The 72,089-nt window shown below is 37.5% G+C and overlaps 2 protein-coding genes across 2 annotated transcripts in view; both read right to left on the bottom strand.

The window, feature by feature from the left end:
• Positions 1–8,889: 8,889 nt before the first annotated feature.
• igfn1.3 (immunoglobulin like and fibronectin type III domain containing 1, tandem duplicate 3) lies at positions 8,890–35,662 on the bottom strand. The gene is made up of 23 exons (XM_052140546.1): positions 35,614–35,662; positions 35,391–35,513; positions 34,170–34,309; positions 33,892–33,991; positions 33,616–33,657; positions 33,459–33,498; positions 33,104–33,287; positions 32,288–32,401; positions 31,950–32,112; positions 31,184–31,456; positions 30,198–30,641; positions 29,755–29,879; positions 29,416–29,557; positions 29,003–29,296; positions 28,513–28,809; positions 28,186–28,365; positions 27,971–28,099; positions 27,526–27,834; positions 27,326–27,411; positions 27,007–27,199; positions 26,272–26,568; positions 22,128–22,454; positions 8,890–9,788 (listed from the first exon to the last, which is right to left on the bottom strand). The coding sequence occupies exons 1-23, from the start codon at positions 35,660–35,662 to the stop codon at positions 8,890–8,892; spliced, it is 4,950 nt and encodes a 1,649-aa protein (XP_051996506.1).
• A 12,102-nt stretch (positions 35,663–47,764) lies between these two features.
• LOC127654270 (immunoglobulin-like and fibronectin type III domain-containing protein 1) overlaps positions 47,765–72,089 on the bottom strand; it is a 36,852-nt gene continuing 12,527 nt past the window's right edge. The window contains exons 3-21 of the mRNA XM_052141392.1: positions 70,244–70,363; positions 68,471–68,610; positions 68,251–68,350; positions 67,717–67,762; positions 67,366–67,546; positions 66,596–66,709; positions 66,265–66,433; positions 65,885–66,157; positions 56,596–56,720; positions 56,325–56,469; positions 55,944–56,237; positions 55,198–55,377; positions 54,986–55,114; positions 54,373–54,681; positions 54,148–54,233; positions 53,845–54,037; positions 53,051–53,347; positions 52,148–52,474; positions 47,765–48,231 (exon numbers count right to left, since the gene is read on the bottom strand). Coding sequence (XP_051997352.1) covers positions 48,227–48,231; positions 52,148–52,474; positions 53,051–53,347; positions 53,845–54,037; positions 54,148–54,233; positions 54,373–54,681; positions 54,986–55,114; positions 55,198–55,377; positions 55,944–56,237; positions 56,325–56,469; positions 56,596–56,720; positions 65,885–66,157; positions 66,265–66,433; positions 66,596–66,709; positions 67,366–67,546; positions 67,717–67,762; positions 68,251–68,350; positions 68,471–68,610; positions 70,244–70,363 — 3,233 coding nt within the window. The 3' untranslated portion in view covers positions 47,765–48,226. The remainder of the gene's footprint in view (positions 48,232–52,147; positions 52,475–53,050; positions 53,348–53,844; positions 54,038–54,147; positions 54,234–54,372; positions 54,682–54,985; positions 55,115–55,197; positions 55,378–55,943; positions 56,238–56,324; positions 56,470–56,595; positions 56,721–65,884; positions 66,158–66,264; positions 66,434–66,595; positions 66,710–67,365; positions 67,547–67,716; positions 67,763–68,250; positions 68,351–68,470; positions 68,611–70,243; positions 70,364–72,089) is intronic.

Raw genomic sequence — 72,089 nt, forward strand, 5'->3', positions numbered from 1 at the left:
AGACCTTGAGATGAACTTTGGTATTAGTGTATTCTATGAATGGTGTGCATTTGTTAGGTGAAGAAATTGTAAGATCATCTGAATGGAAAGCAGTTGTGGTTGAATTCAAGGAAGTATTTCACACCTGTCTAAGTTTTCAGATAATGAGACTTAAGTCTGATGAAGGGCAGAAGTTTGGTTGGTTGTGGAGTGGGGCCAAGTAACTGGCATGATGGAAATGGAGAGTCTCTAATCTCTTGGAACTGATTTTAGTTTGTGGACTGCAGAAGTCACTGCAGAAGAATATACTAACAAAGCATTACAATAGTCAAATCTGAAGTTTCTCTAAATGATAGAGAGACTTAAGAGAGTTCTTAGATATGTTTCTTTTAAGTATTAACTTTGTCTCAGTTGTTTCTGTAGTTTATATAAATACAATTTTGAAAATAAAAAATAGACACAAATTAAACAATTGTTGACATAGCATAAAATGCTATACAATTAATGTGGATAGACCAAACAGAATTGAATCATAAAGGTTTCTCATCTCGTTTAGTTAATTTTGATTCAAATCATTTATGTTTTACTGAGGCATCTTAGAGATAATTTCTGAAACACATGTGAGATAATTACCATTATTTTCTCAGGAGAAGAAACTTTTCCCCTACATTTATTCTCACTTCTATCAAGAAGAAACAGAGACCTAATTTGTAACTTTTCTGTCCTATGGGTCATATCTAAATGTAGAGGTCATCTAATAATAAGCCTAAATTGTTTTCTAATAGCATAGAACTCAAGGAACTGTACATAACAATCATTACCATTTGCATATGAAAATGGATATGTCTTCTCTCTGATTCAAACCCTATACAATTCTTGTTTAGTTGTAAATTATAGATAGATAGATAGCAATTATAATCAAGGATTTACAGTTAATACTGTATTTTATACAGTCAATGAGCTAATAAGCTGCATAACTCTTGGCATTTATATTATCTTGGCTATGTTAACAATTGATCCTTTTACATAACTTCAACAACTATGTAAAAAGCTTAATTATAGGGTTGGGGAGATACCAATTAACTCTTGTAAAGGCATTTATCAAATAACTCATGCACAGCCTTAGTTGAACATTATTCCTCATAAGTGAAAAATATAACAAATGTAACTTGAATAGGTTCACTGGCTTGTTCAGAGTCACCCACTTGGTATCTTTCTTGCCTTTCTCCAATTGGTAGCCCATACATTTTGGTTCCTCCATCTTACCCCAGTGGCGTCCACATTAGGTTAATAAAATTTTTGAAAGCACTGACCTTAGGAGGGGCTGGTGGGCCAGGGACCCACCAGGGCCATGGTGATTTCAATTTCTGAATAAATCGTTCTTGTGAATCAGTTCTGCCAACTGAGTCATTGTCAGTACAATGAATAGGTCAAAACGGTTCACTCAATTGGTTTTGAGGTTTCATTACCGAATTCAGTCTAAATCAAAATATTTTTTTTAACATTTGTAGCCTATCCCTAGTAATCACATTATACTATAAAGGCCATGGAAAAGTATTTGAATTCTGTTGTTCAAAAATGGTGGGAACTAATTTCTGAGCCACCAATGCCGTAGGTTTGGTTTGAAAGATAGTAGGGACACAATGCAAGGAAGATATTATTTTAAATGTTGATATAAAGAATGTGAAAATGTATGAGCTGTCATTTTAATGAGCTGCTTGCTCAAGTCTCTCACACACGCCATCATTGAAACAAACATACTAGATGCATGCCTAATATTTTATGCTCCCTATATCTTTACAAAATGTATGGATTCACTTGATCAGATTGTAAATCTGTCATATCAGATTAATACAAAATACAGGTCTTTTATGCCATTTTTTTATTTTGCAAATAATGTGTGTAAACTGCATCAAAAAACAACAACTTATTAATAAACAATAGCTGTGTCAATGGCACAATGCTCACAAATAACAAAAGAACAACCATGCAATAATATGCAAGTTTGCAGGATTAAAGCTTGCTACTAGTTAATCAGTTACCAAATTGAAGCTAATTGATACAGCTGGATAGATCAATTATACTTGAGTTATAAATCATTTGCCTAAACCACTTCCCCTCCCCAGTAAGGACCATTAATCTTGTCAGTGGAATCTCTAGTGAATAATTGCTTAACTGTCTCCCTCTGTAACATACTGGCAGGCTGAAGACAGGAACAGACGGAGACGAAAAACTGAAGTGTGAACACAAGTGCAGATTTATTTACAGTGCTGATATCCAAAGCATGCATCCGAAAAATAAACATAAACGACTAGACTTCACTCAGAATTGGAAAAACTGGACAAGGAAACAGAGTTACAATTGTAACCCTCTAGTAACACGGTAGTTTTATAGTACTTGCAATTTATGAAATTACACCTGGGAGCTCAGCTTTTGATAATGATCTCACTGGTTTTACTCTGCAATATTAATTATGAAATTATTCAGATGAAAAATTCAGTTGGTGCAGTGCCTCCATTGAAGAAAAACTTATCTGTAAGATATTAGTGTTTTTTTAAATAAAATAAACTCTTTATCTTCTTCAGATGTGTCTGATTTATTTTAAACTACTTAAACACCTTAATTCACTCATTAGAACACAATATATTCAGCGATCAACATGTTATCAATTTATTAATACAAAAGAAAATCTAATAAAATATTAAAATAAAAATGCCCTTATTTATAATATCCTCCTCAAATACTTTGCAGATATAAAAACATAACCTCACAATATTAACTCTTTTGAATCAATTGAAAAAAATCAGTCAACAATGACTCACATGAAACACCATATACCTTCAATTAACATGAATCAGATTCAATTAATCAATTCCCTGAATCCCCAAATCACTCAACAGAAAAAAAACTCTTACATGACTCAATGAATAGGTCATAAGAATGAATCAAATGGGCAATTGACTCAAATGTCCATAAAAATCACTTATTCAAATTTACAAAATAAATCTTCTTCATTGGGGCCCATAGGAATACTCTTGTGTAAATCAGTTTAAGATCAACTTATGATCCAGCAGCAATGTTTGTCTCAATTTCCACGCACGTGGTGATTGATACAAGATGTATATTTCACTGGAGATTAAGTTCACTTGACCTCTGTGGCAATGATCATCCTTTTGCGAAAGCACAATGAAGACTTTCAGAAGAAGTGATGAGTAATGATGAGAGAAAGGGAAATACCCTACACTTGTTGTCTTTCAAGCTGTCCATCGGTCTACCGGAATCCCCATAGTGATTCGTCATCCGTAATCAAACGTATTTGGAAAAATGAACTCTCCAATAAAAGTCACACCGGAACAAATAATCCACTGAAAAATTGTTTTGTGTGTGCAATAAACGTACTCTTTTGATCCAAGCAACAGATGGTAGCTTTGTGTCAAATTGCTGATAAAGCAAAGAAAACTCGAGTCTAATACATACACAAAAGAGAAGAAATAATCTTCTTAACACCCTTTGAAATACTATTTAAGTGAAACTAAACTCAGCAAAAAAAGAAATGTCAGTTTTTCAGGACACTGTATTTTGAAGATAATATTGTAAAAATCCAAATAACTTTACAGATCTATGTTGTAAAGGGTTTAAACAATGTTTGCCATGCTTGTTCAATGAACCATAAACAATTAATGAACATGCACCTGTGGAACGTGGTTAAGACACTAACAGCTTACAGACGGTTGGCAATTAATGTCACAGTTATAAAAACTTAGAACACTAAAGAGACCTTTCTAATTACAAACACCAAAAGAAAGATGCCCAGGGAGCCTGCTCATCTGCGTGAACTTGCCTTAGGCATGTAGGCATGAGGACTGCAAATGTTGCCAGGGCAATAAATTACAATGTCCTTACTGTGAGATGCCTAAGACAGTGCTACAGGGAGACAGGAAGGACAGCTGATCGTCCTCGCAGTGGCAGACCACGTGTAACAACACCTGAACAAGATTGGTACATACAAATATCACAACTGTGGGACAGGTACAGGATGGCCACAACAACTGCCTGAGTTACACCAGGAATGCACAATCCCTCCATCAGTGCTCAGACTGTCTGCAATAGGCTAAGAGAGGCTGGACTGAGGGCTTGTAGCCCTATTGTAAGGCAGAACCTTACCAGACATCACCAGAAACAATGTCACCTATGGGCACAAACCCACCTTCGCTGGACCAGACAGGACTGGCAAAAAGTGGTCTTCTCTGACAAGTCCCAGTTTTGTCTTACCAGGGGTGATGGTCGGACTCGCGTTTATCATCAAAGGAATGAGTGTTACACCGAGGCCTGTACTTTGGACCGGGATCGATTTGCAGGTGGAGGGTCCATCAGTCCCTGGGGTGGTGTGTCACAGCATCATCGGACTGAGCTTATTGTCATCGCAGGCAATCTCAACACTGTGAGCTACAGGGAAGACATCCTCCTTCCTCATGTGGTATCCTTCCTGCAGGCTCATCCTGATATGACCCTCCAGCATGACAATACCACCAGCTATACTGCTCGTTCTGTGCATTATTTCCAGTAAGATAGGAATGTCACTGTTTTGCCATGGCCAGTGAAAAGCACGGATCTCAATCCCATTTAGTATGTCTGGGACTTGTTTGTTCGGAGGGAGAGGGCTAGGGCTGTTCCCCCAAAATGTCCGGATATTTGCAGGTGCCTTGGTGGAAGTGTGGGGTAAAATTTCACAGTAAGAACTGGCAAATCGTGTGCAGTCGATGAGGAAGAGATGCACTGCAGTATTTACTGCAGCTGGCGGCCACACCAGATTCTGACTGTTACTTTTGACCCCCCTTTGTTTAGGGACACATTCCATTTTTGTTAGTCACATGTCTATGAAACTTATTCATTTCATGTCCTAGTTGTTGAATCTTTATGTTCATACAAATGTTTACGCATGTTAAGTTTGCTGAAAATAAAAGCAGTTGAATGTGTGAATTGATTTTCTCTGCCTTTGTCAGCACCATTTGGTAAAAATGTCCAGCATGGTTAGCAGTCTATGCTTAATGAAACGTTCAGCTGCTTATACAACCTTCTCCAGGTCAATACTGGAAAAGCTATAAATCATTGTCAGTCTTAATCTCTGTTAGATCTTAATCATTGTTGTTAATGGTTACATCCAAAAATGTTGAATTAATTCCTTCCACTACCAGCAAGGTGTTACAGGACTTGATTCCAGCCTCAGCCACTTAGATGCATTTGTCCATTTGCATAAAATCCATCAACACCAGTCTGTGGTTTAGCTCGTCTTCGGACAATGTGATATCAGAATAAGGAATTTAAAATGACAGGGGAGTAAAAAATGACAGAATTTTCATGTATGGATGAACTATACAGTACCTTTCAGAATACACTTGTTCTGAAATTGTCTTGAAACATGAGCTCAGATGTGCCGTAATAACCAGTCGATTTACCTTGTAATTGAAAATACTACTACTGGGGTCTAGAAGGTTCAGATCAATATCAAAGGAGGCAGTGCCATCAGGATTCACATCAATGTGTTTGAGGTTGGAAATGCTTTTGATAAATGGTGAGGAGCAAGATTCTTTTCAAGAGAGACTATCATAATAATATAATTTCACATAGCAAATGTAACTCCAAAAACAAATCAAAACCACCATTAATTGTCCAGTGGCTTGATCTTCTCACTCTCTTTTTATCTCATTTAGTTTCTTCAACATCCAGCAGAAGTTTGTCACCCCTCCCAGAACTTTGTGTCAATTTCACCATCTTTCTTTGCTTTGTTTTTAGGACAAAGTTTACTGCAGGGTTGAAAGGCAATTCACAGTTGATTAAAGGAAGAATATAGCTATAGGTTACGGGATATAGTTTAGGAAAGTGTATCAAACTTTTAAAACTCATTGCCTACACCACCAAACTTTATTAACGCTTTGGGGGACCATGCATCCCTACCTTTTGGATATTTCAACAGTTCATATCTTGGAACAAAATAATCAAATAATAATGAATTTGTCAGGATTGCCTGAAATGACTTCCTCTTTAAAGCTAAATTTACATCTTAAGATCCAAACACCCTTTTCTTTTTAGGACAGTCTTGTATCCCACTACATTAAACTAAATTAAATACACACATATTTCAAATATTTTAATTTCTACATAACAAATGTTATAAATTGCTACATTGGCCTCCAAAAATTCTGGACACTTTAACCATGCTTTAAGGGATAGTTCACCCAAAAATGAGAAACTCTCTCATCATTTATTCACCCTCATGCCATCCCAGATGTGTATGACTTTCTTTCTTCTGCAGAGCACAAACAATCGTTTTTAGAAGAATATCTCAGCTCTGTAGGTCCTTGCAAGAAAATGTTGATCAGACATTTGTAGTTCCAAAATCAGATATAGCAAACATAAAAGTTATCCATATGACTCCAGTGGTTAAATCCATATCTTAAGAAGTGATATGATAGGTGTGGGTAAGAAACAGAACAATATTTAAGTCATTTTTTAGTCTCCACTTTCACATTCACATTCAGATGTCAAAGTGAAACTAAACAGGCACCACATGTAACTTTTAGTTGTGAAAATGGAGATTTAGAGGGAAAAAATGACTTAAATTTATATCTGTTTCATACTCACACCTATTATATTGCTTCTGATGAAATGGATTTAACCACTGGAGTCATGGATTACTTCTAGGTCACCTTTATGTAATATTTGGAGCTACAAATATCTGATCACCATTCACAAGCTGAAATATTCTTCTAAAAATCTTTGTTTGTGTTCAGTAGAAGAAAGAAAGTCCTGCACATCTGGGATGGCATGATGATGAGCAAATGATGGGATAATGTTTTTCTTTTTTGGGTGAACTATCTCTTAACCAAAGCCTAAAAATTAACTAATGCATTGGGAATTATATGACAAAATATCAAACCATGTTTATTTTAAAGAATGATAACACAATGCACTTTTCATGAACACGTTTACACTTGTGAAAGTAAAGGTGTGTCTGAGAAAGATCAAGCGTAATTTGACTTGATTTTATATTTTGTTATCTAATCCAGAAATGTATACATTCAATCTAAATTAATACATATCGATGTAAGAAATTCAAAGACTTTTAAGTGTCCAAATACTTTTATGGCCACTGATTTTCAAGAATGAAAAAGGCCCATGTTGTAGAGGCGTTTTGAACTGTTAGGTTCTGATTAACTAATGGATGAGTAATCCCCCCTGGGTGCCTGTCAGAGCACAAATGATGAGGAGACAGATGTTCAATTTAATCACTGTGTATTGATTGTAGATGAATGAACCACAGATGTAAATTCAGTGATGTACATATAGATGTATATGTAGAGATAAAGATATTGTTTTGTAGTCTGAAAACAAGAAATGCAATAAAGAAAATGAATAAACTGAATATATACACAAGAACAGGCATTAATTGTTACATAAGGAAACCGAAATATTTCTAATTCACATCAGTGACATTTCTGTACTAAACATACAGTTCAATAAACAGAAACAAGGTATTTACAAGATACATAAGCCACAAGTGATTATTGGCTGTTAATATACAATTCCCATGTATGGATAGCATCGTGGCTAACATGAAAAGCATTCAAACAAACATGACTCTAATCACTCATTCGGGGTGATAACAGTTTAACAGATTAACATAGTATAATTATGACATCATTAATAACCAGTAACACTGATTTGCATATAATAAAGAATGAATCATCACAATTGGAACAATATTAGCGATCTAATTAACACGGGGCTTAACAAACGATTCAGGGCATGTCCGGGTATGTGCATATATGACACAGAATCATATAACACTGTTCAGATCACTGTTAACACACATATAATCAAATAAACTTACTTTGAGGTCAATGACTAACATCTGGATGTTACATCTGCATCAGTCATCACGAACAAACAGGAATAAGCATCTTTTCAGATAACAGCTCACACAGATCACACAGACACAGCCTATAGCAGCAGCTCAACTAACTATTATGCTTATTGCTGAACTGTAACCATGACTGCGGTTTCATAATAAAAGTACATATCAAAGGAGCCTTTATAACAGCTGCCCCCATGATGTGTATCATCTTTACTTCCATGAATGGCGACTCAACTAGTCAGAGTTAGGGGCATTAAGTCCATCCGGCAGGATGACCAGGCGGTCTACTGGTCTGGTATAAACTTGGCCCTTTATTTCTTCATTGGCTGACCAGATATGACCATCTTGACCCATTGAGGGTCAACAATGACAACAAAGGTTTTCTCCTTTAAGTTGGGAGGAGAGGCTTGCCATTTCTGCCTAGTTTTAAGGCTAGGAAGATAGTCCCTTATAAACCTGGACTAGAATCAGTCTGCTAGGACCTGGGAATGTCTCCAGTGTCGGCAACTTAACATCTCTGATTCAGGGTAAATTACTTGAGGCAGAGCTCCATCAGGCCGCCTCATGATGAGACTACTTGGTGTCACTGGGTCAGCATCTGCCATGTTTGATACTTACCCCAAAGGTTTTGAATTTAGGATGGCCTCCACTTCCAGCAAATCATTAAAACTTGCTCAGGTACTTACTGTGAACAAGAACAATTTAACAGATCTCACCTCCCTCTCCCAAATTCCACCAAAGCGAGGTGCCGATGGGGGATTAAAGTGGAAGTTGATCCTATGGCGGGCAAGTTAGGAGTTAGCTATATGTCAGGAACTAATGCGGCATGAGCTTCCCCCAACTCCCTTTCACCTCCGCGGAAGTTAGTACCTTAATCAGACAATAACTCTGCTGGTGTCCCTTTCCTCGAGACAAACCTTCTAAGAGCAATGAGGAATGAGTCTGTACTCATACTAGGGAGTAAGTCTAGATGGACTGCTCTCGTGGTCAGACATTTAAAGAGAATACCCCAACTCTTCTCTGTACGTCTTCCGATTTTGACCAGCATGGGTCCAAAGCAGCCCACTCCACAAGAATGGAAGGCAGGTTTGTAAATCTGAATGCTCGCAGATGCAGATCTGCCATCTTAAGGATTGTCGACTGGGTCCTCCACTGTTGACATTCTGGGCAATTGTGTTGGAACCGTCGAACCGTTTACGCCCACGTAGGATCCAGTAATATCTCCGTATTTCCACGAACAACTGTTCTGATCCAGAATGTTGTAACTGCTGATCATAGTGGTGAATGATCAAGTGAGTGACTGGTTGATTAGGATCCAAGACCACCGGATGCAATACCGCATCCTCGATGCCTACAACTCTCCTGAAACGACCTCCTATTCTTATCAGACCACAGGATGGATCCATTTCAGGGGCTAGGGTGATTAGTCGACTTCTGGACCTGACTGACTTCCCATTCTCTAATAGTTTATAATCCTCAGGGAAGGATTCCTGCTGTACCTGTTTGAGGATATGGACATCTGCCTGGCAGTAATCCTCAGCCTCTGGAGGAGTCCCTGGAAATAGGGTAGCTCCAAATTCTCGGGCAGTGACATCCAATAGTTCTTGCCAGGTGTGGTAGTTCCATCCACCAGTGGGGTTAGCAGAGGAAAGTAAGGTATTAAATCTACAGAAGGCTGATTTCCCTATAGTCTTAGTCTTAGGTATTACTGACCATTCCTTGGAATCCTGGAGGAGGAAAGAAGGTCCTTGTGACCACTGGTTTGGCGCAACAAGGTATGGGAGAGGTTTCCCTTTTGTGAGGTCGGCCGCGGGGTTGGCTGCAGAGCTCACATAATGCCAAGACCACTTATTCGTCAGCTCCTGAATCTCAGCGATTCTGTTCTCCACAAAGACTCAGTAGTGACAGGACAGGATTTAACCACTAGAGGACTGTGGTATAGTCTGTCCACAGGGAAATAGACTTGATACTTAGGGTCAACTCTGTTTCCAGTAACTTAGACAACTGTGCTGTGACTAGACTTCCACAGAGTTCCAGCTTTTGAATAGAGTGAGCTCTTTTAGGAGTGACACGGGAGCGTGCCATAATGAAGGACAGATAGGTCCGACCTTCCTGGTCGGTAGTTTGGAGGTAAGCCTGCTCAGAGGCATCCGAGAAGATATGTACCTCATGAGTAGCTCCATCCATCCTAGCTTCAGGAGGAACATAAGTCTGTGAAAAGGTAATACAATGAAGGTATCAGATTTCTTTCTCCCACGCATTCCAGGACATAGTCAGTGAACCAGACAATGAAAACCTAGATCACCTCTATAGTGTGTTCACAAGAACTGGGGTAAAATTTGGTTTAATATCTCTTTTACGGAAGCCCTGAACGGCAAGCTGAAAATAAAACTAAAAACAAAACTTATTTTGGTTTAAGGTGTTTTCTTTTCTTTTACATTTATGCATTTGGCAGACGCTTTTATCCAAAGCGACTTACAGTGCACTTATTACAGGGACAATCCCCCCAGAGCAACCTGGAGTTAAGTGCCTTGCTCAAGGACACAATGGTGGTGGCCATGGGGTTTGAACCAACAATCTTCTGATTAACAGCTATGTGCTTTAGCCACTACGCCACCACCATCCCATTTTATTTCTTTCATTAATTCTTTCCTTTTTTTATTTATTTATACCGCATTCCTTTTTTTATTTTTTCTCTCTTCAAAAAAATTTTTTTTCTTCAAAAAAAAAATTCTCTTACATTTTTTTTCTCTCTTCAATTTTTTTTCTCACACTTCCAAAAATGTTATTTCTCTCTTTAAAAAACATTTTTTTTCTCTTCAAGAATATTTTATTTTCTCTCTTCAAAATAAGGAATGCGGTACCAACATTGGCCACATGGTGCCACTACCAGTAAACATATAATCTAATGCTTTTAATGCTTTCTCTGTTGCTCTACGTCATGTGCAGACTTTCATGGTGAAATTTTATTATAATAATATATTTTAATATAAAAAATTGTCTACGCATTTGAAACACACTACTGCAGAAGTGAAGAGTTCCAGACTGTCAAATAAATATCCAAATATTGTCTAAATATGAGCCAGTGAGTTAAGCCAATGTAAAATGCTCATCCCAAACAAATTGGTGAGGAGTGAGCATTCATCTATAGTATCGCTCCCCGGGTTCCGCCGGGGGGGACGGACGATTTTTATTAAAATATATATTTGATAAAATATGCTCTAATTTTACATTTATTGGTTTTAATTATTAGTAGTTTAGCAACTTATTTCATTCTCGGGTGTTAGGGGTTCATGGTAATATTAATGCATGAGTCAGTTGACTAAACGCACATTCAACCGGACAACTGCAATGGAGATATAACGGGAGATACTTTATGTGATTGAAAGAGACTTTTATGAAAATACGTTTTTAAATATAATTGTATCACATTAATACATTTTCCGCCCAGTTTATCAAAATTAAATGTTTAAGCTGAAATAATTAAGATGTTTACATATTATATTAAGGTAATGTCTTGTGTGAATGAATGAAGTTGCTAAACTACTAATAATTAGAACCACAAAATGTCAAATTAGACCATACATTATTTATAGCGTGTATTTTACCTGGCGCCTATGAACACGCATAGAGGTTACGTCCTTTACTATAGTAACATTAAGGGATGTGTGCGCTCTTTCATGATCATCCATTCATTGGTGAAAAAGTAAGGAATCATTTTATTAACATTATTACATACTGAGATCATACTAAACAGTGGTATTTTTTTAAACAACATCACCCCTCAGCAATTTTATATTTTATATTATTTTATTTTTTTTATTATAATTAAATTTCACCATGAAAGTCTGCACATGACTAATTGCAACAGAGAAAGCATTACAATCATAAGATTACATGTTTACTGATAGTGGCACCTGATGGCCAAGGTTGGTACCGCATACCTTTTTTGAAGAGAAAATGTTTTTTTTTTTTTTGAAGAAAGATAAAAAAAAAAAAAAATTTTGAAGAGAAAAAAAAAATTTGAAGAGAGAAAAAAAAAATGTTTGAAGAGGATAAAAATGCCCGGTATGCCAGATTACCAGTCCAGCCCTGGGTATCTGCCTGGTGACAAGAACAAATATAGGTCTGCACATCTAAAGTATGTCCCATAATTTTTGAAACATTGCCACTGTCACACCAAAAATTGCTTTGCACGATAATAGTGCTTGCTTCACTGTAGAAATTGTTTGGACAGTGTCAACATAGAGGTTATTAGAAGTGTTTTTTTGAAGCCATATGTCAAGAGCATTTGTGGTCACTGGAAATATTGTAAAGCATGTTGCACTTTGGAAGCAATAAAATAAAGGGGTTTTGCCCTTTTCTGAAACAAAAACAAATTATTTGATAAACTTCAATTAGATTTAAAATGGAAGCATTTTCGTTAACTCGAAATGGAACATTTTTGGGAAAATAAGTAAAACTAAGTAAAATTGCAACTGAACTTGATCACAAAGACTTTTCGATTTATGGAAATACTGCAATAATATGCAAATGATTTCAGCTTCATGGTGGTGGGCAGTTGATGATGAGGCACTTTACGTTTCATTGCATGATTTGTTGCCTCTCAAACTTGCCCATGTTCATCAAGCAGGTAAATAATGGGGCTAAATTTAATACTGTAACCACAAAACATGCCCTCTGTACCTCCAATAATCAAATGTTTTCAGTCTATAAATCATTCACCTTTAACCTTCGCATTTCAAGAGTCTCTCCAGACCACTTGATCACTAAGGTCTCAGCATCAATTTAAAGTATCACAGCTGATGACAATATTTTTCTTGCACCTTTCAAAGATATGAACTCCTGCTGTGCTGATGATTAATTGAAATATCATCTGTTTCTTGAGCAGGGTCCAAATTCTCTTCCAAGAACCAATCTCTGCATGACTTCAGTGCAATCAGGAGATTGGCCAGCCAGTGTATAGCAGTGATTCTCAACCATGGGCACACACACTCGAAAGACTAGTTGACTAGGTCCTGGGGGTGAATGAAAACAATTTGAATTCTCAAAGTCAAACTTATAAAACAGAAATCCTACCTGACTGTTATCATTTTTGTTGTCCTCTATGACAGGAGAAGTCAGCAGGTGTCACTCATATTTTGGCTCATAGTGTGGAGATCAACACATACCACTGTGTCAATTTGCTCTCATGTTTACAACATTATAGAAATCTAAACAGTAGTTTTTGAAAAATCTTGCTTTCTTTTGTTTATAAATAATAATAATAATAATAATAATAATAATAATAATAATAAGCTGGTTTTAACCAGTCCTGTGGTGAAAGAGATATATTTTAGATAACATTAAAATCATTACCCCCCACACTTTTGGTAGCAATGCATTTTCTCATAAAAAAAAAAAAAAAAAATAGAAGAAATAAAAAAAAAAAAAAGAAAGAATGAAAGAAAGAAAAGAAAACACCTTAAACCAGCCAAGTTTGTTTGACCAACCAAACCAACTGAAGACCTGGAATTAAATAATAAATAAAACATATTTGTCTATATACAGTACTGCTATGTATATATATATTTTTTAAAGAATTGTTTTATATACTAGACTGTCACTCTGAAACACTCCTTCACACACCTTAACCCTGCTTTTGACCAATAAGGAATATTAAGATTCTAATTTATGCATCTCAAGTAATAAAAAATGTCCTTGTATGTGTGACGTTATAGGTTTCCCTCGGCCATCCATTTTGGGCTTAAAGCAGGTTGCACAGTCATTTGATAGGTCACATGCCATAAACATGATCGTCCAACCATAAATGTCATGATGTTCTAATAAATCACAAAGTGATTTATTTGCACGTTGCACTTTCCTCAACAGCTCAGAAAGATTGATTTAGAGTTGCACTTAAAAACATTTCAAAGTAGATGCAAGAATGAATCTCTCTAAAAAATAAATACAAAATAAAACATTCAGATGAAACCTTCTCTTAATCGGAGCAACTCTTCAACCCTTTTTGCAAACTGGACATGTCTGCAAAAAGCTCTTGCATTATGGCTTAATAAACTAAATATTTTATTTGTGCAATATCAATAATGGAAAAGTTGGGTGAGTGTGTATTATAAGATCATTTTTCTGAAGTTGTTTCACAGTGACTATGAAGCAGATAATGTTTGGCTTGTTAATATAGTGTTAATCTTGTGTTTATCTAACATACCTGGTTGCATATTTGGCCCCTGAATCCACCGAGACACAGACACTGCTCCTTTCTTGGCACAGACGAGAAAGTGGTCCACTGACTGGACGCGTTTGAAATCAGATGCCTGATGCAGAAGGGGTTCGTTTTTATTGGCCCATGAAGGCCGTAAAGCATGCTAGTGTTAACCCCAGTCACCTGCCACACATGTTCTTGGCTGGCATTGGTAGGTACATTGGCTGCATCTGAAAGTTAAGGCAGCTGCCTTGCTGCCTCACTGCACAGTCAGTCAGTGACTTCGAAGGCATGCATTTTGAGTATGAAGGTACTTCGCAAGGACACTGATTTCAGGCTGTCTGCCAAGACACCATAATAACAGTCTAATGATCTAACACAAATTCAAGTAAGCTTTAGAGCTAACCAAGGAAATATTCAGTAACTATGATGCTTAATTCTTGGTAGAAATGGAATTAAAATTTTAGATAACTTTTTTTTTTACCATTCTACAAAAATATTGTATGTGTGCTATTTATTTTCAAGCTTATTAAAGTATCATGGCATTAGCTTAGCAACATGTTAACGGCTAACTCAACTAGACAGATGCCTAAGTAGGGAGTAGATGGCAAGACAGCTCACTAGTCTTTGAAACTGAGCTAAAATGTCACTGCCAAATGTGTATGCATCAAATAGGACCAAGACTTCACAAGGTAGTAAACATATTTAATGATTTTCAACTGTGAAATTATTCATTTTAAATCCTCTGAGCAACTGACTCCCCAGTCCCATTCATTAATCTTTTATCAAAGTTAACTTTAATTGTAAAACAATTTAATCATGACATTCTATTGAAATATATATGATGATGTATTTCAATTGATGCAAAATTCATAATACACACACTATCACTCTATTTATGACCTATTAAATTAACAATGAGTGTGCACTGCAGAGTTTGGTCATGATAAAATACAGCACATTTGAGCAGTTTGTATACTGAAATCCTCACATGTTAGTGTCAATACAAAACCAATAAGAATGTACCAGTGTATGCGGTGGGAAATGTTTTTGGGATTAGCAAAAGGTTAGATGCACATAGGTGTCTGCTCAAGAAGAGATACCACTATGTTTTGTCTTAACAGTGGTTGAGTTATTCCTGAGCAAGCAAATAAAACATTCTTAACAAATCTACAACACATGGTTGGTTAAGATAAACAAACCGAATGTCACTAAATCAACTAAATGAATCAAATGAATCAAACCTACTGTGCAAATCCACTTCATACACAAACAACATCTACATTTTACTCATTCATGCATTAATCGGTTAATTGAACTGCTTAATTTATGATTGTTAGTTTGTGAAGTTCAAACATTTACTTCCATATTGTTCCAGGCATACTTGCAGTCTGAGAAAGCAAATTGCAAAACTTCCAAACTGAATTTGATTAAAAAAAAGACATAATTTCTGGACTCCTGCAAATATGAAAGCAGCTTAAGATATTGACCAGCTGTCAAAAACACTAATTTTCCACAATGATTTGGGCAACAGTTATTAGCAATAGCCAGGGCAACAGTAGATTGGTAATTAACTTACTAAGGGTCTAAATGAACTCCTCTCGCTAAGCTCTGCTTAACAGTCTGATTGTCCAAGACGGTGTCTCATAAACCTAATAAATCCTGGAGGAATTTAATAGCAATATCCCTCTTTCACAAACTTAACTGCCCCAGTAACTGCCAGGGAGAGACCCCACATTCAGTGAGATGGCTCCCCCTACAGGCAGGTGAGGAAAGCATACAGAGGCTTTGGTGAGATAAAATGATCATTTCACATGTAGCTTAAAGATTTAGAGTGATAAAGATGTATTTGTACTTACCTAAGTGACATACAAATCAAATATAAAAGATAATCATTAGTGCTTAAATTGTGACTTAGTGCCCATTTATGCCACAACTAGACTAAGTTGTAACGTACGTATAGCTGATGCAACTGACCCCAGGGGAGGTCACCAAAATCTAGTTGTGAAATGAGCGCCTTTCAGCTGTACAGGATGTAATACAGCGAAGTGGAATGCATATTTTATGGACTTCAACCCCCAACCAAACCTGAACCTAACCATTAATGGAGTCAAAATTAAATGTTGGGGAAAAAGAGCAACCTCCGAATCACACTCGTCTGATTAAGCGAACACGAGTACTTCCTGGTTTGAACGTGGATACAAACCCGGGTCTCACATTGCTGAAGCAATGCGCCGCCGGTCAAGCATACCGACTTCCTGTGTGATCATGTTGGCCAGTCAAAATGGTCAGTAGATAATTTTATTCAAACCAAGAACCTTCAGTCACATCCTTCAATTAACGACTTTTCTTTAATGGGTCACATTGGTGGTTTCATTACAACATGGCTATACAATGTTTTGTAAACCTCAAGGTTATCACTGACAATCTCTTGCTTTAAGTTTTTTTTTAACTGCCACTTTGGAGTCTCTTAGTGGTGGCAATTATAATGGCTCACATCCAAAGGCTCATTTTATAATTTCATCGGATGAAAGATGTGCAATAAGTTCTTCTTTAAGTACCTGTCATAAAACAGATTTGGTGACGAGGTCCAAGTTTCAACAGAGCAGATTGGGGTTAACATTTTGGTATAGTGTATCAATCATCGCAGCAAATCCAATATATCAATTTCATTAAGTGGCTCCTAAGATGCCAAGCACCAGGTTCTTATAAGGACAGGGATGATTTGCTGAAAACTCCGTCCAGTGAAACCAAATTTATTTGATTTTCACCACAAGCTAGAGGCAGGGAAATGTAATGACACATGTTTTTAAGGTCCCCACTAGGAAAACCAATACATTCTGACCGCTGTCAGGAGAGGATGAACATAACTTTTGATAAAGGACACCTTCGGGGGCAAAACTGACTCCTCTGCAGGAAAAGAGATTTTTGCACATCTTAATGCGAAGCAACTCAAAGCGAAAGGGCTAAGAAAACAGAATAATCCTGGGAAGTTTAAATAGCTTTTACAATCTTTTAGCAGCTTTTGCAATCTTTAAAAAAAAATGGGCAGGGTTGTGGAAAACATATTGCATTGTAATTTTTTAAAAATATTTTACCTAGTGTATCGATATTCTTCTCATACCAAGGAACAATATTTTAGTGAGACATTTTACATTGATATTTCTGGGAAATATGTAATTGATCATCAACAAATCCTTAAGGCAAGTTGAGTCGCTCGGGAGCAACAGTATATCCGTAATGCATCCAGGTAGCAATTTTCAATCATGCAATTGCAGCTCCTGTCTATCGAAATGGATACAGACCAAAATCTCCAAGATTATGTTCAAATAACATATTTCAAAACAGCAATAAAACTTGACAATAATGGTAAATTGTTGTTCTTTAGCTGAACACACACACACACACACACACACACACACACACACACACTCAGTTGTGTTTCCATGTTTTATGGGGACTTTCCATAGACATAATGGTTTTTATACTGTACAAACCCAGGTGAAAAAGACGTACAATTAAGTGTATTAAAAATGTACATAAATATGTTTTTAGTACAATACAAATATAATGTAATGCATTTTTAATACACTTAATTGTACGTCTTTTTCACCTGGGAACTTTATATTCTATCCCCTAAACCTAACACAACCCCTAAACCTAACCCTCACAGAAAACTTTCTGCATTTTTACATTTTCAAAAAACATAATTTAGTATGATTTATAAGCTGTTTTCCTCATGGGGACCGATAAAATGTCCCCACAAGGTCAAAAATTTCGGGTTTTACTATCCTTATGGGGACATTTGGTCCCCACAAAGTGATAAATACACGCTCACTCACACACACACACACACACACACACACACACACACACACACACACACACACACACACACACACACACACACACACACAAATGCCAGTTTTCAGGCTGGTACAGCTAATGCATGTGATTTCAAGACAATAGGACAAGCTTAGAATGTAATTCAATGCATTCAAGTCCTCTTGGGAAGTTCATACTTACAAGGTTGGGTGTTGTAAATGTAAGCTCAAGTGATTTTAATCAGAAGAATGTTCCTTTTTTTTTGCATATATTTCTTTCTTGTTTTTTCCCCCGCTTACAACGAAAGGAAGCTTTTTAGCACTAATGCAACAAAAAGTAAGAGCAAAGCCATGCATTAAGTGTGTAATTGATCTGTGATCTATATATTTAATCATTGTCTTGCTGGCACATTTAATGATGCAGTGTAGTTTAATTACACATGTCTGTCGCCTCATAAACCAATTCTTCATTAACAGTACAAAAAATAATTACAAACTAAACTGGAAAGTCAAAATCCACTTAATCGACATGCCCTCAACTCGGAAAGCTGGGCCTCAAAGAAAACTTTTCCACTAGTAATAAAGATTTTGTGGTGATGTTTGAGTGCTCAACTCATAAATCCGATCTTTCCGACAATACTTAAAGGGAGAGTTCACAAGATGTCACCGCAGTTGAGGTATTCAAATCAGCCGAATGGGACATCTATGTTTGATACTCTATGCTCTTCTGTTTGTAAACAAAACTGCGCTTCCATTTTTGTAGTATTTCACGCATCAGTTCTCGCATTAACTTGCCAACACACTTGACCTTGACCCTTGTGAATCTTTAATAAAACTAAATTATTTTAAATATTGATTCATTTCTTAGCATTCGCTTCAGAAGACATGAATTAATCCACTGGAGTTGAACAGATTACTTTTATGATGGCTATATGTGCTTTTTGGAGCTTCAAAATGTTTGGCACCCATTCGCATGCTTTTTATGGACCTACAGAGCTGACATATTCTTCTATAAATCTTAATTTGTGTTCTGAAGAAGAAAGAAAGTCATGCACATCTGGTATAGCATGAGGGTTAATAAATTATGAGTTAGTTTTCCTTCTGGGTGAATTAAACCTTTAAGTCACCAAAAGTAAGCACCAAGTTCAAAAGTAGAGGAAATTGAAACAAAGATCACAATATATCACAGTTTTGAATAATCATGCAATAAACTTAAAGAATCACAATATTATCACATTGTGACACTGATGTCAATACAATATCGCATTACCAGCTCCCTCTTGATTATCTCCAATATAAAACAAAATAAAATGTGCGCAATGCAGATATGAAAAAAATCTGAAGAAATACCTGGACTATGATGGGGGATTACAAACTGTTGATTAAAATTTTAAAAGTGTTTGCATACTATAAAATTCCCTAAATTCTCATGAATGTGCAATAAGTTGGTCAATGTTACGGTCTCGCTCACCTGCACCGTGGATCGTGTCGTCTGCACCATGTTTCGTGTCGTCTGCCCCGTGTTTTCTGTTTCACCCGTCACTTTCCATGTCACGCTCCCTTGTTGTCCACCCCATGTTTTCTGTTTTACCATTCACGCTCCCTGTCATGTCTTTCTTGTTGTCCGCCCGTGTTCCACTGTCTCTGTGAAAACTACACTTCCCTTCTTCCCGTCGTTTCCGGCCCTGTCTGCGTGTTATTGTCCGCACCTGTCTGTCATTTTGTCATTACCGCGTCTCTTTATTTAAACCCCGCTGTTTCCCCTTCCCTTTGTCGTGCGTTAACGTTTCGTGTTGAATGTTGAGAGTTCATGTTCTCGTATGCATCTTGTTCCTTGCTCATGTTCCCAGCTGTCTGTTTATTCGTTCGAGGATTTCCCTGCCTCTTGTAGATGTTCGCTGACTGTTCTCTCGTTGTATGTATCTCGTGTTTAGTTTATTTTTCCCCTCGTGGATTTTTATTTTGTTCCAGTGTTTGTGTTCTTTTTATTGTTGATCAATAAACCGCATTTGGATCCGAACCACCCGTCTGTCTCTTCCTCACATCATTACAGCCAAAAATGCATATTTTAATTGAATATACTGTATGACGTTAAATGCTGTTTCTCTAAATAATAATATCATGCATTTTTGTGCGATTTAAGTTCTTAAATAGTGGAGCTATCTCCTAAAAAACATTTTATAAACCTGAGGACTCTGACTGGTTCATGAATACATTTTATTGAGGCAGCCACCAACACGGCTGAGGACAATCTGAAAGTTCTGAAAGTATAGTTTAAAGGATACATTACACAATACAAACCAACAAAATGTATCTAATGTTAATCTATTTTACCATACACTATTCCAAATGTATTCCATACACTATACCATAACCAGGCAGGTGCATGGTGTATTTAGGTTTATAAAGCACACTTTTGTTTATATTTATTACTTTGTGTAGTATTAGGTCACTGTTGCTACCGTTCCCGAATGTGTTGTGGAGTGGTGGCGGTGTAGTGGTCTAAAGCACATGACTGTTAATCAGAAGGTCGCTGGTTCGATCCCCACAGCCACCACCATTGTATCCTTGGGCAAGGCAATTAACTCCAGGTTGCTCCAGGGGGATTGTCCCTGTAATAAGGGCTCTGTAAGTTGCTTTGGATAAAAGCGTCTGCCAAATGCATAAATGTAAATTTATCCATACAAATGATAGCCAGAAACCACATGACAAAAGGTTATTTGTCCTGAAAATGGTTTTAATAGTTACTTTACTAGTTTGCTTTCAATAAAAGTTTTAATGCACATATTGTGCATAGTATACACAGTTGTAGTGATAGATATTTTAAGAAGGTTATTGTACATTTTATTGCTTTGTTCTGCATATGTACTCAAGCCTAGAATGTGAAAGAAGCAAGAAAGTTAATGTCTTTCAATGCATTTATTGCCAGACTCCATGATTCAGCATTAAACAATGTTAGGTGCATGATATTTTTATGATATCAGCAATGGAAAGCACATAGTGTGTATATTGTCTCTTTTTGTTGTAAAGTATTACCATGAATTCTGTTTACTGACAGATTTTCCTATATGTCCACTTGGTGTTTGACAAACTACTAAGGCAATATCCCTGTCTGCAGATCCATGTCCAGCTGTCTAATTTAAACCTGACTCAGTCTCTCTCTGACCCCAAGTATGTGCTGCCAGGTTCACACATTTCCCTTTTACTACTAACATGTGCTTCTGTCTCTGTAGAAGAAAGTTAATACTGGAAGGCTGTAAAGCCAGAACCAATGACAAGCCTATCCGAAATAAAACATGCTTATGATTTTTCTAACATTTTGTGACATTTATTTGAAAATTGCCTCCGAGTTACATATTTTCTCCTGATTTAAGATATGTTTTTACCATAGGGGAGAATTCAGCATTTCTTAATGTCAGAGTGGAGTGATTCTTTATGATCATGGGTCACAGCCAACTTCAAATATTTACAAGGAAAGTTACTGCACAACACTGACATTTGCGAGCAGATTTACTAGCTATTAGGAACAAATGTTGATTGTTTTCACATTTAAGTGTTCAAAACCTTTGCCCCATTGTGGTCACATAAAACAATACAGTATAAGGAAAATGGTTCTAATAATAGGACCAGAAAAATAAAGCTTTAGATAGATTTTTTTTGTCATAAATGCATGACTTTATACAGAAAGTCTACAATAGTCTATAATGTTTAATGCACTCATTTGAATTCATACTATTTTGCTTACATCCATAATGACAAAACAGATACATGCATGCAATAATCAAATGACAAAAAGTTGCACAACTCTTCTAGCAAAACAAAATACTGTCGCTATTAGACATAATCAAATCTGCATATGAGCAGGTCATATTAGTACATTAAATATTTATGATATGGTTTTCAATTCCAATGACACCTTTAAAATGAAGACGAGTTGCTTCAAGATGGCACACTGATAATTCACTCTGAAACAGACAAAGAAAAGCTAAAGTTATTCCTCAAACTAGTTTAGTCTTCTTACTAACTTTCATAGGCAGTAGAATGGCACTTGAATGCACTGCAAGCTGCTTTGGATTGAAGCGCCTGGCAAACGCATATGTGTTAATGTAGCTCAAACCTTTGACATATCAGACTGATATAAAAACCATTGTGATGAAACTGAAGCAAGTTCTTAAGCACAGGCATTTCAAACATTCTAAAAACATACCTCGGATTGTCAGCTGTGTGGTGCATTCAGCGCGGCCTACAGAGTTTTCCGCCACTACTTTGTAATCTCCGTTGTCTTTGGCACCAACTCTCAAGATAAGCATGGAACAGACACCACAGGTGTTAGAAATGTAGTAGTTGGGGTTCGTGTTGAGGCTGATGTTGTTGCGGTACCAGGTGACATGAGGAGTTGGGTCGCCTCTCACTGCACAGCTCATGTAGCACTCATATTTCTCTGGGCTAGTATGTGTCTTTAGTGGAACCGTGAAAATTGGCGCAGATTCAAAGTTGCAAGGTTTGGATGGGGCTAAGTTTAGACTGAACTTTTCTGCAGGATATAAGATGTAACAGTAAAATGTAAAATTTAGTTCCAGTCCTTTATTTTGATTAGCAAAAATATGTTCCAAAAGTATTAATATAGCTAAAGTATAATAGCATTGAGACACTTCTCTATTTTGGTTACATTTTATAATAACAGTACATGAATAATCATGAATTAATACCTGAATTAATAGTTACTTCTGCATTAATTAATGATGAGTTAAGGAATGGACTAATCAGGAACTAATGAAAAGCTAACATTAACTACAACATGAGCAGGGTTGGGGAGTAACGGAATACATGTAACAGGAATATGTATTTAAAATACAAAATATAAGTAACTTTAATCCACTACAGTTACAATTTAAATTGGTATTTAGAATACAGGTACATTCAAAAAGTATTTTGATTACTGAAGTGTTTTGCATTTTATTGTCATTTGTTTAAATGAATATTTAGTCCTTTCAGATGGAAAAATGTATACATATAAATGATGCGATCCAAAGTGTATTTGAACAGTGGTGAAACACTTTCTTATGATGTGTTGTGCTTCATACGAGCAGACAGAGAAGTACATTTGAAGTTTGGAGCAGAAGAAATAGAAATAAACATTGTGTAAATTGTCATGTGAACAATTAGCCTTATGCTAAGCTAAAATGCTATTTCTAGCCATTTTGCATGCACATGTTACCAGTCACGATTGTATTTTTTAATCAAGAAAATTTACATTGGATCATAATGAATTTTTTCTAGTAAGACCTTTGATATTAGGGCAAAAATCGTTATCTTGATAATATTTTTTTATTGTTTTCCTGTAAAAATATCGAAAAATCCGTAAAACAAGATCAATTTTATTTAGCTTGTTTTAGAAACAACATAAAACAAGATAAGATATTTAGATTTTTCAGAGAATGTATTTTTAGCATGCCTATTTTTCGACTGTACTGGCAGAGTTTTTATAGTCAAAACTAGTGAAAAAAAATCTACCAGTGCTGAAGTTATCCAATGTATTTAAAATACGTTACTGACCTTGATCAGTTTAACAGAATATGTTACAAATTACATTTTACAGCATGTAATCTGTAATCTGTAGTGGAATACATTTCAAAAGTAACCCTCCCAACACTGAATATGAGGTCAACTTAATTACATGTCAGTTCATGTTTGTTAGTTAATGCATTAATTAACAGTATGAAATAACTAGATCAAACAGGCTTTATAAGAAAGAATGGTACTTCAACCTTTAATTAAATATTCATATATAATATTATCAGAATGTAAATATTTTGTACATTTAGCTGTCTGCTGTTTCTCCACAAACGACACAGAATGACGCAGCATAATTCTGCCATTTTTGGACATACAAATTCAGAAAAACACACAAATAATGATGATCACCAATAATTTTCTCCCAACCGATTTTACGTTAATCTCAGTCCCTTTCGCTTCATACTCACTCTACCACTTAATTCACTCATCCAAACCATAGATATGGGAAAGGTTGTCTAAGTTGATGGATCAATATTTGTTTTTGTTATATATATATTTCTCAATATTTTCATGGTTACTTTGAGTTTCATCAGAACTCAAAATCAAAATTTAGAGTTAGGTACAGTTTGTTCTAGTTGTAGTTCTAGTTTTCAATTTTAATGGACTTGGACTTGTTCCAGCCGAGTACATGACATTTGTGATGCAATGAAAAAATAAATAAATGACAAAACAGAAATTAATGAACACATCTCTGTCGGCATGCAGCTGTATTAGCCCCTGAAGTCATAAATGTAGCCAGAGATGTTTCACTGTGTTAAAGGAAACACATGCACACACACATTCACACATAAAGATGGGTATTGTCAGCGACCAATTCACTGTCAGCGACCAATTCCTTCCACTTCCAGGCGGCCGAGCTCCTCCGTCCCCTGGAAGACGGCCATGGCTGCTCCGCTGGGGTGGATGGTAGTGGCGAGAACTCCACTATGGTGTATCCCTCCTCCTTCCCGGGTTTCGGCACCAGTGTAAAGGGACCAATGGAAAGGAGGAGGCAAGAACCGGCTTGACAATATAAATTATATTTTAATGGTAAACTGAACCAAAAAGACACAAACATCAACACACGATGGTAGGCTGCCCCTAAACATTCTCTCTCTCTCTCGCACCACTGTCCGCTGTTGGCATTTATCCCTCTCGGAGGCTTGATATATATATATATATATATATATATATATATATATATATATATATATATATATATATGAAAGGCATAGAGGTGTTAATTCATCATCATTCCAAGACTTGGTGGGGCACATCATTATTAAGTCACATGAAATAACGTCAACTGATGACTTGTTAATGCAGCATCATGTCATGACTTTACTTGCACATCATTGTAAACTTACTATCAACTACGCAAGTACTCCACTATTATTCATCATAGTTAAATCACATATTAGCTAGCATCATTTGGTTTGTCAAGAGGTAAAAGCTGAGATGTGGACATGGTCTGCGAATGAATGACGAGTTAACAGAGTGGAAGGATCCATTGTGGTAGGGTGAGTATGAAGAGAAAGAAATGGAGAATCACCCTCTCCACTTTCATTCATCTGCAGAACAAAGATTTTTAGAAGAATATCTCTGCTCTGTATGTCCATAAAACAGTGAATGGTGACCAAAACTTTGAAACTCCAAAAAGCAAATAAATGCAGCATAAAGGTATCCCATACGTCTCCAGTAGTTTAATCTATTTCTTCTTAAGTTGTTCAATCGGTTTTTGGTGAGATCACACCAAAATATAACCCATAGCACTCAGTACATATATAAAGCACTAGAACGTGTAATCAAGCTTGAAATCATGATTGTAACTTGAGACTGTAATGGCAAGATGTACAGTTAAAAATTAGTTACATTTTGTTCTGTTCACCGAAAACTGACTGGATCACTTCAGAAGACTACTTGAGTCATTTAGATTACTTTTATGCACTTTTTAAAACTTCAAAAATGTTGTCCCCATTCACTTGCATCATGCATTTTATGGGTCTACAGAGCTGATTCTCCTAAAAAAAATTGTGTTCTGCAGACGAAACAAAGTCATACACATCTGGAATAGCATGAGGGTGAGTAAATGATGAGAACTTTTCCTTTAATATGTTAAAAATTTGATAAGGATGATCCATGTATGTAAATTATCCAGAATGATCCAGCATTATCCAGTGATGTTTGTGGCGAAACAGAAGACAAAGCAAAAGTTATATATATATATATTTTTGTATTATTACCATAGTTAGCTATGCACATTTACTTAAAGGTTTAAGTACTTCAAATTCTTTCATCTAAAGCCTGTTTGATTTAGTTTATTTCCTCTCTCAACAGTTACCTTAAAGCTGGAAATGGAAAACTCAGAGTAGAGCTGGAACAGCATGGTTATATAACACTTTCTGTGCATTGTTTGGTGACACACAAAGCTTGATGCTTTGGCTGCTTTTAAAATTTTTGTTGATGGAGAAGAAATGTACTGTACGAACTGGCAAATATTTTTCTCAAACATAACTTACTTGATATTAACATCTTGTGCATAGGATTGTTGAATAAAACCAATATTACTCTTGCAGTCAGGTGTTGTACTGAATATCAGAACAATATTCTATATTGATACTGATAAACAGTACAACATCACTCTTACGATGATACTATGATACTGCTCTTGATACATGATCTTACGTGAGATACTGCTTAAATACAGTATATGCTATTTAGAACAAGAATCTGAAAGTGCAGATTCATTATTCTTCATCAAGAGTGAACTTAAAAGATAGCATCAGCTAGCTTACCTTTCTTCTTCACAACTCCCCAAGATTGGGACTCAGATGGTTCCGAGAGCCCTATGTCATTTTTGGCATACACTCTGAAGTTATATTCCCTTCCTGGCATAATGTTAACAGCTGTGAAGTTGTTATTGAACAAACGGTCAGCCACTGTCTGCCAGGTGCGTTTGATGGAGTCCCGATTCATCACCATGTAGTGCAGGTGATCATCCCGTTTCTCATCAGGAGATGGGTCCCAGGAAACTGTCAAGGTGCCAGGGACATTTTCTTCCAGCTTCACTGGACCAGGTGGTTTAGGATCATCTGTAAACATGCCACATATCCATACACACAATCCATAATATTCCTCAGTATTATGTTGGTGTTTTTTGCAAATAGTATATGTCTCTTGGCCAGCATCTTTTGTTGGTCCTGGAAGAACATTCCTGTCAAACAAACATACAGTTGTCCTAATCCCAAATTTAACCATTAACTACTCATGAAGTCTTGTCACATTTGATAAGAATATTGTTGAAGCTTGAACATCCCTAAACCTAAAATTATTAATTATTTTTTATTAGATTGCCGCATAGACAGAGTCCTTAGGAAACCTCCAAGGAACCCTTTCAAAAGTGTTGCTCTCTGCGGGACATTAGGTATGGGTGCCTAGAGGTATTTTATAAAATCTGATTGTTGATAGGAATGTTGTTCCAGGATAACTTTAATTATGTTTAAGACCTGAAACACTTACTGCTATCTCACCTGTAACTCTGATCTCAACACTGAATGTCTCCTGACCTACAATGTTCTTGACAATGATGGTGTAGATCCCAGTATCAGAACGCTCGGCAGATGGAATTAGGAGCTGAGATGTCCAATCTGCATTACTCACAGTTACACGTTTGGACACAGGCATTCCATCTTTCTGCCAGATTATAGCTGGCGTAGGGGATGCCTGCCAATGAGAGTTATTATTTTGGTATTTGAAAGTCAGAAAGAAAGGTACTTGAGGGTATGCTAAGGTCTATTCAGTTCATAACCACACCTCTACCATTTTGTAATGTAACAGGCATTGTGATACCTCAAAGTTTATGTTGATCCTAGCAGTATTTTCTGCTCTCACAACCATAAAGCTCTTCATTTTGCGATCAGTGAAATTTGGCCGTACTATAAAGAGAAGTTTTCAAGAGTGCATGTAACTTTTTAATAATAAATACCTGTTTTAAATGGGAGAGACTGCAACAATAATACACTTTTTCAAACTGTATATTCATATTATACCAGGTGGGGGCATGGCAATGATATAGTTGTCCAGATCTTGGGGTTCCCCATCACCTCCTTCATTGGTTGCAACCACTCTTACCCAGTACATGGCCATAGATTTAAGACTAAGAACTGTATAGGAAGTTGAAATGAGGGGGTTCGAGTTGCAGCGACCCCAATCTGTGTTCTCAGCTGGCCTTAATTCCACAAAATACCCCTTAGCTTCATCTTGGACTCCGTCCTCTTCCTTTGGTTTTGTCCAACTCAAAGACAATGACGTATAGGTTGAATCAGTCACTCTCAGATCAATTACTTTTCCAGGGGGTTCTGAAATCACAGATACAAGCTCAGTTGTAGAATTATTTTGTGTTCTTGTTTCTTTGGCTTTTATGATCAGATTAAGAACATCTTACTGTTTTTTGACAAATTAATTGTGCTAATTATGTAAGTGCCACAGACTTACTTTTAGGATCTCTGGCTATCACAAATTCTGAGGGTGGGCTTGGTTCTCCAGCACCAGAAAAATTGATGGCTGACACACGGAATTCATATTCCATTCCTTCAACAACATCTTTCACATCATATTGTTTGCCTTTTTGGATAACAATATTTGAAATAAGCAGTAGTAAAAATATATGTTTTAAAGAAATAACTTTCTTTATACACAAAAGAATCAACCTTTGATTGGCTGGTCATGGGGGTTCACTTGACCCCATAAATTACTGCCTCTTTTTCGTTTCTCCATATTATAACCAACAATGTTGGTTCCACCAGTGTTGGTTGGAGGGGACCATGCCAGAGTGATGCAGTTCTTGAAGGCACTGACCACTTTGGGTGAAGAGGGTTGTCCAGGATATGCTGTAACAAATGAGTCACTTTTAAATGATCCTAATTATCAATCATTAGAGGTTATACCATAATACAGTGACCTCTTAAGATTGTCCAATAATCTGAGAGATCATTAGAGCCAATTTTACAAAATAGAGATGTAAATTGATATCTCACCTTTGGTTCCAGCCTGGATGTCATCCGTCTCAAAACTGTCACTGGTCCCCTCTGCAGTTATGGCCCTGATCCTATAGCAGTACCTTCTTCCATGATCCACATCAGTGTCCTTGTAATGGGGTACTCCAGGGATTTTTCCAATCTTCATCCAGGTGTTGCGTCCGATCTGGTTACGCTCTATGTTGTAGTTAATAATAGGACAACCTCCATCATCCTTTGGGGGCCTCCACTTGAACTCCACACAGGATGCTGATGCTTCTATTACCTCAGTAGGTCCCATTGGGTTGGTTGGTTTATCTGCAATACAAAGGAAGAAATACAAATTACTGTTGGTCTTTGCTCTTCAAGATGGAGTATAAATTGGTGAATGAGTTGAATAATATTAACAAATTACATTGAGGAATGGTTAATTTCAGTGAAGACAATCATTAAGTCAATGTTTACTGCATTAAAACAGAGTACATAATATTATGGGCCTTCATATACTAACCTAGGACAATCAGTCTTGAAAGGGCTTCAATAGTTCCGAAATCATTCTTGAGCTTGAGCTTTATTTCTCCACTGTCTTTGCGTTGACACTTCATAAGTAAAAGGCGACTGTGACTGGAAGACCTTTCAATCTTGACATGATTGTCCTCAAGCAGCTCCTCACCTTCATTATACCACTGCACTTTCATTGGTTCACGACCCACAAAGTCCAGTTTGAAAATTGCATTTTGACCAACCTTAATGATCACAGGCTCTGAAAACTTAGCCAAGTCATCTGGATTCAGTCTTGGTGGGTCTGAAACATTAATGTACAATAGAAAAAAAAAGTATTTTGTTTTTCCTATGTCTTGGTAATCTAAAGTATCTCTGTGTTTGACAATTATAATTAACAAACAGTGATTAATGACAAAATACCTTCCACGACCAATATTGCTTCCGTTTTACGTCCATCAGCCTCAAATCGATACTTTCCATTGTCGTCATCTGTGCAGTTAGTTACGATTAATTTATGGACTGCCCCATCTTTGATGATCTTCAGATCATCTTTGGCTGTAATCTATGCAGATATTTCAACAAGGTTATTACTTACTGACCTCAATCACTTCTACCTTTTTATTTTCAAATTATTTTTTAATTTCTAATTTTTAGATATACAGTAAGTGTATTACAGTGGCAGATGGGGTAGATAGCTCTTAGACTTGAGCTTGGAGCATTATGTTTAGGGTGCTGATGGGTTTTGTTTTCAATGTTTACCTCTTTTCCATCCTTATACCAAATGCCATCACAGTTCTCACAGCTTAGCTTGCACACCAGTTCAGCTGACTGACCAATGATGGCATAAACATCAGACAGTCCACTGGTAAAGTGAACACCTGGGTCTGTAAAACAGGTATATTGACAATAGATCAGAGGTTGGTGTTTCTTCTTATGTATTTACACTTACAGTACACTACAAGTCAAAAGTTTAAACACATTTACTCATTGTTTATTATTAACATTTTCCTAATTTTAGAATTATAGTAAAGTCATAAAATCTATGAAATTACAAATGGAATTATGGAAATTTTGTAGTGACCAGTGTTATGCACATAAGTGCACAGTATTGAAAAGGTTCTTGTGAGTTAAAAGTCATCCATTATGGTAACACATGCTATGACCGTTTGGTTACTGTAAGTAAATTAGTACATCCAGCTTACCAATTATGGTGTCTGGCACTAAGGGCCCTGTCCTCACTCTCTTTTTAGGCTCCTCAATGGGTGTCTCTTCCTCTGTGGGTGGTGCTGCTTCCTCTGTTTCAGGTTCTGGATTTTCCTCCTCCACTTCTGGCTCAGGTTCTTGTACGTCTGCTACGCCATCAGTGTCCGGCTTGGTTTCTGGCTTAGGCTTGGGTTTAGGCTTAGGTTTAGATTTTGGTTTTGGCTGTACTGGTGCAGCAGGTACCTTCTCTTCTGGTGGCTCTTTTTCTTTGGCGGCAGCCTCCTCAGCCTCCATCTGCTTGCGCTGGTCCATCCTTTCCTCCCACTCCTTTTGCAGCTTCTCCTGTTGCTCTGCCGCAATCTTTTCCAGGTCTGCACCACCCCCTCCTGCCTGAGTGGTTTTGCGGGCTGCTTTCTTGCCCCTGTTGTTTGGATCAGGGTCAGCTGTTCCAAAGGCAGACCAACATTGGAATGAGGTGTTAATATTCTGGTCCTTCAGTGGAAAACTTGCAGAATATCTACATGGCTCTACGCAGATACGTCCTACTTTCAATGATATAGTGGACTTAAATAGCCATTATGAACAATGGAAGCAATCAGTTTTCTTTTTGTGCTGCTTATTCATAAACTTTTATATTATTCAAATGATAATTTTTGCCATTTCAAATCAAGAATCGTTTATTAATACTCAACATATTTAATCTATATAATTGAGCAATCAATGAATTCAACATTATACAATATAATCATGTTTCTTTCAGTAGAAGCATTTGACTATAATGTGAATAAAGGATTCTAATTGCATAATTGAATTCATGAATCAAAACTGCATCAATAATAAGTGATTATTTGACTATTGAGTTGAATGTGTTGGTTGCATTGATATAATTTAATAGCTATTTCTCTAGGTATGGATCTGCACATTAACATACATATCAGTTCATTAGAAAAATGGTAATGTGGATAATTTCTGAATTTGATCTTACGGTCCACTATTAGCCAGGCATTACAAGACTTCATTCCAGCCACAGCTGCATAGATGCCTTTGTCCACTTGCATACAGTCCTTCACCACTAGCCTATGGATTAGCATGTCCTCAGAGACAGTGATGTCATACTTTTCACTAGGAACCAGAGGAACATTTTTTCCCAACCAAGAGATCTTAGAGAGCGGAGCAGATAAGACACACTCAAACACTGCATCCTGTCTTTCCACAGCCTTCACTTCCCGGATCTTCACCAAGAAGTCCACTATTGGAACTGCAAAGATACATATCACAAAGTTCTCTTTAATTTTGGATACACTTCAAAATGTTTGATCTAAAATTGTACTACATGTGATACCATCTACATTTCTACAAACTGAAAATGCTTTTATTCAGGTCAAAGGAATAATTCACATAATATGAACTTGTAGTGATACCAAATTGTAGCCATTCCTCAAATATTTATTTTTATTATATATATATATATATATATATATATATATATATATATATATATATATATATATATATATATATACACATTTTAAAGGGCTAGTTTACCATCATCAATGACAATTCTGTCATCATGGAACATACTGTGAGAGTAGCTTGGACATCCTCTTGTGTTACATAGAAGAAAATTAGCATTTGAAGATGGTGAGTATATAGTGACAGGCTTTTAATATTGGGGTCAAATAAGCCTTTAATATTGTACTTTAAAAAAGCTAGAAATTGCTAGCTATATTTACTAAATGATTAAAACTCACTTTTGAAGTCTGTGGAGAAGATATTGACCCCCTCAACATCCACTTGATACAATCCAGCATCTTCAGGATTGAGTCCATGAACACTAAAGATGAATTTCCTGCCAACTTGACGCAATGAATGCTTTTCATCTGTGTCGGTGTTGAACGGAACCATAACACCATCCTGTGACACATAATGAATTTGAGAGTACACAATTTAGTTTTTACTTTTACTACATAACAGTGTCAGGCACAATGGTAAAGCGAGAAACAATAAATGCTCTCTCAGTGTGATAAAGTAATAAAAAAAAGATTAGTCCAGCCAGCAACTAAAATTCAAATGTATTTATATTCTTAACCTTGAACAGAAAGATTCTGGAATTGGGATCTTTGAGGTCCATCTCAAATTCAAATTCAGCACATCCTGGCATCTTAATTTCAATGTGTCTCAGACTGGTGAGGTGTTCAACGTACTGTTGGAGAAAAGGCAAGTTAAAAATATAATTTATTTTAAAGAGCTAAATTTACAAAGACATTGCATGCATGCAGTTCTTAAGCCAAAGAGCTGGGTCAGGTATTTCGTACATCACATCCATTATCAACTTTGATTTTATTTCGTGGTTATAATTAAATTATATTGTCAGCATAACAATTGAAAGTTTAATCAGAAAATATAGATGAATTTCTGAATTTTCTTTATGTTGGTTATGTCCTCCTTTTTGCTTTTTTGAAAGCATGCATTCAAGCCAGCATGATCTTCACAAGTTTATGTAAAACCTGATGATCCATGTTATCTCAGCATAATTTGAGAATGTTCCAAAGACCATCTTGTGTGCTTCACTGTAAGCAAGGAAAGCTGACCTTTTGTACAAAGGAGTTAATATAGTCAGTGTCATAAATTTGCATATTTGATTAATGGCCTAGAAATCCTGCAGAAACTTCAATATTTTATTCCATAACCTTTCTGTTTGAATTCAGTTTTGAAGAACAGATTTTCATTATGGTCTCAGACTTTTGGAGCTCAATGTATATACTGCATATTTCAACATTAATTATTTTTAATAGGTTTGACCCTATAATTAAGCCTTAGCAATAAATCAATAACTAACTGTTTAAATTAATTTACTTAAACAATAGGTAATGATTTTTGACTTTTGAAATAATTTGCATTGTACCTTCGACTGTTGCACTTCCATCTCCATTTTCTTCTCATTCAGTTTCTTTAACATCCAGCGAAAGTCTGTCACTCCGTATTCAGTGCAGATGCGCTCATAGTCTTTCTTATCAGCACTCAGCAACAGTTCCCAGAATTTCTCATCTACTTCTCCATCTTTCCTCTCCTCTTTTGGGCGTTCAGCTCTGATAAACAAAAATTCTCAATGAATTAGAGCATACCTTCTTAGGGTCCCCTCACTACCATCATTGTTGGACACAGCTGTGTATGCATGTCAGCAAAGTGATACAACAATAGGTGTTTTGTTTATGCAAGGTGTGCTAGTATCATCATTAGCATGATTATCAAGAACTTACCGAGTCCTCAGGGTCTTTTTAAAATCGGTGGCTGCTTTCTCTCGTTGTTCTGTAAAGTAGAGTTGCACTATTCATCTTTATGCTATAGGCGTGGTCGTATTTAAAATGTGTTTTTTGCTCATTGCTTGACTTATTCAAGACTTAAATACCAACAGACCTAATCGTGACTCCTGCATTGCTTTGCTCTTTTTGAATCCAACTGAAACAACAACAATAAAAAATAAAACCTTATATTATATAAATCATGCACAGCATTGTAAAAGTCAGATATTAAATATACCTAAAATTATTAAACAGACAAATCTATTAAAATTAAGAGTTGAAAACGGATTCACCAGATTTATTTGTACTTGCTTCTTGCCACAAATGTCCCAGGTGCTGTACAACTGGTAGTTTTGTACTGAAACTATGACACCAGTTCTGTTCTACTGACCTTCAATCACATTGAGTGTGACAGTGACCACAGCACGTCCAAATTCATTAATAGCAAAACACTTGTAGGTGTCTGCTTGATCAACTCCAACATTGGGCATCTAATAAATACAACATTGTTTCAATTAATATATTTTCAAATACAAGTATTACAAGAGAAAATGGCAGCAAGGTTTTAAAAATGGAAGCTGTTGCTTTTAAAACCATATTATTACACTTTGTAGGTGTTTACATATTCTTATTTACTGTTATTATGCAAGTTGCAGACAAGTATAGCACCTGTAACTGATGTTCTTCTGCGATTGGATCATACAAAACAATGTATCTTTCAGGATCAGATGTATCTCCATTGTTTCGAGCCCATGTAATGGTTGGTGTTGGATCTCCAGTAACAATAGCTTTGAAAAATGCAAATTTTCCTGTAAAATTGTTGAACACAGTCAATGAAATGTTGCTGAAAAATACAACCTCGTCTCATAGAAACATCTTACTATATCTAATATTTTGCTAAATAATATTTACATGGCTTGTTTTACATATTATATCAGTTATTTCACCCTGTTCCTCAAACAATGCTGTCTTATCATATCAAAACTCTTTATGTACATGTACGTAATTTGTGTACACTATAGTACATGACTTTTAAAGCAATACATTTTAACGTTGCGTCACATAACTAACATTTATAAGCTTGTTCAAATGCAATCAGTTTATGTGGTAGCTCAACTGATAGCGCATTGCACTTGCGATGCAAAAATTGCCATAGAAGCACCACAAAATTAAGATGTTACTTCATTAATTGCATTTTTATGTCAAATTTGGTTTTTAAGATACTATCCATTTGGTTTAGGTTTAAGGTAGGGATAGTTGATTTCAATCTTGATATGTAGTTGATTAACATTCAAAACCTCCTCAAAATGTATGAGCAATATGCGTAAGGAGCAACATAAAATACAGTTTTGCAGAAATGTTGCCACAGTCATGTAAATTTCATTAATTTATTTTATGATTAATTAGTACTAAAGAAACACTATATTGTCAAAGTATATAAACACCAGACCCACATGCGATTGATATGCTGTCAATAAGAAGAAAAAAAAGGGTAGGATACTGACACACAAGCATTAATGAGATCATGCATTGATGTTGGGTGATGGAACCTGGCTCACATTCAGTGCTTCAGTTCATCGCTACGGTGTTCAGTGGGGTTCAGGTCTGGGCTTTGTGAAGGCCAGTCAAGGTCTTCTACACTAGACTCAGTAAATAATTTGCTATGGACCTTGATTTGTGCATAAGGGCATTGTCATGTTTGAGCAGAAAAGAGTCATTCACAAAACTGTTGCACAAAGTTGGAAGCACACAATTCTCTAGAATGTCAATGCATGGCGTAGCATTACAAATTGTCTTTACAGTAATTAAGGGGCCTAGCCAAACATGTTAATAAGAAGGCAGTGTTCACATACTTTGGCCATGTAGAATGATTTGGTTGAGCTGCTTTACCTTCTTGAATAGTAAGGGCAATAGGTTTGCGGGTGAAGTCGGGGTGGCTTTTTCCTGCTGGGATTTCTTCCACAAACTGGGTGATCATAACCCCTGGAACTCTAGATCGCTTTCTAATGGCCACTGATAAAATAAAAAGAACACAAAGTTTAAACCTTTGATACAGTACACATGAAATAAATGGATTTGTAAAATATCAAAAAAATTTTTTGAATATATCTACCTTGCCCAGCGGCAGTGGGTTCCTCATCCTTACTTTTCCTAAACTTCATATTGACATGTGGAATTCAAACACACCTATCCTGTGGGATGAATTATATTTGAGATCAGTAATCATCAATTGGTAGAGCTTGGCATTAGCTATGCCAAAATCATGGATTTGATTCCCACACAACACACAAACTTATAAAATCTGGCTTATGAAGTCTGCCAGATGCTTCAATGTAAAATTATTCTGGATGAGCTTTGCTGACTTGCTGCAGATAATCTTCCAAGTTCTGATATAATTGTGAAATTAGGGCAAAGTTTAAGATTTTGTAGCATTTGAAAGCATTTTAGAATTTATTGTAGTTTTTCAAATGTGCTAGACGTGGATCTGATGAAGACCTGACTCTAATCAGGTCTGTTCCTTGGGGCACAGACCTGATTAGGCAGGGAGAATGGAGCTTAGAAGCTAAGAGCTGTTGTCAGCTTTTCTCAGTTGCAATATGAAGACTCCAGCTGTCTGTGATGTAATTCACAGGGCAGTCACAGAGAAAAAGCTTGCAACAGTGTCACTTACAGCAGTCCGCAACCTCGGGACTTAAGCAATATGTCTACTAGAGGAATGTAACGCTAACACTTTTTGAGTAAACCTTGCACTTGCTGAAGTCTCTATTAGATGGGTTTCTTAAAATCAGGAGAAAGACAGTAATTGTGTCTGGAGGTGGTGGAAAACGGTTCTAAATTATTACTGAGAAATAACTGAAAAGAGAAATAGCATTGTTGAGCCATGGGTTTCTGACTGGAATTTTTTCTTTTTTTTTAATAGAAGCTTTCTAGTAATATAAGTAAACTTGGAGAGATTTTAACATAAACACATTGACATTCTAACTCACATACTCATATGTCATGTAGTGTCGAGCTTTAAAGTGAGCAAACAAGTTGTATTAAAAGTTTAAATGATTGTTCCAACTTGTGATATTCTAGCAGTATAAAGCTTACAAATTGTCACTCAATTCAAAGTAGTTCCACGTGAGACATTTCCTTTTCACGCACGCACGCGCGCACGTGCACGCACGCACACACACGCGTGTTGTAAGCCAGTTGTCTGATATGCTTTCTGCCCTATTTTGACAGGAATTAATCGGCCCTGATAATCAGCCATTTCTCGATGTTTGAAAGTGCAGAAAATCTGCTTTATCGGCAGAGACTGATATTTGGCTGCTACGTCAGTGCATCTCTAATTATCAACTCTGTCAGGCACATAAACTCACATCCTTGTAGATGATGTAGTCCTTATTGCAACTTGTTTACAATGTATGTTTGAAAGCACAACAATGGTTTCACATGTCAATACTTGTAGTTTCAAGTGTCAAGTAATGTAGACCATATTTTACACTAATAAATTTTTTCCATTTTTTTTAATCCTACTGCGAAAAATGAGCTGCATTTGCTCCCATGAAATTAAAATTAAACAGATAATGTTTTATTAGATTAAATAGATAATGCTTTGTCAATACCTTGTCTGTTCTAAACTACTGAATTGCATGGGAGCATATGTCACAGTGTGCCGGTTTTACTGTGAAATGTAACCTTTTTTTGATCATGCACTTGCTTTTGATTGTTTTTTGTTACACCAAATGATGATTGAATCCAAAAGCTGAACACAGGCTCGGGAAAGAGAGAGTTCAATTAAATAGTTTGGAGGCTGTGAGCTGGTCAGGCAGGAGGTAATAGCAGAGCAGAGCGGCGGCTGAATGGTTTGGCGTGGCAGGCTTGATGTGGAGCGTATCTGCGGATGACTGAAGAGGTAAGAGGTTGAGCACAGGTTGGCTGGTTGAATACTGGATCTGAAGCACAGGATAACACAAGTAGAATAAAAAATAACAAAAGAGAATTGCAGAGCAACTTTATTCTAATCTGCCTTAGAGTACCACTCTAATAGACTGAACAATCTGGAGAAGAATGGCTGAGAACACAAGGTTTAAATAGGGCAGACTGGTGATGAAATGAGGCTGGTGAGATGTAATCAGTGGGGAAGAGCTGCCACGCCACTGGAACAGACCAACTCAGACAAACGGGTACACACACACACACACACACACACACACACACACACACACACACACACACACACAAATCAGATCATTTGGAATGAAGGATGGATCTTAAATGGACCTGTGCAGTTTGAGTTTAATGGCAGAGGGGTTGATGATTTTTTAAATGACAAAGGGACCAATGTAATGGGGAGACAGTTTTCTGGACTCAGTTCTCAACGGAATGTTTCTTGATGACAACCATACCTTCTGACCTGGCTGATAATTGGGTGCAGGAGTCCGATGGCCATCAGCAAGGTGATGGTTTTTGTCAGCTGAATGGAGGAGGGCAGAGCGAACATCTCTCCAAATCTTACGGCAGCTATTGAGGTGAACTTGGACAATTGGGACTGCAATGATGTTCTCCTGGACTGGAAACGTCGAAGGCTGATATCCCAAGGAACCCTCAAAAGGAGACATGCCCGTGGCTGAGCTGAGGAGGGAGTTGTGAGCATATTTTAATCCAAGCAATGTGGGCACTCAAGGAGATGGGTTTAGGGGCTGTAACACATCATAATGCTACCTCTAACTCCTGAATGATTCTTTCCGGTTGCCCATTGGATTGAGGGTGAAAACCAGAATATAAACTCACAGATGCTCCAAGAGCCCGGCAGAAGGCTCTCCAGATCTGAGAGGTGAACTGCGGTCTATGATCAGAAACAATGTCCAAGGGGATGCCATGAAGACAGAAGACATGTAATTCCAGCAGATCAGTGGTCTCATGAGCTGTCGGGAATTAGGGGAGAGCTAAAAAATTTGCTGACTTGGAGAAGTGGTCAACAGTGGTAAGGATGGTGGTTTTACCTTCGAGGGAGGCAATCCTGTAATGAAATCAAGGGCAATGTTTGATCAGGGGCGACTGGGAACAGGGGTTACTGGGAACATGCAAAACATACAGAACATACTACATACAGTGACGAAGGCTTGAGTATCTGCGTCCATGGTAGGCCACCAGAAGTGTCTTTAAGAAATTTTAAGGTGCAAGTCAGTGGCTTGATCTGTATCAACAGTCCAACGAAAAGGGGTGTAAGATGCAAGCTTGTGAGAGGTGCGGCCACATGAATATAGTCACTGATGAATTGATGATAAAAACTTGCAAAACCCAGAAAGTGCTGTAGTTGTTTAAGGGAGATATGTTTGGGCCATTCTGCCAATGCTTGGATTTTTTTCTGGATCCATCTTTCTTAGCCACAAAGAAAAAAACCTGCGCCAAGGGGTAAAGAGGAAAAGCGAATTATGCCAGCAGCTAGAGATCATGTACACATTTTTGGCTGAAGGGGACAAGTGGCTAGGAAATTACCCATCTGACCATACCCACCCTCAATCTCCAGAGTTGTTCGGCTGGGGTGAGATGAGCATGACCCAACTGCATGGACTCAGATGACAAATAATTGGTTGAGACACAGGGACCAGTAAATAATTCAGTGACCTCCTTTCCATTCAACTGGGAAAAGACATGAGAAGAGGGTGCAGGGTGAGACTGGATTTTTCCCTAATGGATTCTCACAGGCAGTTATCTAAATTGTTAGAGACACAAGTGAGTCAAGAGAGTAAGATCTGTCCTCAACGGCCAGTTCATCATTTATTTGGTCATAGAGTCCATTCTGAAAACACTTCCTGAAAAGCACCATCATTCTAGCCCAATTTGGCAGCTAAGATGCAGAAATCCACCGAATATTCAGCCACGCTTCGAGAACCCTGACAGAACAAGAGGCACTTCTCTGCTTCAGTTTCATGAATAGGGTGGTCAAAAACTTTCCTAAGTTCAGAACTAAGAGGAAAAAGAGTTAAAGGCAGTTTGACTGCTCCAGACTGCTGTGGCCCATGCTAAGGTGTTTCCTCGAAGAAGCCCAATAACATAAGAGATTTTTACATCATCTTTGGAATATGTATGTGGCCACTGGCCGAAAACTAGAGAACACTGAAGAAAGGACTTACATTTTCCTAAATCTCCAGAGTATGGTTCAGGATCATGAGCCAGGGACATGTAAAGGATGAATGATCAGAGGAGGAGGTGAAATGGGCGCTATGGGAGCAGGCTGACTGGAAGTCGGACTCGTAGACCACTGAGCGAGTAGAACAGAAATATAATAGAATTTCACAAATCTGTGAGATCTGACCTGTCATGGTTTGGTTGCGGTCCACAAGATCCCGTAGCTGTATTTCATGCTGTCCCAGAAGTACTCCTTGCCCAGACAGAGCTTTATGAACTGAATCTGTGTCAGCTGGGTCCATAGTGGCCAGATTGTTCTGTTATACCAAATGATAGTTGAACCCAAAAGCTGAACACAGACTCGGGGAGAGTTCGATGAAATAGTTTATTATAACAGACTTGCAATTTGATGAATGATATACAGATGGGGATACTGCCGCTGGAGGCTGAGGGTTGGGCAGGCAGGAGGTAATAGCAGTGCGGTGGCTAGATGGTTTGGCATGGCAGGCTTGAAGGCAAGCAGATTTGTGGATAACTGAAGAGGTAAGTGGTTGAGCACAGGTTGGCTGGTTGGACAGTGGATCTGAAGCACAGGATAACACAAGTAAGGACAAATACTAAGAGAGAATTGCAGAGTAACTTGCTTCAAATCAGCCCTGGCATTAGTACCACTCTAGTAGACTGAACAATCGGGCGATGAATGGCTGAGAACCCAGGGTTTAAGTAGAGCAGACTGGTGATGAAATGATGAGAGGCAGGTGAAATGTAATCAGTGGGGTAGAGCTACCACGCAAACAGACCAACTCACTGACACACAGGGGGGACACTGATGAAAAACACTGTTGGCCAAGATCAACATCCTGACAGTTTTGGATATGCATACACACCCTCCATTTTAAATTCCAGAGGGAACATAGTGAATTAGCCTTTCAGGTTGGCCAGCAAAGAGTGGGTGTGATCCTACAGTACTTATAGGTCTGTTTTTTCATACTGTGTGAAATACTTCAAATGAAACAATTTGTAACACTTTGTGGACACATTGTAGGTCAAATTCTTGGTTTTGCAGTGACTGCATGTAGCATGTTTACTCCATTCATAATTTATCTGTTTATTAGAAATGCTATGATACAGTAGATACCTAGAAATGTTGCAGCTTTCTATAGTGTAGTAATTTAATGCGATGGTAAATTGAGGACTTCCTGTTATAACTCTATAGCATGTGCTCAGTGGTGTGTGTCAAATAGCCCTGCATGATTTTGTCTGTTATAGGTCACATACCTCATAAAACTATCCATCAAAATGTTGCCTCTGATGAACACCCTCATCCTAAATACAGCATGTGTAAAGTTTTTCAAGAGTTCTATTTCTTCATGATCTCTGATCATAGTTATACTATTCCCAAATGTGTTTCATTGCTGTTAGAATAAAAGGTTTCATAAACAATGTAATTTAGTAATCCTTTAATATTTCTTTGTAATTGCCTTGGGGATAAATCCTGTCACATACTTCATAATCCTTTATAATGCTCAAAATTGCAGCAGTTTCTGGCATAAATTTATATTATGCACACACACACACACACACACACACACACACACACACACACACACACACACACACACACACACACACACACACACACACACACACACACACACACACGTATGCGTTTGATAAAAAAATAGACTGTTCTGAATGGAATACTTGCTTACTTCTAAATACAATACAAAGTGTACACTGTATAGTGCCTACTATTTGTTTCAAATACTTCATATTTGGCTTTTCATAACAGTAGTATATACAATTTTTGTCACATTACCTCATCACTTTGCTTATGAGTGTCTTTCATTTATTATTGTTGAAATAAATAGTTAATAGTTTTATTTTACAGTTCAATCAAATATTAAGTTAAAATACAGATGTTAATATTGCATCTGAAATTACATATAAAACCATATAAAAATTGAACATTTGAACATTCAAATGGAGTATTCAAATGGACCACCACCAACAACATAAAGAATTACTAGATAGAACATTCTCTAATCATACCAACATGAATAAGGTGTCGATTCACTGTGTAAGCTGTAAATCAAGAGTATCTCTAGACAGCTTCTTCTTATCAGGGATAACCATATTTGTAGGATATGAAAAATAGCCATGCCTAGCAACAGAGACATATGATTGATTTATAAATATGCCCAAGGGATGCCTGAAAAGGTTCTGTGTCTTGAGATGTCAACCCCCAACTAATGACACCCAAGTCTCCTCTTACTGGTCTGACATTTATTACATGATATTTTACAACTAATTTTCTCTTCCTTAACCCATGCTTACCCAGTTCATTAAGGAATACATTTTATTTTGGGGTAAATGATCCCTTTAACATTGCCTGCTGAGTTTTACAGAGCTGGATGTAACTATTTGAACAAAAAATATTTAAAAAAATATATTTATCAGGGTGCTGTGGTAAAATATGTCATCATAATTACTAGCCATTTAAGGCAACTTTGAGCACTTTTAGCTCCTTGCAATGTTTTTTTTTTTTATTCACATTCTTTGTCATTTTTTTCTGAAAGTTTTGTTCTGTATTTTGTTCAACTGAATTCTGCGGTGAAAATAAAAAATTGAAGCTGATTTCATAGCTAACATATTATGTATCCTACAGACACGTGATTAAGTCATCTTTTCCGCAGTGTCTATTTGCACCCTGGTGTAAACGGCACCCGCCACACAGTGCAGCTACAGTATGTGCACCCCTAAAGTCTGGCGGAATCACGTAAATATAGGACAAGCTTGACATCAGGTTTTGCTGCTGTGGCGTGGGATGTAAAGATGGTGTAAATGTGTTGTGTGACCTTGGCTTGATTCTGACTTTTGTCCCACGTTTTATTTTTACCATACAATTTCCTGTTTCCAATCTTAATATTTCCTGAATACTACTTACATTAATAAATCAAAATGAATATTAAGGTTGATTTCATCACAGTGATTTGGCTATGGTGAATGTTGGTTTTGACCATGCAACTGCCCTTAGAGGATTTGGATGAGCACATCTACCCTCCATTTTAAATTCCAGAGGGAACCCATGGCGAATCAGCCTTTCAGGTTATAGGTTTGGGGTAGAGATTAATGTAGTGTGTCTTTGGGATTCTAAATAAACACAATAAACACACTGCAGTGATGCCCATATACTGTATGTTAGTATTTAAATATGGGTACAAATAGTATCTACGTAACTTGCACCAGTGTCGGGGTGCAAATAATATCTGCCAATATTTGCACTGGGGTGTAAATAGCATATAGGGTCTACCATTATTTGCACCAGGGTGCAAATAGCATCTGCCAATATTTTCACACTTTTCTTTTTGCAAAATTTAGCAAAAATAAATGAATAAATAACAACAACAAAAAATCCTAAAAATTGGAAATGACACTCAATAAAAAAATATATGCTCACAAGCAACATTTACCATATTTTTTCTTTAAACATTAAAATATTATATTTAATCTCAAGCATTGAAACTTTTTTCAATAAGTATACTAACTTAAAAAAAAAAAAAAAAAACTCTGGTACAGTCATAGTCTTTAAAAATTCTATATAAATATTTTTCACACAATGTATTTGAAATGGTTTATGTTTATTTCACTCTTTGTTTAGATTATCATAGTTTAAAACATGATAATTAACATTTTTTCTTTTTTTTTTTATAAATGTCATAGTTAAATATTAAAAGTCTGGTTCTAGGACAAGACTAAAACAGTACAGTCTGTACACACTGTTAAAGGCATTGAAAAGTACCAAACATAAATGATGAATGTTTGGTAAAAAGTTTTCAAATCAGATTTAATGTGAAAAAATATTTTTTTCATTGTTTAACACTTTATAATGTTCCATTTGTTAACATTAGCTAACAGCATTAATCAACGTGAACCAACAATGAACTATGTTAATTTCAATAGATATTAAACCATTTTTAACAAGTTGTATTTGTTAACATTACTTAACACACTATGACCTAACATGAACTAAAAATGAACAATTGTATTTTTCTTAACCAACATTGACAAAGACTAATAAATGCTGTAATACATATATATATATATATATATATATATATATATATATATATATATATATATATATATATATATATTGTTCATTGTTTGAATGATACCTAATGCATTAAATGCATTTACTGAATGGAACCTTATTCTAAAGTGTTACCAATATTTTTCATACAAATTAACCACTGGTAGATGACATTGCCTTAATGTGAAGAAGCACCATTTATGATCAATATATATATATATATATATATATATATATATATATATATATATATATATAGTTGTGTCAGTAATTCATAAATTAATTGTTTGAGTCTAATTTCACCTTTATATACTGCCTACATGTCATGCACCCTGCTCAAAACTGAAAGAACAGATGGTGTAGCATCCTTTGGTCATTAAATGATAATATCAAAGCCATTTGATTGAAAAAAAAGACCATCAATATAATGTTTTGTAGGCCTACTAACAGATGTCTCTGTTCAACTCACTAAGGACCACTCCCCCTCTGGTTGGAATCTTACTTTTTGCTTGCTCTATTTGTTTTGACATAACAATCACTTTGTCCAAATCTATTTATATCATGAATTGGCACACACAAAATTACTTATTATGCTCATTTGCCAATAATAAAACATGCAGTAGGTGTGTAGTTGACAGGTCTCAATGGACTTAGATTAAAATGTTATAGCTTTTAGGTTAAATATATGTTTTTCACCATTTGAATCACATTTTTGCCATCACTAGTGCATTTTAATTGGTCCTGCGGTGGGGCAAACCAAATGATAGTACACATTTGCTATGTAGTCTCTCTAATTTAGTTAATATTAGGTCATAAAAGCTGCATGCATGATTACAAAAGAATGCTTTTTAAAATAGTTTTAGAAGGTAGCATGTCAAACCACAGAGAATGTTAACTTCCCATATGCAGTTTTAGCTCTTAGAATCTTGGCAAAATGGTCACATAAATGGCACAGTTTTTGAATCTCCATGGATGATGCTGTCAGTCTGGTGAAAATTCCCTTATATTTGTACATATACAGAATAGAGACATCTTCAAAGACAGAGGAGGCTTTTATCCAATCATATGCACTGATCCAAGGCCATCATTGAGTTTAGGAAATTAGGCAACCCCAAGCTATGCTGATTGGCCAGTGCATTGTTCCTACCATCATCTTGGTATGATCTAGCAATGTAGTACAATTACTAAAGTTTGTGGCTAGAACTTACTTGTAAAGTGTGTCCTGTGCTCTTTGTTCAGCTTTGAGTGTGGACCCTTCACCTTTGCAGCCCAGCTTGAGATGGTCCTCAAAGGTGTCCTGTTGCTCCTTGGGGGCGATGGCTGAAGGATAAACTTACCCTTGAGCACTTATCAAAGACATGAGGGTGACTCCTCCTTAATTATGGAATCAGGCTGCAGAATGCAGCGGAGAGGGTCTCATAAACTATGCCCTAAAAACAGGCAACTGGCATTCCAGGAGAAAGTGTCCAACGGAGCAGTGACATTGAAGGGAAAAGCTTCCTTAAATGATGCCTTGAGAAAGGTAAGCTTGAGCTACCCTTAAACCATTGTGAAAACTAATATTGGTTTCGTTCCCCAAATAATGTGCATCATTTTTGTATATAATTTGTGGAAACAATTTCATTAATACTATATGTGCCACTATAAGACAATATTAAACAAAATATAGCCTATATTAACAATACTTGTGCTACTCAGAACAACAGTGTAGGAGCTTCGAAACGTTGTGAAAAATAATAGTGATGATGTTTTTCTCACAATTTTTGAATCATTTCTAGATGTATTTGTGTAGTATTTTAAAAATGCTGTGTCGTGTAAGATAATATAAAACAAAATATAATCAATACCAAATAGTTAATGTGCAACAAAACCTTTTAGAAGAAAAAAGACAATGCATGCGTTTTGTTGATGCTTATGAAAATATTTAATACATACACCATTGTGGTTTGGATATCTAATATATTGCTAAATTATTTCATGGATACACTTGTACGTATGAGCAGAATATCTCACATTTTACAATAAGGTTCCAATTGTTAGTTAACAAGATTAGTTAACATGAACTAACAATGAACACTACTTTTACATCATTTACTAATCTTACTGAAGTTAATGTTAATTTCAGCATACAGTAAACTAATACTTTTATATAATCAAAAGTTGTATTTGTTCACATAAGTGACTATGTTCGCACTATGAACTAACAATTAACAATTGTATTTTTATTAACTAACATTAACAAATATTTATATATGCTGTAAAAAATATATTCATTGTTTGTTCATAATACCTAATGCATGATCTAATGTCAAGGAATGGAACCTTATTTTAAAGTGTTACCAATATCTCTAAAGCTTTAGGCCAAGACCGAACATCTTCTGTGCCAGTTGGATGTGAGTTTGACGATACACTGGTATGACCAGGCCCAGGCTTTATTGCCCATATATGGATCAAAAGAGACAGAGATCATAACTCATCTTGATATAGTGACTCATAAGTGTGACATATGCACATGACCACATAGAGTACATAACTGCACCACAGGAGCTGTGTACTGAATCTGATGTTACATTTACTGCACACTGGCTCATGCCATTTTAACACTTTAGTGGCAGTAAAATTCTCTGACCAAATATAACAAGGACAGAATGTTCAGACTTGACTTTTATAAGTAAAACTTTATGAGTCATGAGTTATGAGTTATCATATGCATTCACATGATACTTTTATATGATATTTCTCCTTTTTGTGTCTGAGTGGATGAAGATAAATGTAGAATTTATACTGTACTTGGACCCTTGGTCTTGGTTGATTGATAATCAGATTTGCAACTGATGATAAATAACTATGGAGTTATAATAATTGTCTATGGATCATTCCTACTATGCCATACATTTTAGTGTCCCCATCACATGTTAATATATTGTACAAAATTATTAACTTTTAAAAATATTTATATCCCAATAGTTTTTTTTTATTTTTTATCACTATACTACAATTTAGTGAACATTATTTAAAAGTGGATTTTAAATAACTTCACTATTTTGGTTTGATTGGATATTGCCATTATTTCACCATGTAGCTGTATGATATCTTCTTAAATACACACACACACACACACACACACACACACACACACACACACACACACACACACACACACACACACACACACACACACACACAAAAGGCAATTTAGTAAGCAACATTCCAGTTGTTTGATCTCTTTTCATTTCTTTAATCAAACTGTTTAAAAACAAAACTTTTATTGGGAATGTGTAATTTCATAATTAATTTATAGTTATTTTTTTCTTGTCGTCATTATCACTTTCCATGCTTTTAGTTATGTAGGTCCCTTAAATATTAAAAGCCTATCCCCAGATTACATCATCCTCCCCTAACAAATAATGTTTTAGCATAGATGTTATGCATTTTTTCATGTTTGTGGTATTAGCTGTTTGGTTTCACTCTAAAACGTTCCATCCTTTTTGGTGAAATTATAGAATTAATAAAATAATATTTACTGTATTATATCAGATTTAAAATATATCACAATTTTAAAATACAATAAATATATTTAAATATTATTATAATATAAAAAATCCATATCTAAATTAAATGAAATTAAATTCTAGTTGACTCCCTCGTGTAAATTCATTTTCAATCCCTCACAAAACTTCCATCATGTTAGTTTTCTTGCCATTGTATGAGTAATCAGGTTGAAATTAATAAATAAATGTGTGATCTTTACCAGATTACATTTCTGAAAGTCTGGTATACCCGTTTTTTTTTTTTTTTTTTTTAAGTTAGAGAGTAATTGAAAAGAAATGCAAAACAGAAATGGCCCCTATGTGCAAGGGTATTGTTTAGAAACCAATGCCAATCATGATCTTGAATGTTTTATTTACACCAAACCATTCCCTATGACAAAATCTTTTAGAATATTTGATCTTGAAAGCTCTTAATTGTGTTTCTTTTAGCTTTCAATACAAGCAAACTGAGAAAATGGATGTGAGATCAACAAACATTTTACACTTATTTTGTTCCTTAATCTTAATATAGTGTAATTGCATTTTTGAAAGGTACATACTTCCAGAAGAACAAGAAGTAACAAATAAATAAATAAAATTTCATACAACAATAAAACCTCCAAAAACCTGAACAAATTTTAAAATCACTGTCAAACATTTTTAGATAAGCACATCATATTAAGCATTATCCACCATAGCAGCACCTTACAGATATGTGTTGTTATTAATGTAAAAGAAGACTATCAGGTTTTCATGCAGTTTATTACAGTAAGACAATATACAATCTTTCACATGCATTTGATTTTTGTCATCCACCTGAATTTGTCAAATAAAGCCAAACAGTCTAGAGCATTTCCACATGCCACATAACTTTTCCGAAAAGTACTCAGTACTGTACTTCTACAAAGAGACGATATCCGCAAAAAACAACAAAATAATGACTTGCAAGGAATATGGATTGATAACTGCATGATTTCATGGTTTTATTCTGAAAAAAAAAAGAAAAAAAAAGGTGAAGACAAATTCATGTACAATTATTTCTAAATGTGCTGAATTATTGTTATAACATAATATAAATGAACATATTCATAAGCATACTCAATCCACGAATTATAGAAATAGCATTCCCAGGCTACCTGGAGGTACTTTAGAAAAGAAGGTTTTTGGCAGATTTACTTGGAACACTGTCAACTGATCATAGTAAGGACTTGGGATGTCGATCTACCTAGCTAAAAAGACCAGCTTGGACCAGCATGAATTTTCAAGTTCCCTTTCTGTCACTTACTCAACGTTGTGTCGGTGAAGTGACACTAGGGGTCTCGCTTGAGAGCCTCAGTTGCCTCTGAGCTTTGAGAAAAGGCAAATGAGAATTGGCGAACAGAATTTGCATGTCCCTCCCCTGGACATACGAATATAAAAGGTGGGAATGGTGCATCTGTTTAGTCAGATTTTGTCTTCGACGCCGAGTGGTTGTGTGTAAATAAGCAGAAAAGAACATAAATCCTCTAAAAGAGTATAATTTTCTCTAAAAGAGTGACATATTTGTCATTTAATTTTTTAAAGATGCGTCTTTTTGAAGATACCTTTCCGCCTGTGTGTAGTTTGTGGATGCGGTAGATATCTCTCCACCGCTGACAGTCATAGGCACTGCCTCATGTGTCTGGGTAGCGATCACACCAAGGCAGCGTTTGTGGATGGTTCTTGTTCTCACTGTGAGAACTTGACCATGGCAACATTGCGGTCGCGGCTTACATTTCTGAAAGGAAACGCTACTCCAGCCGCCCCCTGTGTCGTGCCTTCCTCCCACGGGATGGAGATCGACCCGGCTGGTGATGGAGGTGATTTGGGGAGTTCAGTGGGCACGTATTCGCCGGGTAAAACCCCACGAACCTCCCGCCCCCCAGCATGCTAGTTTGCTTCCGTCCGGGTCCAAATGTGTCATTCGGACCCCCCAGGCGGGATGATGACGTTTCTGCTGCATTGGAGAGCGTTGCGGCGTCTTACACGGAGGACTCGACTGGGCTGCCACCTTCGGGTTGACCCGCCCAGTTTGAGGCCAACGCACAGATGGCAGACATGCTTGCCCGTGGCCGCTGTGAGCATGGGGCTGGACTAGAACCTTCCGTCCTTCCCTCAACCCTCGCGGCTAGATGAGTGGTTCCTTGGGTCAGGACGCCGCTCAAAGCCACACCCCCCCCCCCCGGTCCCCTTTTTCCCGGAAGTGTACGACGATCTGATGAGTCGTGGAGGGCACCTATTACTGCCTGTATCCGATCTTCTCGCTCGTCTTCTCTCACTACCCTCGACGGTGAGGCAGCCCCCAGATACACGGAGGTCCCCCAGGTGGACTAAGCGGTTGCGATGCACCTGTGCCCACAGAACGTGGCCACCTTGTGGGATCATCAAACACTCCCCTCCAAGGCATGCAGAACAACATTGTCCATGATGGCGAAAGCCTACGGAACCACTGGACAGGCCACCTCCACCCTGCATGCCATGGCACTCCTGCAAGTTCACTAGGCCAAGGCGCTAAAAGATCTGCACTTGGGTAGTCCTGATCCCAACTGCAGGAGCTGTGCTCAGCAACTGACCTCGCCCTCTGGGCCAAGAAGGTCACAGCGCGGGCACTCGGCCAGGCGATGGCCATCCTCGTGGTCCAGGAACGAAATCTGTGGATGAACATTGTTGAGATGTGTGACACTGACAAAGCATGTTTTCTCAATGCACCCATCTCCTAGCTCGCCCTATTCGGCGACACCGTCGAGGACTTCGCCCAGCAGTTCTTGGCGGTAAAGGATCAGTGCTCTCATTTCTGCACAGGAGGTTGGAGGGGCGGCTGTCCCCCTCCATCTTGAAGGTGTTGTAGCCTCTAATCCATCCCACCGTGATGCAGTGGACGTTAAGGCCCTGCGGGAGCACGACCTGGTCATCAGGTCCCTTAAGAGGCACCCGTAGACTGAATCCTCCTAGCACATTTCTGTTCCCCTCACAGGGTCTCTCTGCACCCCCTGTGGGCCCTCAGGAGAACCCCTTCGAGCCGCTAGACACAGTCAAGCTGTGTGCTCTCCTCTGAAGATGGCCCTCCTAATTCTGTTGGCTTCCATCTAGAGGGTCGCAGACCTGCAAGCGCCCTCTGCCAGTGACACCTCCCCGGAGCCCGGTCAGGGTCTTAGGGTGACGTGAGCATCTGTCGGACCTTGCCCAAGGTTCCTACGGCCCCCATATAGGGCCAGACAGTGAACCAGCAAGCGACTGTCCCTGGAGGAGGCAGACCCAGCCTTATCTTTTCCATGTCCGGTGTGTACTTTGCACACCTATTTTGGACCACACACTGAGCTCTAGATTATTCTGAGCAGCTCTTTGTCTGCTGTGGAGGACAGCGGAAAGGGACGCTGTCCCAAACAGAGGTTTGTCCACAAGGCCATCAACGCCCTTGCACCGGCCTTCTATACCCAGGCCGTGCCCGTCCCCATGTGGGTTCAAGCACGCTCTATGAGGAACGTAGCATTCTCGTGGGCACCGGAACCTCTGTAGCAGACATGGGCAGATCAGCGGGCTGGGCAACACCCAATACCTTTGTGAGATCAATAACCTCCGACAGTTGAGTCGGCCCTGGCCCGTGTTTCTTCAGGTCCGAGCACGTAGAATTCGGTAATACGGGACAGCTGACCAGGTGTACCACTTGCGCGGAGGAGGCGGAGGAATTCCCGACCACACTCACTACGGGTTCTAATTACTCTGTACTGGAATAGGTGCTCCACAGGCATCGGTCATCATGATTACCCCCTGTGTTGTATTTTCCACGGTACGGTCCCCCTGTCGGCGGACCCGTATCTCCCTTGGGCAGCTCCCTCTGCCCCTGGTCACTGTGTTTGTAGAGCTCTTCCCTCACCAGGTATGAACTTATTCCGCACCACTTCCATCTGTGGCTCTTAAGCCCATGTGACGCGTTTGCCACATGTGACCTCCCCAGGGCAGGATGTGGTCTGCGCAGTTTCTTTTCCCCCTGAAAGAATAGGAGTCGGAAAAGAACACCTTCCGCGATGCGTTTTATAGCGTTAGATGGCCCCAGCTGATTCTAACAGTCTTATGGTGAACATAGAGAGAGAAAATGCAGCGGCCGGCGCAGCCTGCTCCTATGCTTGGCACTCGCTTTATTACCCCCCCCCCCCCCAAGAGAGGGTGAACCTTAAAAGTGTATGACATAGAGAGAGAAAATGCAGCGGCCGGCGCAGCCTGCTCCTATGCTTGGCACGTCGCTTTATTACCCCCCCAAGAGAAGAGGGTGAACCTTAAAAGTGTATGACGTTTTTATGGGGTGTTATGGGGAAGGTTACGTGCAGCCTGGGGTGGTCTGCTCCTTTGGCACGCAACATCTTGCTTGCACCCGCATCAGCAGTTCACGTAACATGGTTCAGTGTCGTGGCTTTATTGAATAGGGACCCCTAGAGTCACATCACTGACACAATGTTGAGTGAGTGACAGTAGGGGAACGCCTAAGTTACTGCCATAACCTCCCTGATGGAGGGAACGAGTCATTGTGTCCCTCTTGCCACAACACCGTACCAAGCAGTGTAACGGACTAAACTTATTCTCGGCTCCTCAGTGCAAAACCTGACTAAACAGATGCATGATTCCCTCCTTTTATAGGCCTTTTCTCAAAGCTCAGAGGCAACTGAGGCTCTCAAGAGAGACCCCTAGTGTCACTTCACCCTCCATCAGGGAATGGTGGTTATGACAGTAACCTAGACGTTTTTCCCAGGCTGGTTTATGCTAGTTTAATGCTAGTTAAGAAGCATGGCGGTGACACCAGCATCCAAAGCACAACATACTGTATGTTGGGGACTAGCAATGCTGGTATTTTCAGCATTGTAATGGGAAGTATTCAATGCTAAAACTCTTACCTCTGACTGTGAGAATGGTGGAGCACTCTGCTCTTCCTAATGGGTTCTCAGCAATGATTTTGTACTCTCCAGTGTCTTTGGGTCCAACCCTGAGAATAAGCATGGAGCACACTCCACAGGTGTTAGTGATGTGGTAGTTGGTGTTGGTGTTGAGACTGACATTGTCACGGTACCAGGTAACATAGGGTGTGGGATTACCCCTCACTGCACAGCTCATGTAGCATTCATAGCCTTGTGGTGCTGAATGGATTTTCAGTGGGACCATAAATTTTGGAGGCCTCTCCAAGCTGCAGGTCTTAGACTCAGGCATGGCCAATGTGATTTTTTCTGAAAGATGAAGCAGATTGATATAAGTCTTAAAAAAGCCTAAAAAAAGGTTTATAAGGTTTTATACTTCATGTGTCAGTAACAAAGAGAGACTTGATGATGATGCAAATGTATACATGCAAAACACTATGGGTGGGTGGGGGGACCTGAAGCATCAATTTGATTGTAGTAATGTAAGTGTAAGCAGGGTGTTCAACAGTAATCAGACACCCCCTAGTAGCGCAGTGTCCATAAGATCAGAAAAAGCATATACTGTAGCCTACACTAGTGGTTCACAACCCAAAATTAGGCCACAGGTTTGATCTGGTACGGTCATAGCGGGGAAAATCATTGCTAAAAATAAAAAATATAGTGGAGCATACCATATAATCAAACATCTTAGTTCACTGTGATATACATTTTTTTTTTAAAGTTTGGTATTAAGGACATTTTTGTTACTTTTGTAAGATGTATAATTTTGTTGTGTTTTGTTGCCACTTGGTGCTGAAATAAAAACCAGTTGAAAATCACTGCTATACATACTGTAGTCAAATATTTTCATTTATAACCAATGTATTTGCTCCTCATATCACAAACCTTTCTTGCATGTGATTAGCCACTTTGGCGACTCAGAGTGGGCAGACAAGCCAATGTCATTTTTTGAGTAGACGCGGAAATGGTATTCTCTCCCTGGCATGATGTTACAGACTGTGAAGCGGTTGTTGAAGATGCAGTCTCCAACTGTGTTCCAAGTTCTCTTGCTGGAGTCTCTCTTGGTTACCATGTAATGCAGGCGATCATCACGTTTCTCATCTGGGGATGGTTCCCAGGAAACTGTCACAGTGCCCGGCACATTCTCATCCAACTCCACGGGACCTGGGGGCTTTGGCTCATCTGCATCAAATCAAGCCAATAGATCTTTCTAATCAGTATTGGTAGTTCAAAAGGTTATCTGTGGTATATTCATCCATAGAGAAAGCATGGCTTGAGTATCTTGTTGTATATTGAGTACAGTACACATTAACTATTTTAAGTAATGTTGTTTTCGAATAAAGGCTAAAGGTCGCTTCGTCTCGTTTTGTTTGTTACAGTGCAGACAAAGTTTGTTAACAGCACAGTATGCACAGACGGTCTGCGTGCAGCCCAGTTTTGTTAGATGGGTTTATGCTGGTCTAGCAGGTTGACCAGCATAGCAGTATGGTTCACCAGTAAAACCTGCTTTTTTATAGTGATGCTGGTTGACCAAGAAAGTCTTGATGGTTAAGCTTGTCAAGAAACCTTGTTGGAACACCAGCATCCAAAAAAAATTATAAATAATAAATAAATATGCTAGTGACTAGCTATGGTTTATACAGCAATGTAGACTAGACCCACTGATTCTCCAATCTTACCTGTTACTCTAATCTCAATACTAAAGGTCTCTTGACCCACAACGTTCTTGATTATTATTGTATAGATTCCTGAATCTGAACGCTCTGCAGATGGGATCAGAATCTGAGATCCTCCTTCAGCATTGCTGATGGTGGCACGTTTGGAGACAGGGATACCATCTTTAAGCCAGATGACATCAGGCCATGGGGAAGCCTAGAATAAAAGGCAGCAATATAGTATGTGTACAGTATAAGAATAACTCAGATGGATAATTTTAGATGTGGCCAAAGAATGTGAAAGTATGTTTTTTTAATGGCCCATACCTCAAAGTTGATGTTGAATCGTGCTGAATTTCCAGCTCTTACCACCATAAAGCTCTTTATTTTAGCATCTGTGAATCTTGGTCTCACTAAGAAATAAACAAAACAAAAAAAAACACTGAGTTGGTTGATATGACAAAGTACAGTGATTGAAAAGTGGATAATTGAAGGTGAATGTTATCTCGATTTGGCTTGCTGACCACTGACAATGCAATTTAAATTATTTACCTGGAGGAGGCATAGCCAAGACATAGTTATCCAGCTCCTGTGCTTCACCCTCTCCACCTGCATTGACGGCGATCACTCTAACCCAATACATGCCCATTGATTTCATTCCCTTTACAGTGTAAGTGGTCATGATGATAGCATTTGTGTTGCATCGATCCCATTCTGTGTTCTCAGCTGGCCGGACATCAACAAAGTAACCCTTGGCCTCATCTTGAACACCTGGCTCTTCTTTTGGTTTAGTCCAAGACAAGGACAAGTTAGTGTAGTTGGAATCTGTCACTTTGAGGTCTTTGACTTTTCCAGGGGGTTCTAATAGGAAAAAGAAACAACATTTATACATGGAAATAAAAATAAAATAAAAATCATATGACATACCATTAATATAATAGGGTGATGCACATCAAAGATTATAAAATAAATTTAAAGATGCTTCAGAAGAGTTCAAATGAGTAATTCCTTTCTTCTTACCTAAATCCACAATTTTAGCATATCTGGATAATGTTTGAAAATATGAAGCCTTGAGAATTCTTCTGCTGACAATTCAAATTTATGGGACCACAGTCAGCAATAGTTCCCTCTTTGATGTTAATGAGCAACCTGAGAAATTACTTACTTTTTGGATCCCTTGCAAACACGTATTCGGAGGGTGTACTGGGTTCACCAGCTCCAGATATGTTAATGGCTGACACACGGAACTCATATTCCATTCCTTCAATTACATCTTTTACAGCATATTTCTTTGCTGTGGATGGTACATGAGAGAAGAAGTTGTTGATTATTCTCAGATAGTTCAATGTAACGTGTGTAAAAATGTGAGATACAAACTTTTGATTGGTTCCTCTGGTGGATTGACAAGGCCCCATAAACTGCTGCCCTTCTTGCGTTTCTCCAAATTATAACCCAAAATATTGGTTCCTCCAGTATTGGCTGGTGGAGTCCATGTCAAGTTAATGCAGTCCTTGATGGCACTGACTACTTTAGGAACAGATGGCTGACCAGGATATGCTGGAAAGACAAATCACAGATTTGTGACCTTTCTTAATTTAATAAACTGAGTAATTATTCTCAGCAAGTACATCAGTTGAGTAAGTGGATTTTTATTGAATGGAAAATTCAACTTAAACTAAATATTGACATAATTTACCTTTAGTGCCAGCCTGAACATCCTCAGTCTCCATCAATTCACTGATACCCTCTTCAGTCTGGGCTCTGATACGGTAGCAGTATCTCCTGCCATGGTCAACATCAGAGTCTTTGTAGTAGGGTTCTCCTGGGATCTGGCCAATCTTCTTCCACGTGTTGCGTCCAATTTGATTGCGCTCGAGTACGTAATGTTTAATTGGGCAACCACCATCATCTTTTGGTGGTCTCCACTTAATCTCAATACAGTTGGAAGATGCTTCAACAATCTCCAGAGGTCCAAGTGGAGGGGTTGGTTTATCTAAATCAGGTATAAATTTGATCTTATCAGACATAAATAAATATTGGTGTGTAATTTTTAATTAATTTATCACCAAACCGTACTACGTTATTTTAAAAGACCCACTTTATTTATTCACTTTGTTACTTACCAAGTACAACTAAGTAAGAAAGAGCTTCAACGGTCCCAAACTCATTTTTTATTTTGATCTTTATCTCCCCGTTGTCTTTACGCTGTAATTTGTTGAGAAGGAGACAGCTTTCACCCTCTGAAATCTCAATCTTGCAGTTAGTGTCTGATGTAAGCTCCTCACCATCTTTATACCACTGAACTTTGCACGGCTCACGGCCAATATATGGCATTTTGAAGGTGGCTTTGTGATTGTGTTTGATCACAACAGGTTTAGCAAATTCTTCGACATCTTTGGAATCCAATCTTGGTGGATCTTTACAGAAAACGATTTTAACAAGTTTATACTTGAAATCCAACACATTACACATTTGCACAAACTAATAGAAGTTATAAAACAAACCTTCAACAACAATCACACATTCGGTTTTACGGCCATCAGCCTCAAATCTATAATTTCCGGCAAATTCTTCAGTGACTTTGTCGATATTCAGTTTATGAACAGCTCCGTCTTTGGTCATTGTCATACCCTCAGTGGAGGCAGTAATCTACAAAGTGTATAAAAATCAGTATGTATGTATATACTGTATGTATATGTACATATATATATATATATATATATATATATATATATATATATATATATATATGTATATGAATCATATTTTTGCTACCTCATTGCCATCTTTCGACCAGACCCCTTCACAATCAGCCTTGCTAAGTTTGCAGACCAGTTCAGCAGCCTCTCCCACAATAGCTTTGCAGTCCTCCAGGCCAGCAGAAAAGTGAACCCCAGGATCTGCAAGTGATTTGTGCCAAAAATTTGTATTTGTCTTTTTACTGTATGGCATGTAAAATGCATTCTTCACCCCTTACATGAGACTAAAATTCTACTTACCTGAAATGTATATTTTATCAGTAAAGCTATGTATTTCAGCATGCACTATGTTAAAACACGTTTAAATGTGAATGAAAGGTTAACAAAAAAAAATTGTAAAACAAATTAATATATCAGGTGACCGATTTCTTGTCATTGTCCAGTGTTTACTTTTTAAGAGACCATATCTTCTTTTAATTGATGTCATGGTGATTCATTCCAGTTATGAAGCATAATCCTGAAGCGCTATTACACTTTTTAGCCAAATTATTTTAACAGCATTGTACTGAATTTTTTCCATTGCAATAGCATATAATTAGTGTATAATTATCATGCACTGATGGTTCAAATTGTTTAGTGGTCACTAACTATTCATCAGCTATACTAGGGGCATATGCTTGTGATCCTGATTGTGGTGGTATTAGCATATAATCTTGCTATTATACAATTATAATGTCCAAGTTCTTGTGCTGAATTTCTTCTTAAACTGTTGAAAGTATGTTGGTCATGATCTTGCTCATAATATTTTCTTGCTGTGAAAATCTTCAGGTCTTCTGAGGCAGATAAAATCTACAAGTTTTATCTGTTTTATCTTCATGTGGAATTAAAGTTTGTGAAGTCATGTTAGCTTGCATTTATTATGATCTTATCTTGTCCAAGTTATCTGATCAGTGGGAAAATCAAAATGACACACAAACAATGCATAAGACACTGTGGCAGGGCAGAGGGCGGGGCCGGGTCGTGATCCTACCCGGTCCCGTATTAGGCTAATTATGCCTCTGTGAGGTTTAAAGGCTGACTGCAGAGGGCCGTGCGGGAGAGAGAGATCGTTAGCGGACATGTCCGTCGTATGTGTTTATGATGTCTTTTAAGTTTCTCATTAAAATATGATTTATATTGAAAAGCCGGTTCTCGCCTCCTCCTTTCCATTGAATACCTTTACAGACACATTTGTCACATTCAGATTGGGTGGGTGCCATTTGTAAACCAATTAAATTTGAATATATATATATATACAGTTCTCCTCTCACGCTCTCACTGATCTACACTACCAAGAAGCACCTCCCCGGACTTCTAACCACACACACCTGTTCCCCATTCCTCTCCATCATAGTTCTCTGTATATATAACCCTTAGTTCTTTGTTAGAATAAGACCAAGCCTTTGGACCAAGCAAAACACAAAAGTAAAAAACCAAACACAAAACATGTCCATGTCAACATGACGAAATAAATTATGTTTTTTTTCTCGATTTTTGGTTACCCACTGAACATGAGCAAGGCTGAACCTGGTCAATACCTGGATGGGAGACCTCCTGGGGAAAACAAAAGTTGCAGTTGGTTGAGGTGATTGTGAGCCCAGCAGGGGTTGCTCACCCTGTGGTTTGTGTGGGTCTTGATGTCCCTGTAAAATGTCTTGGACATTAAACTATAAAAAAGGCACCATCCTTCGATTGTGATGTTAAACGTATTTTCTCAGCTTGGTTTTCCCTTTTTTCAAATACTATTACTCTGGTGTCCTAGCCACTTTTGCCAATTGGCCTCTATCAATCATGGCCTCAAAAAAAAAAAAAAAAAAAAATTACCAAACCCTGCACTCTTCTCCACTGATTTCCACATTCTTAATTACAACACTTTAAGTGCAATTTACTTACAAATGTCAAGAAAAGTAGTAATTGTTTATTATTATTATTATCATCATCATCACAGTGTTGTGAAAGACTGATATTTAATAAAAAGGTGAAAGTACAAAAAATGGATATTAGTGGTTGGATAACTTTGTTAATTATTGTATGATGACATTGGATTAGACCCAGCACACAGTAATGATTGAAGCTTTAAATCAATGGTAAATTCTTTCTTGTTCTAAACAACTTTGAAGAAAGTCATTGCTTCCATGCAACTGTCAGTACAACTTCAACCATCTCTTACCAACAACAGTTTGTAGAACCTCAAGAACTTGCTTTGAACGGCCTGAACGCTTGCCAACTTCACTTGACTCCTCTTTGGCACCTTCAGCACCTTTGTCCTCATCTGCAGCTTTATCACTGCCATCTGATGAGCCCCCGAAACCTGGTGGATTCCCAGGGCCAGGTGGATTACCAGCACCTGATGCACTACCACACCCTGGTGGGTTCCCAGAACCTGAAGGATTGTCAGAACCTGATTGGTTTCCTGAACCTGGAGGGTTACCTGAACCTGATGGATTACCGGAACCTGATGGGTTGCCAGAACCTGATGGGTTGCCAGAACCTGATGAGTTGCTGGACCCTGATGGTTTTTCTTTATCTGATGGGTTACCGCCACCTTCAGTTATTTTGTTTGGTCAGTCGGTGATGAGCATTTTGATGATTGATGTTAATATAATAAAGAGGGTTGAAATGGACAAAAAGAATATGAAGAACAAAACAAAAAATAAACATTAAGAGAACAGTGACCAAAGCCACCACAAAAAATATCAAACACAAACAAACAAACAAAAAACAACATTGTCAGAGATAGTCAGTCACTTGTTTAAAGTGAGTGTATCTACATTTTATCACAATGTCATTGTGGTCACCTTACATAGTGTCCTAACCAGATGCAACACAATAATGTGACAAGAGATAAAAGCTGTCTCTTCCATGTAATTATTATAATAATTGTATTTTTTGTCCTAACCAGCCACAACCTTGATTAGCAAAAGGAAATCTTTGTCTGTCTATTTTTTTTTTTGCGCCATCGTCCGTGTTTTCCCCGCCCAACAAACAACTCTAAATATCTTTTGATTAGCTGCAATTGCATCATACCATGCAGAATTTCACGTTCAGGGTAAACAGACATATTTTGTTTGAAATATCACAACACTGAAAAATAGGTTCCAAGGCACACTTCAGTTGTTAGATAAAACTGCCTTCATTGGATTGGCTATATCATAGTAGAAACAATCTTAAAAGTTGTTCAAAAGGTGTTGCATTGTGCCTGATTAGGATGTATTGTTATTACACTGTGCCCTAATAAGGCATAATGTAGCAACTCATCAGAAATAAATCACATCTCTTCCATGATAATCCAAACCAGTCATTTCAACAGCATTGCATGACTGTTTCTATTTTTGACACATTGTACTGGGTGACCCATCCACAGAGAAATCTAATTGGTCCAATACTTTGCTCATTTTATATGTATGTTAAACATCACACATGGTCTGATTGGCTGTGATAATGTCACTTTACAAAGCATTTAGCTTTTAGTGAGGATAGGAAATTTAGAGTCCATGACAGTCAAAACTTGTCACTTTGCACCTGGTTAGGGTTGTTAAGCATAATAATTATGATTTAGCTGAATTTTCAAATTGCTGTACATTGCCTTAAGAAATTATCTAAATAAAATTATTACAATCAAGCTTTATATGCCATAGTACTAATAATGACTATACTATCTAATAAGTGTTTAACAAGCCTCAGGTGAGTTGTTAAACAACATGGCTTAACAATGCTGTCAGTCTCTGATGTCTGATTCACAGTATGTAACATGGACACTGAAAAAACAAACTAACAAATAGACAAATGAACACCACACAGTATAGTTACATGTAAAACACATAAATGAAACAAACACATAAACAAGACAGACAAGACGAGTCTATTAACACTAAACACAAATAGCACATTTAACATAATTTTTTGCAAATGTGTTGAAGAGAACATACATCTGGAAAAAAATCACTTTGGTGGAACGTTAGTGGATAAAGAATGTGATAAAGAAAATGTATGTGGTTTATTTTTATGGAGAAGTAGTGTTATAAGTTTTTAAATGTTTTTATTAGTTTTGTGATTATAGTTTTTAAATCAATCCTCTGCTTTTTTATCTTTGTGCTAAACTGTTAAATTATTACTTAAGACATCTTAACCACACTAATTATTAATTAGCATGCCTTAATAGTCAGAGTAGGAATATTTGTAAGATATTAAATATGTTGTTAATATCACATCAAATCCTTGACTCTATGGATGTCCTGTTAAGGTTTTACCATGCTCTCCAGTAAAAGACAGTTGTTTGTGTTAATGTCCATATTTACTTTCAAAGACACGCCAATAACCATGTAGTTCTATAATCTCATCAAATGGCTTCAATAGAGATGAGACATTCCTCTTCATGCGGGTTTAGTGTTTTCAGCCCACACTCTTACCAATCACTGTGTCGGGTATCAGAGGACCTTGCCTCACACGAGTACGGCCCACAGCTTCCCCTTCCTGCTTACAATGCTCACTGCTCTCATCTGGAACTGTGCTGGGTTTGTTTGGGTTTCCTATCATGATTTGTGATGTAAACTGTAAATTAATCAACATATGATGTGTGGCACCAGTATTATAATGTGTATTTGTGTCCCACTTCTATGGCTTTAGACATTAACCTATGCATTCTGGCTAATGGAGCAAAAAATATGTTGGATATGTTGTGATTATTGTATGTGTATGTACTGTGTAAGATCAGCTTACAAGCTAACAGTTAAAATATTAAAGGACGTTGAGCTTTGCTAAAACAGTTACTATATACCTCAAATTGTAACAAAAAAAAAATGAAGAATAGTTTGTGATTGTAAATAAAAGTGTATCCGTAAAAGACGTTCTTGCTTTTAAAGCATATAATAATTAGAAGGAAATAAGTAATATTACAATACTTTGTTGTTAATGTGACTGTGTGTGATTGATTTGTTGATTCTACAGACAATAAATGGCAGTTTGTTTCACGTTGTAAGCAATTACTGTGATCAAAAGTGAGCTGTAAAAAATATCTAACCCTTATAAATAGTTTTGTTGGTGTCACCCAATGCATTCTGGCGCTTACAGGTTCGCCACCTGGTCCCTGAAAGGGGTTGTGGGAACCTTGGGCACGTATCCCTCATACCCGTAGGTAGAAGGACCGTGTCTGAAACGTAGGTCATGGTCATGTCCTCGCAGTGAGGACATGAACCATCCACGAATGCTGACTCCGCAAGTGTGGTAACCAGACATCGACCGCAACCAGGAAATAAACACAAACGGAAAGGCATCTTGAAAAAGACGCTTTTAAAAAGAAACCAGACGCCACTCTTTTAGAGAAATATTACTCTTTTTTGCAGCGTCAAACCTTTTATACCCGTATGTCCGGGGGAGTGGAATGCAAATTCCATACGCCAATTTCCATTGGCCTTTTCTCAAGATCAGAGATGTCTGGGCTCTGCAGGAACGAGCCCTAGTGTCATCTCATCGACACAACATTGAGTGAGTGACAGATAGGGAAAGTGGTATTTGCTTTGAATAAATTCAAAAGGTCTAAATTTGAATTGCCTTTCTAGACTTTGTCTATTCTATAAGACACAATCACTGCCATGCTACATGTTTATTTTAAAATAGAGATGAAATCACCACCCTGATATTAAAATCTAATTTTTAACAGTGATGAACTATGTAGCATTGACATAAATAGTAAAAGTAGTAACGTGCAATTGTTACCTTTAAAGAGCAATTTTTTACCCTCAAAATATGTTTTGTTGGTGTAACCTAATGTATTTAGATTGATTCAGTGATGTGGAATAATAATTTTGACTTTTTTTCTGAAACCAGTTAATTTATATGTTACCACAATTAAGCTTTTAGATCAACCTTTTATTTTTTAATTGTACATTTAAAATATTTAGTCAGATAACTTAATACATGTTCTTTATGTGATGACATCTAAATTAACCAAATGTATTCAATTAAAATTATTATTTAATCTGACAGTACATTGTAAAATCACAAAAAGTGATTTATATAGGTTAGATAAAGCAGAAATCATTGGAGTAGCAACTGCTGGTTATAACTTTTTTCAGTGTAGAATCCATGCCCAGTGGTGTGTAACTCCTTACCTATGATAGTCTCAGGCACAAGAGGTCCTTCTCTCTGAAGTTTCTTGTCTCCATCTTCACCTCCTGCATTTTCACCGCTTCCTCCTGAACCATCAGCTCTTGCATCTCCTGCTCCTCCAGTCCCTCTGGCTTTTACGGTCACATTGGCTCCTCCAGCTCCTGAAGCCCCTTCAGCCCTTGTGTATCCTCCCGCTCCTCCCTCACCAGTAGCTACTACAGCCCTCACAGCTCCTACATCTACTGCACCATCACCTCCAGCTCCACTATTCGCAAGACCTGCTGCTGCAGCAGCTGCTTGAACAGCCAGCGCAGCTGCTGCTGCAGCTTTCTCTGCACTCAGGCCATCATTTATGGCCTTGAGTTCTGCCTGTTTCCTGGCCCGCTCCTCAGCATCTGTTTTGGCTTTTGCTGCTGCGGCCCGTGATGCTGCCTCTGCTGCAGCTTTAGCTTCTGCCTCGGAAATGCCTTTGGCTTTTGCTGCAGCAAGAGCATCCTCAGCAGCTTTAGCAGCAGCTGCATCCGCTGCAGCTGCGGCCGCTGCAGCTGCAGCCATCTGAGCTGCCACTCTTGCTGCTTCAGCTTCAGCTGCAGCTCTTGCTCTGGCTTCAGCCGCTGCTGCTTCTCGTTCAGCCTGGAGCTTTTTAGCAGCCTCTATTGCTTCTGCCATCTCCTTCTTGTTTTTCTCTACTTGCTCTGCAGCAATCTTCTCTAGATCAGCACCACCACCACCAGCCTGTGTGGTTTTACGAGCCTTCTTCTTGCCCTTTGATGCAGGATCATTGCCAGCTGGTGTGGACGAAATATTGTAAACAGATTCAGAGCATCAAATAACAAAACATTTGTCACTAAACCTATAGCACATTTATGACAATATATTAATTCAAAAAGTCTCATGACAACTTGTAATAATTCATATGAAATGGGGAAATAAGACGATATCATATATCTTGCCTCGTACAATATGGGAACAACTTGAGACCAGACAATCAACAATTAGAATTTCAAATTGATACAATACAGAACCTTATTTAGGTTCATTGTTTGGGTAAGAGCTTAGACTTTATGGTTAGGTTCATGGTTGTGGTTTGGTTTAAGGATTACATTTTGGACAAAACATAAGAACGCTTGTTTCTCTTTTTTTTGTGGTACGCAACAGTAATTTGCCTATTAAAATTACTGTTATGTTTAGAGTTTGGATAAGGTGTTAAAATTAATGGATAGGTTTATGTTTGTGTTTGGGGTTAAACCTAGGAAAACTCAAAATAATGTTGTTTGTTGGTTCATTCGTTTTTTTTCTCCATGGAAGTACAAGTTGTACATTTTTTGTACAAGCCAACTCTAAAAAAAAAATATTATAAAATATATAATCAGTATAACAGGTTGAGTGAATTGAAAATTTTAGTGCATAATCTCAAATATTTCATATTTGACAAACACACACACACACACACACACACACACACACACACACACACACACACACACACACACACACACACACACACACACACACACACACATATATATATATATATATATATATATATATATATATATAGTGCATCCGACAAGTATTCACAGCGCTTCACTTTTTCCACATTTTGTTATGTTACAGCCTTGTTCCAAAATGGATTAAATTCATTATTTTCCTCAAAATTCTACAAACAATACTCCATAATGACAACTTGAAAGAAGTTTGTTTGAAATCTTTGCAAATGTATTAAAAATAAAAACGAATAAAATCACATGTACAGAAGTATTCACAGCCTTTGCCATGACACTCAAAATTGAGTTCAGGTGCATCCTGTTTCCACTGATCATCCTTGAGATGTTTCTACAACTTGAGTGGAGTCCACCTGTGGTAAATTCAGTTGATTGAACATGATTTGGAAAGGCACACACCTGTCTATATAAGGTCCCACAGTTAACAGTGCATGTCAGAGCACAAACCAAGCCACGAAGTACAAGGAATTGTCTGTAGACCTCTGAGACAGGATTGTGTCGAGGCACAGATCTGGGGAAGGGTACAGAAAATGTTCTGCAGCATTGAAGGTCCCAATGAGCACAGTGGCCTCCATCATCTGTAAATGGAAGAAGTTTGGAACCTCCAGGACTCTTCCTACAGCTGGCTGCCCGGCCAAACTGAGCGATCGGGGGAAAAGAGCCTTAGTCAGGGAGGTGACCAAGAACCCGATGGTCACTCTGACAGAGCTCCAGCGTTTCTCTGTGGAGAGAGGAGAACCTTCCAGAAGAACAACTATCTCTGCAGCACTCCACCAATCAGGTCTGTATGGTAGAGTGGCCAGAAGGAAGCTACTCCTCTGTAAAAGGCACATGATAGCCTGCCTGGAGTTTGCCAAAAGACACCTGAAGGACTCTCAGACCATGAGAAACAAAATTCTCTGGTCTGATGAACACTTTGACCTGAAAGGCCAGCATCATGCTGTGGGGATGTTTTTCAGTGGCAGGAACTGGGAGACTAGTGCAATGTACAGAGACATCCTTAATGAAAACCTGATCCAGAGTGCTCTGGACCTCAGAATGGGGTGAAGGTTCACCTTCCAACAGGACAACGACCATAAGCACACGACCAAGATAACAAAGGAGTGGCTATGGGACAACTCTGTGAATCTCCTTGAGTGTCCCAGCCAGAGCCCAGACTTGAACCCGATTGAACATCTCTGGAGGGATCTGAAAATGGCTGTGCTCCCGACACTCCCCATCCAACCTGATGGAGCTTGAGAGGTCCTGCAAAGAAGAATGGGAGAAACTGCCCAAAAATAGGTGTGCCAAGCTTGTAGCATCATACACAACAAAACTTGAGGCTGTAATTGGTGCCAAAGGTGCTTCAACAAAGTATTCAGCAAAGGCTGTGAATACTTATGTACATGTGATTTGTTTCATTTTTTATTTTTAATAAATTTGCAAAGATTTCAAACCAACTTTTTCATGTTGTCATTACTGGGTATTGTTTGTAGACTTCGGAGGAAAATAATGAATTTAATCAATTTTGAAATAAGGCTGTAACATAACAAAATGTGGAAAAAGTGAAGCTCTGTGAATACTTTCCAGATGCAATGTATATATATTTAATACTAAGATATTCTGTTTTTTTTTTCAAGATTTAAATGGAAAAATCCCAGATTCTCCATGTGGTGTGAGACTTTTGGACTGTTTTTCTAATAATCAAAAAACTTTGAGCTTTCTTGTACTTACCTTCTACAATCAGCCAAGCACTGCAAGACTTAATGCCGGCAAGAGCAGCATAAATTCCTGCATCCACTGGCATACAATCAACAATTTTCAGCCGGTGGACCAGTTTATCCTCTGAAGAAGTAATCTCATATTTCTCATTGTTAGTGAGCGGAGTATTCTTTAGGGTCCAGATAATCTCATTAATGGGCTGAGTTAAAACACACTCAAAGAGGGCATCCTCTCTCTCCTGGGCCTTCACCTCCTTAATCTTTAGTGCAAAGTCCACTGGGGGAACTGCATGGTAAATATGGAAAACACACACCTTAGCTGTCAATCCATAACAGTATAATGCATTCTGTGGCAGTTAATTGACAAATATTCATGCACTGTTGAAACCTTACTCTTGAAATCTGTGGAAAAGATATTGACACCCTCAATGTCCACTTGGTAAATTCCAGCATCATCAGGACTGAGATTTTTAACGGTGAAGACGTACTTTTTGCCGACTTGTTTCAGACAATGCTTCATTTCTAAATCAGCATCTTTGCTGAATGGAATCATGACACCATCCTGAAAGAAAGGAGAAGAGCAACTGTGACTCGATCAGGATGTATGTATTTGCAAGTTTTTTTAATGTGATTCACTGACTTGAGGTAAGTTCGTGACTAGCATAAGCCTATGTGTGATTCGCACCTTACGTATGATTCACCTCCTCTGATTCACAGTTCTCACCTTGTAGAGAAAAATGCGACTGTTGGGGTCTTTGAGCTCCAATTCCATTTCAAAGGTTGCAGCATCCTCAGATTTCACCTCAATGGGTTTCAGATTGCTGATATGTTGGATGAACTAAATCATGGAAACAAAAATAAAATGTGTATCCAGAATTGTGTATCCACTGGTATAAAATGAGAAACCATTTGTTTGAGAAACTAGCAGTAATTTCCCTAACATGAATAGTTCGTTAAAAAAATGAAAATTATGTCATTTACTTGTACAGTATGCTCATGTCGTTTTCACCGAAAATCTTGCCCCGCTCGCATTCATAAAAGTTCATCAGAACATTAGATGTTCGCATGTTCTCGAGAAACCATTTTTACGAGTTTTTGTGTGAACATATGAATGTGCAGTCTTTGAGCATGAACAATAATGAACATGGTCAAGGAGAGCTAGGGAATGATGTCAACATTTTCACAGAATGACTACTTAAATTTTGGCCTGTTCCTCACAGTCTCTTTGATTTTACATCAGATTCAGAATATAGTGCATGAGTTGTTTGGGCTACTTTTATAACATTTTTATGGTACTTTTGCATCATTTGTTAAGTTTGCAAGCTCCAGTCCCAATTCGTCATCATAGCATGAAAAACCAGGATGACCAGGACATTCTTCAAATATATCCTTTTGTGCACTAAAAAAAGTGGTACAGGTTTGGTGACATGAATGTAAGTATATGATTAAAAATGTTTCATTTTTGGGCAAACTATTCCTTTAAAAGGACTCTACCTCTGCCTGCTCCTCTTCTCTTTCCTTCTTCATCTCAACCAGTTTCTTCAGCATGCCACGGAAATTAGTGATACCATACTCAGCACAAATACGTTCATAGTCTTTCTTGTCAGAACTCAGTAACAGATCCCATACAGCCTCGTCGATGTCACCTTCCTTTTTCTCCTCTTTTTTGCCAGCACTTAGGTTGTGGTAGATTTCGATAACAATGAATTTCAGGCCAAACAAATAGGATTAACAGGGGTAGCATAGGTGATTTTTAATATGAGCTGGTCCATTCAACTATGGAAAGAATTATATGTATGTACTATAAGCATTAATGTGTAATATAATGGAAAAAAAATGTCTCACCTTCTCCTGAGCTTTTTTCTAAATTCTTTTGGGTCATCTGCTACAGCTTCAAAATGCAACAAAAGAAAAGAATGTTTGCATGTCATTTCCAATGACATATATATCCTGAGAAATCACTCTTGTCTCTGTGACAGCAAAAAAAAAAAAAGTGTCTGGAGAGAATCCTGTCAATCACATTTGGATGTTCAGCTAAGCTGAAATGTCTATGAAGGGTGGGATTTTGGAGAGAGAGTGTGTGTGGTTCAAGGAATCTAGATGGTTTATTTATGTGGCTAGGTGTAGCGGTAGTAAGTCAAATGACTGAAATCACTTACAGCACCTTTAAGAAAATCAGCTTATACAATTTTGTGTTAAACATATCTTACCTCCTCTAGATTTTTGCAATTCTTTGTCCTTTTTGAATCCAACTAAGAAGGAAGGGGAAGGGGAGGGGCACAACATTTTAGTACTAGTTCTACTATTTAAAACATTTCCAATGAGAAACAACTTGCACTCAATGAAGTAACAAAATTGTGTTCCCTAAGATTACCATACCTTCAATGATATTTAGGACAACAGTGCAAACAGCCTTTCCATACTCATTTGAAGCATAGCATTTGTAAGTATCAGCTTCATCGCCACTTACTTTAGGTATCTGCGAAAGTAAATCATAATAAAATCAGGTTATGTCAATTAATCTTTGTAAATGATCATAAAGAGAATTTAAATGTTTTGCACTAATTTTGAAGAAAGTCTTAAAGTAGCAGGCCCATACCTCCAAAGTATGCTCTTTAATTGCAGGGTCATATTTGATCTGAAACTTTTGAGGATCATTCATTTCTCCTTTGGCTCTTCGCCATGTTACAGTAGGCGCCGGGTCTCCAATCACTTTGGCTTTAAAAATTGCTAGCTTTCCTGTTTTATGAAATTTGACATTATACATTTTTATACAGAGTATGACAAAACAAAATCAATACTATTTACAAGAATGAGAGAATACCTTCTTGTACACTACCAGTTAGAAATTTGGACACACTTTTTACTTGTTTGAATTTTGGTTTATTATGGGCTGATCTTATGAAAATGATGTGACTGTGGCGACATTTTAGCAAAATGATATTGCCTTGTTCCTTATGTTTTGTGGCAATTCCGTGGTGAAATGTTCATTGTGTGGTGCTAAAAGCGAGTTAAGATTTCTCCAAACACATGAGGTTTTTAAGGTTAATGCTTTATTGATTTTTAAATCAACAAAACCTACCTCCCTACCCTAAACCTTGAACCTAACTGATAATATCATAAAGGCAAACGTGAGTCATTTTGTGGTGCTTTTATAACACTTTGGCTCACATGCTTTACGGGACTCATTCCTCAATATTTTGCATTGCTAGTGCAAGGCTCTCTGTTTGAATGATCTTGTAAATATTATTGGTTAATACAAACGTTAAAATGTATTCCCTTACAAGTCATGTGCTATAGTATAAGTGTACAGATGCCATAAGAGAACATTGTGGAAAGAACACGGTGAAACGTAAGTGTTTATGAACTGATAATCTGCCGTTTTCCTTTTTGTGGTTTTGTGTGAAATTGGATAAAAGTCTTTGTTGGAGCATCTCTAGTAGTAAACCAGAAAATTGCAACGATAGGTACAACGAGCCACATTCAAATCAATTGCAAATATCAAGGCTACACATAGTAACGTGTTTCTATGAGACCAGGTTGCAAATGGTTTGATCTAAAGCAAGGGTCTTCAACAGGAGGTACGCAAATTATTATTTGATCCACTATTGACACTTGTAATAATCACACACATGCGAGTAATAGCTAGAGATAAGTGTATGAATTATAATCCATTGACATGTTGACCTGCATGCCAAAACGTCCTCTTTATTTTTAATCCTGGCTCATATTCGCGTATCCTGTTGTATTTAATTAATAACTGATTAAAACACTAAACACTATTGAAGTGTGACGAAATTCAATACTTTAGTAGTAATAAAGAATGAGGTGTGTTCAAACTTTTGACTGGTAGTGTGTGTTATTTCCAAGAAGAAATGGTTAAAATGGCTGATGATAATCTTTCCTGATACTCTCGCAGTTTTACATTCAAAGCATCAACAAAGTGAGAATGTAAAATATTTTTTCTGTCCAATATGGGCAGACTAAAGGATAAAAATTCAGAGCTTGAGAGGTCATAAATTATTATACGCATAAATTAAGGCACATTTCTGTGCTTGCTCTTTGCATTTCGAAAAATTGTGAAATATGATATATGCTATTTGGTTTCTCTACCTCTCTGCATATATAGCCGTGGTCAAATGTTAAAGCTGGAAGACATGCCGTGACAATCACTCATGTTGAACACAAGTTAAGTCTGTGTAGCTGTACAGCTTCAATTTATAGGGCTGTAAATATGCTCTGTATGTTCTCTTAGGTTGTGAATTTCATACTCAATATCCTTTACATCAAACTTTTAACTGTTGCCTCTGACCATATGGACTTTCACACAAAGTTTCCACTTCTGTAGATTCTTCTTTTTTTCTGTGTTTACCTTCTTGAATGGTTAAAGCGATGGGTTTACGTGTGAAGTCGGGAGTAGTCTTCCCCTCAGGAAGTTCCTCAACGTACTGTGTAATCATAACACCAGGGACCTTAGATCTCCTTTTGATGCCTGAGAGAATCCATATTCAGAGTACAATGTAAGAACATTGGGGAAACATACCAACACAGCAGGTGTAGAGGCAAGTAACAACATATGCTGAAAAAAATGTCTGTTGATTTAATTATTAAGTCTGAATGTTTATTGCAAAACATTTGACAAAACTGTGGGTATATGATTGTATACATTTGAAATGGGGAACAAAATGTTCCTTGTTATATTTAAGGTATACAATTATATGTTCACTAAAGAAAGTCTTGCGAGTCCAAATACATTTTTGTGGTAATCAACTTTATGCAACAACTGCTGTCGATTGAGATTAACTTGTATTGAACCTGGAATAATCCTTTAAATCAAGTAGAAATAGGTTCTTAAGAAAACAATTACATGCTGTCATGCACATTTTACAGTGCACAACAACATTTTAAAAGACAATTAATTTATCTTAAAATGTAATTTACCTTAAAAAAAATAAAAATAAAAGAAAAAACCTAATTTATATTTAAATGTTTGGAAAGTGATACCATTGTTCCTTTGTATGTATTTCTGTTCCCAACTTTAAAATGTATCCCAGCTCTATCTGACCTATAACAATTTAATTATGGCCTTTTTTAAAGCATAATAAACATAGTATGCTGTATATAGAATAATGGCTTTTCAATAAATATATCCTTAAATATAATCATGTGGTGCGAAAGTTTGAGCGTGAGGCGATCTTCTGTGTTCCGCAACTGCTGTCGGGTCCTTGAATAACATATAACGTTCGAGTAAAGACAGCCGGTGGAGTTTCTGGTGTTCTCCTAGGGTAAGATGGTGCCCCCCTAGAGAGTTGGCGCCTTTCACAGAAGGCATATCAGAATCAGAATTAGCTTTATTGCAAAGTATGCTTACACCACACAGAATTTGTCATGGTGAAAAGCTTCCAGTGCAAGAGAATGCAACATATATACATAAATGTATATACATATAGTGACATAAATTATAATAAAAAAATACTATATAATGATAAAAAAGATAAATATACAATAGTGCAAAAATATTTTATATACAGATATACAGTTATGTGCAGGTGATGTAATGTATTGAAGAAGAGGTAGGATATGTTAAAGTATATAAATGAAATATGTATATAAGTACGAATGGATGGATTGAACATTGCACATGGTTGTATTGAACAAAGGAAAGTATTTGTGGACAGTTTAAACTGTTCATGAGGTGGATGGCCTGAAGGAATAAACTGTTCCTGTGCCTGGCTGTTCTGGTGATCAGTGCTCTGTATAGCGCCGGCCAGAGGGACGCAGTTTGAATAGGAAGTGAGCTGGGTCAAGACTGATTATACCAGCCCTTTTCATCATTCTGGATGTAATACATTTCTAGCATGGTGGGGAGCACCAATAATCCTCTCAGCAGTCCAAACTATCCTTTGAAGTCTTCTGATGTCAAACTTGCTAGCTGAACCAAACCAGACAGTCATAGAAGTGCCAAGGACAGACTCAATGACTGCTGAGTAGAACTGTATCAGCAGCACCTGTGACAAGTTGAACTTCCTCAACCGGCAAAGGAAGTACAACCTCTGCTGAGCCTTTTTCAAAATAAATTAGTCAATGTGGGTCTCCCACTTCAGGTCCTGTGAGATGGTAATGCCCAGGAACCTGAATGACACAACTGCTGCCACAGTGCTGTTCAGAATGATGAGCAGGGTTAATTTTGCGGTGTTCCTCCTAAAGTCCACTCTCAT

The sequence above is a fragment of the Xyrauchen texanus genome, chromosome 13 (assembly GCF_025860055.1).
Source record: "Xyrauchen texanus isolate HMW12.3.18 chromosome 13, RBS_HiC_50CHRs, whole genome shotgun sequence".
Classification (NCBI taxonomy): Eukaryota; Metazoa; Chordata; class Actinopteri; order Cypriniformes; family Catostomidae; genus Xyrauchen; species Xyrauchen texanus.

Bases quoted from the DNA above. Each gene is read 5' to 3' on its own strand.
- igfn1.3 (XM_052140546.1), bottom strand. From the start codon at position 35,662: ATGAAGTTTAGGAAAAGTAAGGATGAGGAACCCACTGCCGCTGGGCAA. The intron at 35,514-35,613 runs GTAGATATATTC...TTATTTTATCAG, and splicing joins ACCCACTGCCGCTGGGCAAG to TGGCCATTAGAAAGCGATCT. The intron at 28,366-28,512 runs GTGAGATATCAA...CATTTGTTACAG, and splicing joins CATCCAGGCTGGAACCAAAG to CATATCCTGGACAACCCTCT.